Source organism: Cryptomeria japonica, chromosome 3, assembly GCF_030272615.1.
Source record: "Cryptomeria japonica chromosome 3, Sugi_1.0, whole genome shotgun sequence".
In the NCBI taxonomy this organism is placed as follows: Eukaryota; Viridiplantae; Streptophyta; class Pinopsida; order Cupressales; family Cupressaceae; genus Cryptomeria; species Cryptomeria japonica.
In genome coordinates, this window is record NC_081407.1 from 18,087,046 (window position 1) to 18,159,134 (window position 72,089).

At 36.0% G+C, this 72,089-nt stretch overlaps 3 protein-coding genes across 3 annotated transcripts; 1 reads left to right on the top strand and 2 right to left on the bottom strand.

Moving 5' to 3' along the window:
• Positions 1-38,363: 38,363 nt before the first annotated feature.
• Positions 38,364-41,277, bottom strand: LOC131874557 (probable leucine-rich repeat receptor-like protein kinase At1g35710). Its single transcript, XM_059218000.1, has one exon. The coding sequence runs from the start codon at positions 41,157-41,159 to the stop codon at positions 39,846-39,848; it is 1,314 nt and encodes a 437-aa protein (XP_059073983.1). The 5' UTR covers positions 41,160-41,277; the 3' UTR covers positions 38,364-39,845.
• On the bottom strand, positions 38,376-39,446 carry LOC131873926 (putative receptor like protein 25). Its single transcript, XM_059217103.1, has one exon. It carries the CDS (start codon positions 39,444-39,446, stop codon positions 38,376-38,378), a length of 1,071 nt encoding a protein of 356 aa, XP_059073086.1.
• A 5,383-nt stretch (positions 41,278-46,660) lies between the features above and the next one.
• Positions 46,661-48,245, top strand: LOC131874462 (uncharacterized). The gene is made up of 4 exons (XM_059217851.1): positions 46,661-46,871; positions 47,104-47,185; positions 47,273-47,372; positions 47,867-48,245. The coding sequence occupies exons 2-4, from the start codon at positions 47,113-47,115 to the stop codon at positions 48,066-48,068; spliced, it is 375 nt and encodes a 124-aa protein (XP_059073834.1). The 5' UTR covers positions 46,661-46,871; positions 47,104-47,112; the 3' UTR covers positions 48,069-48,245.
• The last annotated feature ends 23,844 nt before the right edge of the window (positions 48,246-72,089 follow it).

A 72,089-nucleotide genomic window follows, 5' to 3' on the forward strand; every position in this document is an offset into this window, starting at 1 on the left:
GTTCCAAATTAGTGTAGCTCTCAGTAGCTTTTTGCACCATGGATGCGTTATGGAGGTTCAAGATTGAAATGCTTTAACTATGCTATGCAAGTGTAAAACAAACTAGTCATGATATGCTATGAAATGAACTAAGATTTATTTTAATCCAAAATGATAATATATTAGTGATTTATGCTAAATGCTCTTCTCTAAAATTGGCTATAAGTTAAATGCATACAAGTTTTCAGGATCTGGATTATGAAGAAATGAGCTCTATTTATAAAAAAAATGGAGCAATGGATGGTTGAGATTGAGTAATCTCAACAAGGGTTAGGATTGAATGGTTTAAGATCCATGTGAGGACTTTCAATAAAATCCTAGGATGACAAGTGTCAACATGAGATGGGTTGAGAGGAGAGGGAAGAAGCATTAAATGCTTGACACGACCTGATTGTTAACTTGGGAGGTAAGGTTAATGTTGAGTTGAGTGAATAAATTCATTATTCAAAGAATAATGCTTTTATCCAATGGATAAACTCTTGTGCAAGAGTTAGTGAGGATAACCATGGTCAAAGCAATAAATGCTTGAGGAGAAACATGGGTTACATGAGGGTTGAGTTAGGGGTCAAAGTCCCTAAAAATGGGTGCAAGTGGATTCAACCATAAATGGTCATGTAAGAGCCATTAGTGGTTTGGAAGACTTTAGAGGTTAGCTTGTTGGACACATAAAGCATTAAATGTTTTTCAATGACTTTGGAGTCTTTGAGAAGTGACTCCAAGTTGCTTAGGAATGTGACAATAATTAGGGGATGGATTAGGCTAATTAGAAAGGGGTTTAAAAGAATCTAAAAAGGGGTTTAGGATTGCAAGTGGGTTTGGTGGGTGAGGGAAAATGGGATTTTTATTAAAATAAAATTCATTTATTTCAACAAATAGGTGCAAGTTGCATTTTTAGGAGAATGCAAGTGGGGGGATTTAATGATTTAAATAAATGTTTTATTTAATTTATTTAAAAGAGGAAAGAGGGTTAAATGAAATAAATAGGATTTATTCATTTAATTGATTGTGAATTTAGTTTAATGAATTATTTAAAATAAATTAATTTTTTTTTAATAGGAGAATGTTTGAAGATGAATTAATTAAATGTTTGCTAGTGGGTTTTTAATAAAATAAATAACAAATATTCATTTAATTAAACTGGACAGATTTAATCTGACTACATTTGCCCCTCTTTGAGACAGTGCGGTTTATCGCGTCATTTCAAAGAAAGAAAAAAAGGTGTGAAGAAATATGCCCTATAAAATGTGAATTTAATGGGTGGTATGCCCCCTCAAGAGATGGGGCAAAATTTCAAAAAATCGGGCGAGCTCTCGAAAAATCAGATTATCTCTTGAAAAAGAAGGAAAATTGGTGGGGTGGTAGAAGAGAAGAATTTAGCAATACTGGTGAAAAAATAGAAGAAATAAGAGATAAAAAGGAGAAATGGGAGGCTCTGGAAGTTCACGGGGACCATAGCGGTGAGCGGGATTGAATTAGGGTTACAGCGAAAGGTATATATGGGGAAAGGGGTTAAAACAGGTTCATTTGCATTCGTCTCCATAGTGATTTTTGAGCTCTGACAGTGATCATTTTCAAAGAGCAAGTAGCAGTCAGGAGACTGGTACTGATAGCAAATCATCGGCTAGAGCGAGTTCATCAATTCTAGCGGCCCGATGACTACGGACCAGCGGTATGTGAATTTGAATTTTTGCTTTTCATGCATTTTGATACGTTTTTTAGCTTGTCCAAGTTGAGTCAAAACAATAGTGCTAAAATTGTGTTTTGACACTATTGTCAATTTAATTAGTGCTATTGTGTCGCTACAATGCTATTGCATAGTGGTTTTAGTGTGTTTGCAAAGTGTAGCGCTATTGCATAGTTGATTTAGCGCTTTTGTATGTTTAGCGCTATTGAGCATGGCTCGTAGCGCTTGTGTTTTTATGTGGCACTATTGTTAGTTTAGTGCTATTGTGTAGTTGGTTTAGTGTGGTTGTCAGCGTATTAGCGCTATTATTTGCAAAGTAGCACTATTGTGAGGAAAAATAGATGCCCCAGTGTTTTGAAAAAAAAATCTCCTAATGCCAATGATGGATGGATGGCGAGGGGAGTTGTTTTGAACCATAGCATCCTGTTGAGACTTAGGCCATTAGGATAAATGTCTGTTTGTAGTCTAGGTGTGCCATGATTGCTTACCTATTGAGACCCGAAGATACTTGATTAAAGTATCTGTTGATAGTCTAGGTTTAAACTTAAGAAAGTTTGAAACAAAACAACTGATGATGATGATTGATGCACATGTGTCGGAGGAGCTCCGCGTCTTATAGATGCAAGAGAGGCATCCAGCCACATAGGTGTTGTGTGATCAATTGACAGAGGCCAAGGTTGATTGCATTGCAGTGACAGACCTGTACGATGTTATGTATATGTCCGTGATTCAGACGAATCGCGGTTTGATTACAACATTGGTAGAGTGGTGGCACAGTGAGACATGCACGTTTCACTTAGCACAGGGGGAGATGACAGTTACACTGGAGGATGTATGGCGCATCCTACACATTCCCATTCGAGGAGAGCTAGTGAGGTATGATCGAGCTTGGGGGATAGCAGTAGTGCAGAGATTTTTTGATGAGGATGTATTTATTGACGATGGTTCAGTAGCATGGGAGGATATAGCTGCCTTGTATGAGCCATTACCATATGTGTTATCAATTATTGTTGGGGGACTGTTATGCCCAGATCGACGATCGCATGGACTGGCCATTGGTTGGGGCCAGATTATAGAGTAGATGATGACAGAGGGGACCCGCTTTGCATGGGGACTGTGTGTGCTATCGCACTTATATCGGGAGCTACATGAAGTAGTATACCATGAGGTGAGCTCATTGGGAGTGGGGATTACTCTGCTTCATATTTGGGCATGGGAGAACCTTCTTGTGACTTGACTGATGAGTCTCAGATTTAGGGTAGTATACCATCCCTATGTATATATGTATGGCAGTATGATGAGTCATCCCCACTTGGGGAAGTTAGAGTGGTGGCGGCGGGCACTGAACGGTTTAGATGCAGTGATCTGGAGGCCGTATATTGAGTGTGAGCCCTGGGAGGATGATGCAGAGGCCTTGCCATATGTGTTTATGATACGATACCTTATTGGTAGGACAACCTACAATGTGGAGAGACAGGTACCTGGGAGAGTGCTAAGACAGTTTGGATGGAGGCAGGGACTGCCAAGTGGTTCTGGAGAGTATGCATGGGTGGTTCAAGAGAGGTTCTAGTGGGGGTTAGTTTTACCTTATGATCAGGCCTTGGCAGAGTTCTGCACGCTACAGGTGAGACCATGGCAGATGAGGCCAGGGATGGTAGATGTAGGGGTGTCAGATGAGTACACTCAGTATATTACGACACATCCGATTCCTTAGATATCAAATCCAACAAAGCCTATTCCATCCTTCGAGGAGGAGAGGAGACAAAGATGAAGGAGGAGAGGAGGTCATGTAGGTGGATGAGGGAGAGGGGATGGAGGTGGTGGGGATGGAGGAGGAGGTGATGGAGGAGGAGGAGGAGGAGGGGGAGGATTTGGAGGAGGTGTTGGATTCCGAGGTGGAGGTGGGGGTGGTGGATGGTTACAATGGAGAGGGAGAGGTGGGCAGCCTTTGCCGCTATCACAGGGACCTTTGATGCAGGGAGCCATGAGATTAGGTGGCAGGGATGTAGGGGAGGGACATGCACCTATGGATATAGGGGAGGAAGCCACTAGAGAGGGAGCCACTGGAGAGACTCCTATGGATACAGGGGAGGGAGCCACTGGAGGAGATCTGCGGGACCATATGATATTAGTTTTGTAGATGCCGCTAGAGGATATGGAGGTGGAGGTGGTAGCTAGAGATGTGCATCTTTTTGCATGAGAGTCAGAGCTGACTGTGGTGCTGTGGGAGAGAGATTAGGCCATTGATAGGGTTATCCAGTTATGGCAGAGTGTGCGGGACTTGGAGGGAGTATAGGGACATGGGTCGTCCACTGATTCCGTAGCGAGAGAGTTGCAGAGAGTAGGTACAGAGGTTGATTATTGGTGGGGCTTGTATGAGCAGGAGGTGCCACCTAGTTGGCGGACACTGAGTTATTCACAGATGCGTCTGGAGAGATCAGAGTGGTCTCAGAGGATGTAGAGTAGTGGTGGTGTGATGGGTCCTCCACGACAAGGTAGTGTAGGTGGTGCAAGGGGTAGTGGGGGAGTAGGTGGTGATGGTGGTGCAACATCTGGTCAGAGTGGCATCTGAGAGAGCATTTATGTATGTTATCATATTGTCATTGTGGACTGTGTCTTGGATGGCTCTTGGTAGCCGATATGTTTGGACTTCATTGTACTCTGATACATGTATGTTTTTGCGATGATATGATATATGAGGAGATCCCATATTTTTGTGATGATATGCATGTTGATGATATGTATGGTTTTATGCAGGATGATGATCTATGATGTATGCTTGGATGGATATTTGTACTTGCTATATGTATGCATTTTTATGAGATGTATGTATATGATGTCTATATACAGGATTTATGAATGCGATACTAACATGTGGATACAGGTTATATATGTATGCATGATGTGTTGGTGAAATGCTTTATGTATATATGAATTACCATGATGATGATGTATGCATAATGAAATGATACTAATGATGTTAATGATGGTACTTTGTATTTTATGTTGATGAGATAATGAGATGATGATATGCAGTGATGATTGATGTAATGTATGAATGATTTATGTGAATGCATCTAGATGGTTAAAATGAATGCAATATGGATAAACAAATGTAAAGTACATATGTTTATATGATGATATCTAAATGAATGTATATGAAAAATGTATAAACCAATGTTGATACAAAAGGTTTTGTTATGATTTGATAAAACATGACTAAGCGAAATGATAATGTTATGATAATGCAACTTTTGAGTAATGAATAACTGCACCTTAATGTAATTAAAAGGATAATGAATGCTTTCTAATGAATCCTAAATGAATTTTGCTGCAAAATGCATTGAATGAGGATAAGAATATACTAGATGGAGAAATGAATGCACTTAAATAATGGATAGATAAATAAATGTATGCAATTATGAAAATCTAAACAAATGTATGGTAAATAAGTTTAAATGATAATAAACGATGAAGTGTGAATAATACCAAATGAATGCATAGTAATGGCTAAAAACTGGCGGTAAATGCAAAGGATGACAAATTTATCATACAAATGAGTCTAAATGTTGTGATTGTGCAATGATGGAATGATAATGAACTTTAGGTATGTAAATGCAACTAAATGATATTAAATGCACTTGAATGAATATCAAAGAATGAGGTTAATAAAACCTATATGCAAGTATATGATAATGAACTATATGTATTTAAATGCAACTAAAAGTAATGAAATGATGATGTGCTCATGATAGATGAATGCAAGGTTGTTTAGAATTTGCATGATGCACTGATGATGTATCAGAGAACTCTGTCGTGATTGTATCCAAGACCAAGTCATTTTTCAAATAAATTCTCATATTAATCTTGTTCACACTTGCATACAAAACCATGCATATGAATAATGAATGATTAAATGGATGGTTGATATGCAAAGAAATGCAATATAAACAAATGAGATGGAATGACTATCCATAGTGCTTTATTTTCATCATTGAGCATGGTAGTATCAACCTTGGACGAGGCAGTAGGAACCAAGGATGAAGCATTGTAGCTACAAACGAACAACATAAATAAAGAATAAATAATATGGACCCTCCATAATGGTTCATGCTCATATGGTCGAGGTATACACTGTAGTCAGCAAGCCGTAGTGATCCACGACTGTATTTTTGCATATGATCATGTATCTTAGTGAACTTCCCACGTAGACACCATTAGTACATGCCCCAAAACTTCATTGGAATAAATCGCAGAAGATACACAAACAAAAATGATACTTAGAAACCATCTCGGCCACTCTAATCACTTGTGGATATCCCAAAGTAGCATAGGAACCTGATATAAATGAATAAATAACCTACAAATCATTCAAGTATTTGATAGCTTTAAACAAAATTTTCTTGTCAAAGAAAATGTCATCTTGTCTTTGTTTTCGTAAGGAAGGATGCATCCTTGTTAAGACAGTTGTGTGTGTCGATGTTGATCGTTTGGTTGATTTAATAAGTGGTGATTGTTGGAGTATTTCACAACGTTTGTTTGGTATCTGCTTGGATGTGTATTTATAATGCGTTGCCATGTTTTTGATTGGTTTTTTGATGTTTTATCATGTTTTTGGATTTTGTGACTATTTTTTGGATGTTTTTGGTATTTTGTGAGATAGTTATGAATGAATAACTCAATGAATCACAAGTAATGTAGAATCCACTTCCATCAATAGGTTAAGGGAATTGGCCTCTAGTTTAGACATGACTAGGAAAAAGTGGGATGCAAGATGCATGAAGTACTATCCTTGATTGTAGATCAATAACAAGCCATGGTTTTGACTGATGGATGCATGGATGCAATGAATGTGATCGCAACAAGTCTGAAATACAATGGAGTCATAGCCTTTACGAGTGGCACTTGTTTGCCAAGTTTTCACCATCACACTTACCCAAGGTGCCACCGGAGTGGTTGTTCACCGTTTGGATGCATGATTTTTCTTTACTATTTTCTTCAGGACATTTATTTGAATGTTTTTGGTATTTTTCTAGTGTTTAATGGGAGCCCGATGCTCTGTATATCTTATGTATAAAGCCGTTTGAGATGCATACTATTGATCGGGTCTGCTAGCAGTTCTCCTTCTGAAGTAGCCAACTGATATGCCCCAGACCCAAATACGACAGTGATAACATATGGACCCAACCAGTTTGATTCAAACTTTCCTTGATGTTCTCTATTTGGTTGGTTATGAGGATTCTCTCAAAGAACAAGATCACCTACCTCAAATGTGTGAGGTCTAACTCGATGATTATAGCTTCTTCTCATGTGCTGCTGATAGGATTTGAGGTGATTGTATGTATCTTGTCGTTTCTCATCAAGTATCTCTTTCTTGAAGACGTGAGACTCATTATGCTTCATCATCTATGAGATTATGCAAGGAAACCTATAGAGATGGTATCTCAACCTCAATATGTAGGATGGCTTCTACGCCATAGACTAGTGAGTAGGGAGTTGCACTTGTAGGGGTTCAAATTCTTGTTTGATATGCCCATAATGTTGAATTCAATTGAATGTGCCAATCACAACCAACATCATTGACTGTCTTCTCTAGGATTCTCAGTATGTTTTTGTTTGATGCTTTGGCCTGACCATTTCCTTGTGGGTAATTGGGAGTGGAAAAGCGGTGTTGGATGTGAAACTTCTCACAAAGTTCGTAGACGTCCTAATTCTTGAATGGGAGTCTATTATCTGTGATGATGGACATGGGTACACCATACTGGCAGTTGATGTAATTAAGGATGAATGAGGCGATTTGCTTGCCAGTGACTTGGGTAAGTGGAACAGCTTCGATCCACTTTGTGAAGTATTCGGTGCCGGTAATAATGAATTTCTGGTCGTTGGATGAAGATGGATGGATCTTACCCACAAGGTCAAGTCCCCATTGACAAAAGGGCCATGGTGTTGTGATTGGTTGCAATTCTTGTGTTGATGCATGTATCAGGTCTCCATGAATTTGGCATTTCTTGCATTTTCTGACAAAATAATAGGAGTCTTTTTTCATGGATGGCCAATAGTATCCAATGCATATGATCTTCTTTGCTAGGGACGGGCCACTTGCGTGAGTTCTAAAAATTCCTTCATGTACCTCTTCCAAGGCCTTTGCTATCTCATCTTGTTCTAGACATCAAAGGACAGTACCATCAAGACTGCGTTGGTATAGGGTTTCAACAATAATGGTATATCAAGCGGTTTGGTGAATGAAGGTTTTACGTTGGTTATTCAATTGGTTAGGAGGAAGTATGTGATCACGTAGATAGGTGTAGAACTCACCGTACCATGGGGATTCAGAACCGACAAGGCGACATATCATCTCAGATTCGGGAATATCATAAGCAAGAATCCAAAGTTATTCTACCAAGAACTTGTAGCATGTTGAATTCTATGGAAGATCAAGGAGAGATGCGATAGTAGCCATAGCGTCAGCAGCTCGATTATGATCTCAGGGTGTCTGCTCAAATGTGATAGTAGTAAATGATGCCTTTAAACTATCCACCATTTGTTTGTATGAAATGAGTTTGTCATCCTTGGTCTGATATTCATCTGTTACTTGGCGGATGACTAGTTGGGAGTCGCCATATATCTATAACTCTTTCAATTTCCATTATATGGCTAGTCTGAGTCCTGTGATCAAGGCCTCATACTCAGCTATGTTGCTCATGCATGGAAATGTGAGCCTGTAAGACTTCGAGATGCTGTCACCTTGAGGTGTGATAAACAGAATGCCTGCCCCCGAGCCATGCCTCGTGTATAAACCATCAAAGTATAGTTTCCATGGTTGTGCTATTGTGATCATGAATACTCTTCATCTGGAAAATTAAAAATGAGAGGATGATCGCTTATGAGTGGTGCATCGACCAACTGATCTGCAATAACTTGGCCCTTGATAGCCTTATGGTCCACATACTCGATGTCAAATTCATTGAGAATCATCACCCATTTGGCCAAGCGGCCTGTCAATGCTGCTTTGCTGAGTAAGTACTTTAGTGGATCGATTTTGGCAATGAGTTGTACTTTATGTGTTAATAGATAGTGCCTCAGTTTAGTGGCTGCCAAGATTACTACTAAGTAAGCTCGCTCAATAGGTGTGTAATTAAGTTTATAGCCAACCAGTGTGCGAGAGATGTAGTAAACAACATACTCTTTCCCTTCTGCATTGTGTTGAGCCAGTAGTACTCCCAATGCTGTAGTTGTTGCTAAAATATAGAGTAATAAAGGTTTACTTGGATCTGGTGGGATCAACAATGGTGTATTCATGAGATAGTCTTTAAGCATCTGGAATGCTTGCTGGCATCTGGTATCCCATTGAAAGCGGATGTTCTTGTGTAATAAATAGGATTTATTCATTTAATTGATTGTGAATTTAGTTTAATGAATTAATTAAAATAAAATAAATAATTTATTTAACTAATAGGAGAATGTTTGAAGATGAATTAATTAAATGTTAATTTAATTAACTGTTGGCTAGTGGGTTTTTAATCAAATAAATAACAAATATTCATTTAATTAAACTGGACAGATTTATGTGACTACAATCTCATTTTCAAGATACATCTCACACATCATACATCATGCATCATCATATCATATCCATCAAATATCAAATCACATGCATATATCCAAGCATTGCAACATCATCATAGAATCATCAAGATCATATATAAAGCATCATCCATCAAACACATCACATGTTGATCAAAGAAAATGGTGTCGTATATATATATATATATATATATATATATATATATATATATCTCAAAAATGATCAAGTACACAAAAAATGTCATGCCTCTCCCAAATACAACAAATGATTAAAATACAATAGAGACAAGGTCTCTCAGGTATGACTATCTCCTGAGGGTGACAGTCTCGCAGCAGGTGTCCCAACACCTAGATCTCTAGGTGGATCCTGACGAGTCAACCCGATCACCCCTCTACTCTCTGTCCTTGAACTAGTCTGCCTAGATCGACTCGATCTCATCGCCGTAAAACTAGGAGCTCTGCACTCCCTAGGCACCAACTCCTCATATAGCCGCTGGTAGTACTCAGCCTCCTTGGCTATATATTGCATCTCCCTCAAGGTGTCTCTCATCGAGCCACTAGCTGTCGCTCTCTCCAGACTATCTATTCGAGCCTTCGCTTGACCCAAGCACTCCAACACTATATCACGCTCTGTGGTCAGCTGTGTAATTTGACGCTGATGCGCCAATCACCGTGTCTGCAGATGTTGCACTGACAACTGTAGGGATCTAATCTAAGCATCCTCTCAGTGAGTGGGAATCCGAATCTGGAGGGGTACTTGTGTCGTGGTACCCCCTTTCCCTCTCCCTGTCCTCAACAATGGTGGGGGTAGAACATCTGATCTCCTCCTCTGAGTAGGTCATCTGAAATCATCCGACCCACCCACCACTGCTATAACCTCTCCTACTCGCTCACCACCACCAGCTCTAATCACCAAACCTCCCCTGCCTCTATCCTCCACTATCGACCACACTACTCTCTCAACCCGTATCCCTCTATCCCCACCAACTCCACCTCTATCTCCTCTCCTTTCTCTATCTCCACACTGACCTCGGCCACCTCCCCCACCATCTCCACCATCATCACCTCCACCATCCCCACCTACCTCCTCGAGCTCCTCTCCCTCCTCTCTCTATCTCCCTAGCCTCTCGGGCTGCTCATCCTCATTGTCATCAAAAGCGGGAATCATCTCCGTTGGATCAGATATCCTCACTACAACATGAGCGACAAAAAGCGCTGAGAAATCCTCAGTCATCCCCACATCCACTACCCCACAGGTATAGTCACATATCTGGCCGGCTAGGTGCATATACTCCTTAACCACTGCAATGCTATCAATGGTCGGGCCCCACTCTGGCACATCCTTCCTCCGTTGAGCATAAGCATGCTCCCTGTGGTATCCCCTACTGTAGTCTATATTGCCATTGAACTCAGCTGTGCAGAAATATCTTTATCATAAAGGGCGTCTGCCCTATCAAAACTCGAGACATGTACACATAGGGCATCTCTAGCCCATCCTCCTCCTACACCTCACACTCCATATACGATCTCTAGATGATCGTATCAATATCATCAAGCACCCTCCTCCAATGCTCTAGTTTGCCTAGCTTACACTGGACAACTATCCCTATATATCCATATGCATATGCCCATCCAACTGGCCTATCCCTATCTGCAAGTGGCCTCGTTGTAGGAATGTACTCCCACATCCATACCTATAGCAACGTAACCCCAACTGATAAACTGCCATACCCCAAGTATACCACCTGATGCAAGTCCCTATATAGGTGGGCCAACATAACGGACCCCCATGCAAACTGGCGACCCTGTGTCACCATATCCTCTAAGACCAACCCCCATCCCATTGCCAGTCACTTCGACCTACAGTCAGGACACAAGAAGCCACCTACAAAACCTGCCAGTAATGATGGTAGTGGGGTGTAATCCAAATCAATAAACTCCTGCCAGGGGATCTCATACCCACATATCATATCATCCTGCAGAATCTGGCGAAGAGCCTCTGTCCCGCCCTCCTCAGTCTGCTCATTTGGCAAAAGTGCACCTACCATAGGAATCTGCAAAATCTTATAGCAATCCTCTGGTGTCACTGTAATCTCACCTGTTGCCAAATGAAAGATGTTGGTGTCGCTATGCCACCTCTCTGCCAAAGCTGTTAATAAACCCCAGTTTCTCTGCCAAAGCTGTTAATAAACCCCAGTTAATGATATACCAAGGCATCTCTAACAAAGAGGATAATCCACATCTCTCAATGATATCTCTATCTGCCTATGTTAGTCGTGGAATCAAAGACCACGGCCTCAGAATTCGCTCTCGCGACTGAACAACCCCAAGCCGCTTTTGTCACAAGAAAAACATGTCCAATATCAGTTCCCCCATCAAATCAAAAATTCATATAAACATCAAATCCATATAAACTTGAAATATTGAAAAACAAATCAAGTTTCACATCTATATCAACTTGAAACATTGAAAAACAAATCAAGTTTCACATTCATATCAACTTGAAACATTGAAAAACAAATCAAGTTTCACATCCATATCAACTTGAAACATTGAAAAAAAAATCAAGTTTCACATCCATATCACCTTGAAACACTATAAATCATATCAAATTCATATCAACTTGAAACATTGAAAAACAAATAAAGTTTCACATCCATATCAACTTGAAACATTGAAAAACAAATCAAGTTTCACATCCATATCAACTTGAAACATTGAAAAACAAATCGAGTTTCACATTCATATCAACTTGAAACATTGAAAAATAAATCAAGTTTCACATTCATATCAACTTGAAACATTGAAAATCTAATCAAGTTTCATATCAAAATCCACATCATATCAAATCCAAATCAACATCACATTCACATCAACTTGAAACAATGAAAATCAAATCAAGTTATCTATCAAAAATCCATATCCAAAAACCATATCGGAACTCATATCAAACATCAATTTATTTTTTAAAACCACACACAATAGGTACGCAAATTGACTTTCACACCCATTCAAGAAAAATTGGCAGACACCTACTTACCCCAACCTATCTTCATTCATCTCAAAACAATCCATCAACAAATCCTAATTTCCACTACATTTTTTGCCTACATGATAAGAACCTTTTTTTATGCGCTAAGATGCTACCTATGCGCTAGCCAAATCCTGCCATGCGCTGCCGACTTTACCCTATGTGCCAAAACTCACCTATGCGCTACCTTGTTCTACCCTTGCGCCACCCCTTTAACCCTATGTGCTAGAAAACCCCTACGCACTATCCTAATCCACCCATGTGCTACAACCCTAACCCTATGCGCTATCTTATTCTACCCATGCACAACCCTATTGACCCTATGAGCTAGGTTTCACCTATGCGCTACCCTTTTCCCCCTAAGCGCTAGCTTGTTAGCCCTCTATGCTAAAAGTACTCGATGTGCTATCCTAAACTGCCTATGCGCTGCACACCCTAACCTCGACGCTACCATAGTTTTTAATACTCTACGCACTACAGTTTTTATCGTATGCACTAGGGTGCAGACCCTATGCGCCAACCTGTTAAATTCCATGGTAAAAAATGAAAAACGTGACCAAAAATGACAAAACAAAAAGGGGCAAAAATTGATGACTTACTGGTGGTCCATATGTGGTGAGCCTCCGGTACCGACGAACGTGCTCAAATCGATGAGAAGAATGTGGAATCGGCATTTTGTCTTTCTCTCCAAATGTCACTTTCTCCAAAGTCAACAAGCACAAATGATACAAATAAAACCACTTTTTACCTTTTTATAGGGTAAACTAAAATTAGGGTTACGTAGTGGAACATATAAATTGCTCGTGGTCTCACTTATAACCCTAACAAACATCATTATCGGGAGATGAATCAAATTGACACATTCAACATAGACAAAATTTTAAAATGCAATGAAATTTATCAAAATCAAATCAAATTTTCAAAATTTTTGATTCGTCTCCCGAGGGGGCATTATCAACATCATTTATCAAATTTGGAGCAACATTTATCAAATCTGGGGCATGACATGAACATCTCGATACACGACATCACACTGATCAAATTTTGACGACACATCAATTTTCTTTGAATCAACATGTGCACACAAGTCACTTCAAAGGGGCAAAATGTAGACGTATAAAAATGACCATATTCCTAAATGAATATTGAATGTTCATTTTATTCTCATTCCTCTATTTAGTTAAATCTAATTTAATTAAATCATCCACATTCCTCTATTCGATTAAATAAATTATTGAATTTATTTATTTAAATTCACTTAAACCTTTCACATCATTTAATTGAATAAATCATTTTATCCTTTCTCTCCACTTTTAATTAAATTTACATTTAATTAAATAGTTCACCCCAAATAAATAAATCTAATTTATTTAATCCTCCACTTGCAATCACAATTGAAATAAAGAAATTTATTTTAATTAAATTCTATTATCCCTCACCCACTTGCATTTTCCTACATCTCCCACTTGTCTCCTAAACCCCCTTCCTAAATTATTCTAGAACTCATCTAATCCTAATCAATTAGCCTAAATCCTTCAATTATCCCCTTTCCCTAAATTTGAGGTTATCAATTCTCAAATTTGGAGTAAAGTCTTCCAAAGGCATTAAAGCCTTTACGCCTTCAACTTGTTGAATACCCCCAAATTTAGAAGGACTCTTACAAATTTGTCCCCAAAGTCTTTTAAACCATTAATGGTTAACTAACCCTTTGTGGCATGGTTAGAGACTTTTTGCCTAACTCAACCCTCATCTAACCCAGGGGTCTCATCAAGCATTGATTACTTTTACCATGGTTATCCATTTAACCCTTGCATAAGAGTTTACCCCTTGGGTAAAAGATTTATCCAACGGATAACCCTAACCTAACCTTAACCCTTACCTCCTAAGGTAACCATGAGATCTTTTCAAGCATTTAATGCTTCTTACATCCCCTTTCAAGCAATCTTATGTTGACAATTGTCACCATTTTATTGGTGAGAATTGTAAACATGGATTGATAACTTTCAATCCCGACCCTTGATAGGATCATCCAATCCTGACCATCCATTTCCCTGTTTCTCCTATAAATAGAGCCCTCGTCCCTCATTCTCATCATCCAAGTCTTTAGCATCATACTTGCACTCATTTTTAGCAAAGCATTTAATCTCTCTTTGGAATAGAAAATGTAGACACCTAAAATTGTCCTATCTAATTAAATAAATATCTTTATTTATTTAATTATTTTAGCCTAATTCTTCTATTAATTAGATAAATCTTTATTTATTTAATTAATTCATTTATCCTCTTCTAGCCTTATTTCTCATTTAAATAAATACTTAAATTTATTTAAATTATCCTTTTTCTAAATTAAATAAATACTTTTATTTATGTAATTTATTCATTAGCCTTTTCTACCCATGACACATGTCATTCATCTCTTAATTCATACACTACCTACCCTCTCATTATTTTCTTATTTTCTCTACCTACCCTTTAATCTTAGCTGACCATCTATCTTTTATACCTCTCAATCTTATCCCTCCATTTCGTATGGTGTCTTCTACATAAGGAGATGCTTCCTTCATTATCAACACTGATCAGTTGACTACCCGACTACACTACGCTTTCGAACTTTCATATGCGATCAAGCCTACTTGCAACCACATTTTCGTTCTTCGTTGAGCTCTTGTGCACACATAAAATCTGAGAGCAAAAATATCAAGAAAGATCAATGGAGATAGGAAGAATGAAAATCCAAACCCTATTGGACATTGTGATGGTATAATCTTTGTGATTTTATTGGATTTCCATTGTCTTAGGTAATCTTGATATGTTATGGTGGATTTTTGTTGTTGTTAGGCTAGGGTTTTTATGGTTGAATTCATTTAGTCTTTCAACATTGTTTCCATTTTCACCATAAACATTTTGGCATGCCCGGTGGGACATGGATTTTTGTTAGATCTACATTTTTTGCAGGTTTTCCTAACCATATATTGTTGTTTTGTAAAACAATTTGAAGAATAACCTTGTGCAGCTAGGGTTTTGGACACAAAATCAAGATCTTGGAGAGATTTGATCCGATCTCACAAACATCTTGAAAATTTCGCACCAAATGTTTTTTGCAGGTTGAAGACAGTATCAAGAGCTCTCAAAGCAAAATTCAGATCTATTGGAGCATATTTTAATTTTCTATGAATTTTTTAAGAATTTTCATTAAAAATTAATTTTGAGAGAAAATGAGCGAATTTTTCAGATTTTCTTACATTTTTGGAAATCTCTCATAATTATACACAGGATGTGTTCTTTGTGATTTTATGTTTCATGCAAAATATTTCCTAAAAAATCAGATCTTTAAAAATTAAGGTTTTTCATTGTTTTGATCAGATCTCACAAACGGCTTTGAATTTTGGCATCAAATTGTTTTGTCAAGTTAAGAACATTATCAGAGGTTCGCAGTAAAAAAATCAGATTTTTGGGAGCATATTTGAAATTTCTATGAATTTTTTTTATGTATTTTCATGAAAAATTAATTTTGAGAGCAAATTAGTGAATTTTTTGGATTTTTTTATATTTTTGGAAATCTCTGTGATTTATACACAAACTCTGTTCTTTTTTATTTTAAATTTGATGCAAAATCATTCTTCAAAAATTGGATCTTTGAAAATTAGGGTTTTGCATTATTATGCTCATATCTCACAAATTGCTCGGATTTGTTACATGAACTATTTTATTAGGTTTGGAAGACCATCAGGACTGTTCAGTAAGATTTTTTGGTTCAATTTTGCATTTTATATGAATTTTTTATGATTTTTCATAAAAAATTAATTTTTGGAGCAAATTAGCAAATTTTTTGGATTTTCTTACATTTCTGGAAATTCCTTGAAATTTTATAGGTGTTATTTTTTTATGATGAATCAGATCTTTGAATTGGTAAAAAAAAAACGCATTGTTGAAGGCCCCTATTTCACAAAGTCTTTTGGATCTAAAATTTACCTAACTTGTGTGCTTGCACGAGGGGTATTATTGCAAAACTACTAACAAATCTTTTTTACAGAATTTTGGCAAGGGTTTTTGATCTTTATTGTGTGCCTTATTTTCATAGACTAGAAAACACTTCAATTGGTACACTAAAATTGAACTTGTGTCTTTTGTGTCTTGGGCAATAGGCTCTTTTTGTTTCATCTTTAGAGGGCCTGTCTCCCTGTGTGGTCATTAGGACTACTAGTGAGGAGAGAACGACCCAAGTGGTAGCAAGGAAAAGCCATCCTCTTCCGAACCACTATAAACAACTGTATCCATGGTGAAAACTATGGATAACGTGTGCTGATTAGTTCATACCGATACTATGTCTCCTCATAAACTCGTTTGATCAAATTTATTTGATTAGTTGTAGGGAGTAACCCCTACTAGCTAGGAGCCTTCTGTATTTACAGAGCTAAAAGTGCCACATGTATGGCCACATGAGTGGATGCCTTTACTAGCACCTTTTTGTTTTAGAAGCCAAAATCCTTCTAGTTATTGGGTCATGAGGTCGGACCTCTGGAGCGATTGGAGCGACCCACACACATATGGTTCTTAGTAGAGATACAAAGTTCACCACAAGGAGTTTTCGTGGGGACTGATGCTTGGCTTCCACGGAGAAGTGAGTACTGAGGGTGGAGCCAGTGGGGTCAAGCATCTAAGTATCCACTCTGAATAGCGTAGCCTTGGGGGAAACCCCATGTGGGATCAAAAACTATTGTCCTAGCCAACCATAAGAATTGTGCTTGTCTTCTTTTGAACATTCAAACATTCAAGACCAAACATCATAACATTGTGTCTTCAAGTGTATGCAAAACATTTTTCTATCAAACAACACACTTTTCTTTGAGTCATTTTGAGTCTAAACACTTGCAAACATTAAGTCCTCATCAACATTGTGTCATCTTGTCATGAAAATAGTGAAAAAATTCAAATTTGGTCACAACAAACAACTTCACAAATTGGAAAAATTTACAGTTCAATAAACAAGAGCAATCAGTTTCAGAATTCTTGAGCTTCCTAAGTTATTTCTCTAGATTTTCATCTAGCATTCAACCTACCTTTGGGTCTCACAAAGTCCATCATTGCTTTACACCTTACATTACATTCACATTTGTCTAAACTTGAGTCAAAAGGTCACTTGCTTGTCCTCATCATACTTTGTCAACACATTACATACAACAACATTTTGCTAAGTGGTCCCTCATCAAGGTCTATCACCTTTGGGTGTCATTTGGTCTTACTTAGAGTCAAGGTCAACTTACCTCATCAAGAGAAACTATCATCTCTTTGGAAGTCACACCTACTCTACTACATACATACCTGGTCTTACACTTTAGACATTGCAAGTAAACCTCAGATTCATTTACATTCCATCCAACTCTTGGTCTTCCATACTCTTTCCATCTTCATCTAGTCTCAAACATTTTGGTCAATACCTAGTTCATGGTTGAAACCCGTTCCCAAAAATCTAGGAGAGAAACTAAAGAGGCTCAAGAGTCCATAAACATGAGTGCCTATGAGTATGACAATGATGTCTTTTTCAATTCTGATCATACTACATTACTTGACATGGATGCCTATAGAAACATTCCAAATGTTGAGAACATGGACACTACAAACAACAATGATACACACAATGACAATATGGACAACATTTCAGTACATTCAGCCGAAGTGGAAGACTCCATTATGGATCCCCGTCCGAATTGATTGGTTGAGGAAATAATGAGGAGAGATAGACAATATCTCTTACAAGTGATGGCACAAAGTGGAGCCAAGATCCCTCATGATTTTGACATGTCCCAAATAATGGAAAATCGACCTTTGCAACAACCTCACCTCAACATGGATCAAAGGAGGCCTAATAGTGGAGGCAACATAGAACCACATCTTGTGCCTGAATCACCATCATCTTTGTTTCAAAAACTAGAGGTCCCATACACACATGGTCAAGCATATGATACTCGCCTTTGCAGACCATTATGGAAGTCTTATGCAGAAAAATATACTCAATCACATGCTAATGCTAAAGACCTACCACCAAAGCAATTGGATATTCAAAGGCATGTTCAAAATTTGGACACAACGAAACCCCTTGTCAAATTTGGAGGCAACACACTAGAACAAACTCATGACATTCTTGTAGAGTATGGTATACATGGACAAAATAGATATTCCATTCCTCATCATGACTCTATACCAAGTGGTCCATATACGCAACACCATTATAGACCTCCTCCATATGAATATGTGTATGATCAATATCATCCATATATGCAACATTCTCCTCTTCCACCCGGTGTCTCGGGCATGGGATATGGTCTAAGAAGTCAATCTCCTCCTAAGAATAATTTGGAACAACAAATTAAGGACTTGCAAAAGAAAATGGAGGACATAAATACGCTGAAGCCAACTTACATAATGAGAGACATATGTCCTTATCCATTTGACAAAAGCATTCCAATGCCTCCATTCCATACACACTTTGTGACACCTAACTTCAATAAGTACAGGGGAAAAGGGGATCCTAAGACACATATAAGACAATTTTTTATGGCTTGCATTGAGGTAGCAGTAGAAGAGACATATTTGATGAGATTATTCCCACAAAGCTTAGGTGATCAAGCTATGGAATGGTTCTCCCAACTCCCACCTGGAATTAAGTCATGGGGTGACTTAGCAGAGGCATTTATCCAACATTTTTCATACAACATAGAGACAAATATATCGGTCACCACTTTCTGCAACACCAAACAAAGGGATGGAGAATCTTTTTCATCATTTTTACAAAGATGGAGAAATCTAGCTAGCAGATGCTCTTGTAAAATTCCACAAAAAAAAATGGTAGAGATGTTCACCTAGAATGTTAACAAAGACATTGGTTATGATCTAAGGAAAGCTTTCTTGTCCACTTTCAAGGATGTCATTGAAAAAGGCTTAGGAATAGAGAAGGTCCTAATTGAGAAAGGCATCATTAAGATATTCAAAGAAAACAAAGAGGACTTTAAAGGAAAAGACAAGCCAAGATTTTGGAATAAAAACAAGAACACAGTCAATGATGGTGTTTTTGATGCCAATATAGTACGACCCAAAATTGTTTTTTTGGGATCAAGCTCTACAAACAATCAAGTGAATACTCAAACAACTTTGAAATCATGAAGGAAGTACACCCCATTGGGAGAACCACTAGAGTCAGTTTTCAAAAAGCTAGTGGCAAACAAAATAATAACAATCCCAGATCTGCCTCCATATGAACCAAAGGTTAAACCAAATTGGAGGAATGATGATGAGTATTGTGAATTTCATAAAAACAAGGGACATAAAATAGGAAACTATCATCGACTGAAGAACATCATACAAGATCTCATTGATAGAGGTGACATTGAGATTGAAGGACACTCATCCAATCAAGAACATGAAATGTTTAAAGAACCATTCCCTAAACATGACAAGAAAAGCCACAGATGAGTAGACCAATTATACCAGAGCATCCTATAACTATGATTCAACTGCTAATCACATTTCAATGGACAATTATGTCTCTACCATTATCATCAAGGACAAAATGCCTAAGAATTCTACCCAAAGACCCAAGGTTGTCATAAAAGGCATTGGATCTTCTTCCAAACCTACCTCTGAATGTAATGTCACAACTCATCGAGGTAAATTCACCTTGCAAGGTGCTCTAGCTAAAAATACTGCATCCTCATCAACCAATCTTAAGTATGACCTTGTAGAATAGTTAGGGAAGACACCCACACTCATCTCCATCCTTGAGCTCTTATGCATATCCCCCGCACATAAAGCCATTCTTGACAAAATCTTGACAGACACTTCTATCCCTACTGATCTGAACATGGACCAATTTAAAGCCATGGTGGGATACCTTTCCATTCCACACTCCCTTACATTCACAGAAGCCGATGACGCCTCCGTAAGTCAGCCACATAATGCACCTTTACACATTGAAGCCTTTCTACATAAACATTGAATAAAGCGAGTCCTGATAGATGGAGGAGCAGGTCTGAACATTTGTACATTAAACACTATTAAACAATTGGGATATTTTGATAAAGTTGTGAATTCTACAAACAAAATTACCATCAAATCATATGATGATGAAGAATGTTCATCCAAAGGCACAGTCACCTTGCCTCTCAAAGCTGGGCCAGTTACAAAGGATGTGGTTTGTCAAGTCCTAGACCTGGATCTCACATACAATATATTGCTAGGACATCCTTGGATTCATGAGATGAGGGCAGTCCCATCTACATACCACCAATGCATCAACTTTCCACACAATGGAGTTGAAGTGACTGTCAAAGTTGATCCAAATCCATTCATATATTGCAACAATCTGTGACCTAGATCAGAAATAACAATCCCAGTCAATCAAGAGGTTGTTCCTTCATCAGCATATGTTGATCCAGAATCCTTGAAAGCTTCTACATCAAAACTAGCAGAGATCAAAGAAAAATTCAAGGTTGAAGAAATGGGATGTGGTGAATATATATTTCATGTTGATCAACTCCCACTATCTCCTAAGGTATTTAGTCGACGAGAACAATCTATAAAAAATTTGCAAGAAATTGGGTACGAAGCACCTAGTGTAGTAGCTACTAAGTCTAAATGCAAATCTCCTCTATTGGTGCAAGCAACTCTTGATATCAATAGTCCTAAGAGGGGGTAGTGAAGAATCTATTGAGCCTATCGCCATCCCTCTTGAGAACTCACATAGCCTTACCATTTCATCAACTCATTTGATTTCCACTCCTCTCATGGACTTGGATCAACAAGAATTACAAAAGCCCTTACTAATTGGGGATGAAAAATCAAGCTTTGAAAAGAAAAATCTAAAAGTCAAAAATAAAGAAAAGTCCTTTAGTGCAAATAAAAATCAAAAGCTACTGGACTCTGCAAAAATCAAGTTCAAGGATAAAAATCCTATGAAAGAAAAAGAACAAGAGTTGATCTCTCCTAATACCAAAATAACTGGGGGCAAAAGTTCTACAATTTTAAGTCAAAAAGCATACTTGTTGATCCTAAGTCTCCATCATGCTATCCTACTTTCACTTCTTTTCGCAATCACAAGCCTTCATAACTCATCCACTTGTTCCACACATCCTTTCCCTTTTGGCGATACATCATGGACCTTTAATGGAACTTCCTTGAAGGACTTTGTTGTCAGGGATTCCCAAACTTCTTTAGGTGAAATGCATACGGGCCTGCGTAGTTCACACACTAGTAATTCTATCTCAGTTCCTTTATCAAGGAAGAAAGTCACTCAAACTACACATCATTCAGTCAAGAAATGATGCAACTAAAATCATAAGGTTAAGCCTCACACATTTGAGGTGGGTGACTTAGTTCTCAAAGAAAATCCTAAAAATCAGCAAGATAGAGAGAAGAAGGGCAAGTTTGAACAAAATTGGCTCGATCCTTACATCATCATAGCAGCCTATGGATTCGGAGCATAGCAGCTCTCAACTCCAGATGGTGAACCTTTGGAGGATCCTATCAATAGCATGCACCTTCACAGGTTTTACACATAACTTTTCAGAGTATCCTAATTCAAAAATACAAAAAAAAAATCATAAAAATAAAAATCGGTACTTGGTGAAAACCAGGCAAACAGGCACCTTGTGACACAAAAGAATTAAAAAAATAGAAAAACATTTTCGTCCAATGGTGAAAACCACTTCGGTGGCGCCCTAGGCAAGTACCATGGTGAAAACTGGGTCACCAGCACCATGCGTAGAGACATTGCTCCTCCCTCCTTCAGGATTCCATTTCATCTTTCACTTTGCACACACTCACAACCTATCCATCCATAATAAACATACCCATTCCCATCATGGCTTGTTATTGATCTACCTAAGATTGGTTAGCCATCCATAATAAACATTCCTTTTTGCCCATTTCAGTCCATAATAAATCGGCTCCTATATGTGGCTAAGGAAAATCCTATGTCTAGTGAAGGGTGTGGAACTGAGAGCATCACATGTTCTGAGGAGTACAGTTTCTTCCAGTTTTCTTCAGTCTATCCACACACAATCCACAATAAAGCAACACTTGCATCGCCAATCCGCCATAAAGTTTCGTCTTCTCTGCAATAAAGTATCAGTTTCATGGAGTCAGTCAGTTTCAAATAAGACACATCAACAACAATGAGCTTCAACAAATCAAATCTTTCAACAGATTCAGACAACATTATGGTTCAGTGCTATCTATCCTTATATGACAGTAAACATTGTGACCACAATCAAAAAGACATACAAGTGACAAGAGACACTAAACTTGAGGACTACAGTGGGTGTTGGTGCCGAGTCTTGATTTTCTTTTGATTTTATCTTTTGGTGACACATCTTTTATCTTTTACGGGATGTCTCTGACTAGAGATTCTATCTCTAGGATGTATTTGACTAGAAAGGCGAAGATGGGGTATTGTCACCTATTTTTATTTGTTGTCTGTGGATTGTCTCTTAGTAATGCTATGACTTGTCCAAGGATATGAGGACACTGTGAGTCTAGTATGAACTGGGGCATTCCTTATTTGCAACTGTCTTATCTCCATGCAAACAGGTACAATGACTTTCTAGGTCAAACATATGCCTCGATTGTCATAACCTATTTTGCCATAATAAATGCTCAATGATGATAACGCACAAGAAGCTCTTTCACTTCCATATCTTCTATCTTCCACCCCCCTTTCTTGATTGACCTTCATCATCCTTCTTGAGTCTATGTAGCCCGCTATCACATGACTAAGTATAATGACACAACACAAATATTTGCATCTCATGTAGTTTGCACCTGCATTACCACATATAAGCATTTCATACATACATATACATATCACAATTGCATCACATCCTACACACAACACATGTTAGCACATTTTACATTTTCATCATGTAAATAGTTATTTGCTTTATCATATTCATTTGCATTTGCATAACATATAAAAACATAAAAAATAAAAAATATTGCATTTCATTATGTACATATTTGCATCCATATCATAATCATCACATAGAAACATACATCATGAAACATCTCATCACATAGAAATATAAATCATGAAACATCTCATCACATAGAAACATAAATCATGAAACATCTCATCACATAGGTACACATGCATATAGCTGCCGCAAAGATGAATCATCTCATATATATAATCATAAGTGTCATTATACAATGATGTTAAAATCATACGGCTACAATCACCCGAAGGTGTCATCATGTACAAAATGGTACAAAACTGATACATAGGGAGCCCTCTAAGGCTATGATGAACTCCCTCCCTCGGAGCCATTTGGCCTTGATGGAGTCTGATCCCTGGAAGGACCTGCCATAGGATCATCTCTCTTGTCCCCTCTATCTGGTGGTGGTGAAGGACCCATGACCCCACTGCTCGATGCTTGTCTCTTGTACCTCTCTCCAGTGGTCGTCGTTGTCCGTGATGGTCTACGGAAGCTCCTAGCCCGCTGATCTGGTGGCACTTCTCCATAGTATAGGTCTATCTAGTAAGCTATCTCCTCCCCTACCCACAGAACATATGCGTATCCGGCCCCATGCAAACCTGCTATGCTCCATCACCAATGTCTCCAAAGTCGTCCCTCATCCCACAACCAATCCTCGCGTCACCCTATCAGGACATAGGAATCCACTAATCACTCCTCCCAGCACTGCCAGTAATGCTAATCTAGTTCGTGTCCTCGTGTCCCAGCCCTCATCTCCAATCCTGGATCCTAGAACACTTGTCTCAGTGCATCCTTGTCCCCCTCTCGATCGTAAGGTACTAACTCCCCATCGATCGGTATCCTCAGAATCCTATAAACATCCTCTAAGGTGACTATCATCTCACCCATCGGCAAATGAAAACTACAAGTCTCTGAGTGCCATCTCTCAGCCAACGTAGTCAACAACCCCATGTTCGCCCGAAACTCAGGCACATACAAAATATGTCGCAAGCCCATAACCTCAATCGCTTCTCTAGCCTCAAATGCTAGCTTTGCTTGCAAACTCTGAGTCAATGGGAATCTCTCTCGTGACTCTAACATAGGTAGGTCCTCCTGCAGTCAAGAAAATCAAATGTGTCAATCATAGTGGCATTCCTTGTTCATCAAAAAAATGATGCTTATTATCCTAGTGCTTATGGTACTCTATCCTAGTGACACTCCCCGTTCATCACAAAGTGTTGCTTTTTATCCTAGTGGCACTCCTTGTTCACAACAAAGTGTTGATTTTTATCCTAGTGGTACTCCCTGTTCATCACAAAGTACTACGTGTTTTGCACTCCTTGTTCATCACAAAGTGCTTCTCTTTTTAGTACTCCCTATTCATCACAAAGTACTACGTGTTTAGTACTCCCCATTCATCACAAAGTACTATGTTTTGGCATTCCCTGTTAATCACAAAGTGCCTCGATTTATCCTATCCTAGGGCTCTTCTTGAGTGTATCCTCTTGAGTAGTTTCCTGATTGGCAACGTATGTTCTATCATAGAATTGTCAATCCTAGCCCTATCTACTATCCTAGTCTTCCCTAGAGACCTGCTTGAGTGTATCCTCTCAGCAGCTTATCCAATCGATAACGTATGTTTATCATAGAACTGTTGATTTGACCTTGAAGACATAAACGCGCATTCATGACGCAAACACACCTTGACGTTTTTCCTCCCGCTTGACATTTTATAAAGTGCATTTATTACCCTACCTAGCATGCATTTATGACAACAATTAATGCAAAAAAGTACAAGGAGGTTTTATGGTACTTACCGGCTCTCCTGCATCTACTGGCCTCTGAAATCAGCGAATGCAGTCGAATCTATGCACCAATGCCATCGCTGTTGACTGCTCTCTGCTATCTCTGCACTCTAATCTCTTGGATGTGTGGATGACAATAAGGATGTGTTCCCTCATAGTCTATCTTATAAACTACCCTAGCCCTAGTCTCCTAAGCCAGTCTTCTTTATCCCATGACTCTATCACTCTATCCTATCCGGTCAGTCCATTCTACCCTTTATTTCTTATCGAGAGATTGTCTGTGATCTTTTTAGACATTTTCATCCAATCTCTCAAGGGGGCATATCATTCCCATCTTGGGGCAACTTTGTATTAGTTCATCTTATCTTCTTTGAAACAATGCAACAAGCTGCATTGTCTCAAAGAGGGGCAAAATGTAGACACCTAAAATTGTCCTATCTAATTAAATAAATATCTTTATTTATTTAATTATTTTAGCTTAATTCTTCTATTAATTAAATAAGTCTTTATTTATTTAATTAATTCATTTATCCTCTTCTATCCTTATTTCTCATTTAAATAAATACTTTTCTTTATTTAAATTATCCTTTTTCTAAATTAAATAAATCTTTATTTATTTAATTTATTCATTAGCCTTTTCTACCCATGACACATGTCATTCATCTCTTAATTCATACACTACCTACCCTCTCATTATTTTCTTATTTTCTCTACCTACCCTCTAATCTTAGTCGACCATATATCTTTTACACCTCTCAATCTTATCACTCTATTTCTTATGGTGTCTTCTATATAAGGAGATGCTTCCTTCATTATCAACCCTGATCAGTTGACTACCCGACTACACTATACTTTCGAACTTTCATATGCGATCAAGTCTACTTGCAACCACATTTTCGTTCTTTGTTGAGCTCTTGTGCACACATTAAATCTGAGAGCAAATATATCAAGCAAGATCAATGGAGATAGGAAGAATGGAGATCCAAACCCTATTGGACACTGTGATGGTATAATCTTTGTGATTTCATTGGATTTGCATTGTCTTAGGTAATCTTCATATGTTATGGTGGATCTTTGTTGTTGTTAGGCTAGGGTTTTTGTGGTTGAATTTATTTAGTCTTTCAACATTGTTGTTTCCATTTTCACCATAAACAGAAATAAATCTAATAATCATTTTAAAAGCATTTCTATCATCTTAGTTAAATCATATAAACTATTATATCATGTTAGGATAGTATATAACTAATCTTGTCATCTTATCATCACTAGTTTAGTTCATTTGTTAAGAATCATGCATAGATAGGATGCACTCATACTAAGATTGATCTAAAGCATCCCTCATTCTTACAACTGTCATCCCTAAGTCACTTTGCTCAGTGATCTGAGAGCAAAGGCATTGGCTTGAGGGGTCTTGTGAGATAGAGAACAATGGAACACCCCTTGGGAAGTTGAGCTATTCCTCATAGCTCCATAACTGGCACCAAGAGTCCCATTGGTGTGTGGGCAAGCCTTTGAATAATTTTGTAATTTCCGTTTCAATGCACCACTTTTCCCGCATACAGGTCCTACTTGCATTGGTAGCGTAACTATACCTTTTGAAGGACACTCTTCATCATCATATGCTTTGATGTTTATTCTTTTTGAAGGATCAATATGAAGCTCAGAATATCCCAATGTCTTAACCAACTTTAATGTACAAATGTTGAGACTGGTTCCTCCATCTATAAGTACTCTTATGATTTTTCTCTTATGTATTTAAGCTTCTAGATGTAGCGGATCATTATCGAGAAGTCTATGACTAGGAATATCTTGTTCTGTGAACACAATATAGGTAGCCTATGCCAAATTCCTCACCATGGATTGGAAGGCATTTTCATCTATATCTCTGTCAATTGCTGAATCTTGAAGTGCTTTGTCTAGGATAACTTTATGAGTTGGTGATATACGCAATAGTTCAAAGAGTGATATCTGTGATTTTAAGTGACTGATAAATAAAATGCTATGAATTCAAATCAACACACTTGTGCCTGTGGGTGACTGCCAAACAACATGTGCATCAACTCATCCGCTAGTGCCACATCCTTAGTCATGCAGGTCTGACATCTACTCCTGCAAATAGTGCACAAATGGGATGTGGATCCATGCACAGTGGCCTCATCATCCTTCCCTGTGCATATCCTTGAGCAAGTGGCACACACATGCTAAATGGGCTCACTAATGCCACCTATAACAACTAATGGCTCATCATCTAGTACAAGAGGGTGTGCTAATTGTGTCCCATGCTGGATGATCGCATCAGTCAATGTTGTGGCCACCTGAAGAATCTATAGCTTCATCAAATCTTTCAAGTCTACTAGGACAGCCAAATGCACCTTGGGTTTGGGTGCTAGGGAGAGACGACTCTCCTGGGCTACTCGCTTATGGGCTCTAGGTCTATCTTGGACAGAGCCACCACCTCTACCATGGAACTCTCTCATGTTAAAATAATTAGGCAGCTCGTTGAGGACAAAATCACAGTATACTTTCCTCAAAAAATACAATGGCACCTCAAAATTATTAAAATGTGGTTCGTCAAAGACCATCCACCACCTCTACCAAAAAAGATTCTTCATTTGCATATTGGTACACCAATGTATGGGAAACCTCTTCGCATTAAGAGGTAACGACTCACCAGTCCTAGGATCAACAAAAAGGGCACATATTTGTTGTTTACTAATGTTTTTATTTTTCACTCCCTCATATGATAACCCACTATTATAATATTGATGATACATATCCCTATAGTTTCCCCATTTTGTAATTTGAGTGGAAACTGCAGTGGCACCATTAGCTAATATTTCTAGGCTAGTGGTGAGGGATTTATGATGCTCAAGCTCAAATGTTTTCAATTTATTAATCAATCTATTTATTTTAGCTGTGTTTTTCCCTAACTGATTAAGCAATTGCTCCTGTGTATCAGGTGTACGATCAAAAGGAGGAGCTGGAGGTGTATTATGTGGGTTTTGTTCGAGGTTTTGAGGAGGTGCATCTTGTTACTGTTGTTGTTGTTGTGGATTTTCAGAATCTGGTTTGTGTAACAAAAAATAAAAAAACCTAATCAAAATAAACGAATTTAAATTCAAAACATAAAAAAAATTGAACAAATGCGAAAGAAAAACAAAAATCAAGAAAAACCAACCTTGATCCATGGCGTTTGGGTGAGAAAAGAGGGATCCCATGTGCGGCTTAGTGAAAAAAACTCAATTTCTCAACTTGTGGTCATGTGAAAAATAAGACACAGTCAGCCCAAAAAAAAATTATTGATAGGTACCACGTACGTGGTGCTTTAGGACTTAAAACTGCGTACGGGGTTCTAAGTCCTAAAGAATTGTGTATGCGGTAATTTTTCTAAAGAAACCCCATACACTCTTTTCTCCCTTTAGGCTTGGGGACAACAAACCTTAGTGCGTATGGGGTGATTTGAATTTGAAGTATCGCGAACGCGGTGCTTGTTTTTTCAAGCTCTTTTAGGTGTGTGTCTACTTTTCTGCACACCATCTTTGTGCACTTACTCGATGATTATCTTCATGTTGATTGGAGATAGTTACAGGTGATATTTGGTTTAGAGTGTTATTATGTCATGGTTTACTCTTGGTTGCCAGTTTAGAGTTTGGCATGATACATTTCTCTTGAGACCAATGTTATGTTCACTTGGAGTATTTGATCTTCATGATATTTGGGGATGTTGACATCTTGAGGGCTCAAGGAGTCCTTGGTTAAGGTGTGGTTTTATGCTTTCATTTGACATGTTATCATGGTTTTCTATTATGGCATGGTTCACTCTTGATATGCATTTAGAGTTTTGGCATGTTATGGTCATTTGATATGTTCATATGGAGCATGTTATCTCCTTGGAGGGGATGGTTAGATCATGATGTCATGTTTATGTTCCTGATTCCATGGTTGGATCTTTGACATTGATCTTGGTTGGTTCTCTTTGTATTGAGTGTATGATAATTTGCTTGATACTTCATGATGGTGCTATGTGTTGCATTTGGAGTTTGACATGGATTGATCGGTTATAGGTGCTCATGGATACATGGAGATGTTGGTGATGCTAGTATTCTCTTGTGATTAGAGATATGTGCTGGGATGGTTGGTTGTTTCAGCAAGAAGCCCGAGGAGCATTCACCTGGTTTGAACTTGAGAGGATATTGTTCTTAGTTTGAGTCATGATGACTTGGATAGCTTGATGAGTATTCTCATTCCCCACTCTTGGCCTACTCACCGGTTTACTACTTGAGAGGTATTGCCCATTGTTCCTTTCAGGTGCATTATGTTCATGCTTATCTTTCATAGATATGGATCTTGAGCTATGAAGATCTTTAGTTTTGGAGGGTTCATTTGAGAGATGTATAGCATTGGTTATCTCCTTGTGCATATGTTGATGTTATGATATCATTATAAGGATGTTAGGAGATGATTTAATGGGATGATTTCCTTAATTGGGAATGGTTATTATGAGTTTGATCTTCTTGGTTATGAGAGGCTTTCATCCATGTTGGCATTACATGATACTTATGTTTGTTTGATCTAAGAGATTAAACGAGGGGTTTGGGTGTTGTTTTGGCTTCTCTTTTTGGGTATTTTGGAGAGGATCATGCTTGACACAACATTGCTTATTTGAGTTGTTGGTAGAAGGATGGGTTATGGTTTATAGGTGGTCTATCTTCATTCTATGTATTCTCTCTTGTTTGGGAGGATGGTGACATATTTTGGGAGAGTATGTAGCTGCGTGAGTTGCATGTGTGGATCATTGTGATTGTTCTTGGTACTACATGTTTTAATTTACTTATTACACCTTGATATGAGCAGTTATTGGTAGACTTGATATTCTTTGAGCTTCATTTCAGATTTGGTATTACCCATGTAGTGGGAGTTCTTGGATATCTATGTACTTCATTTACAGGTTTTGGTATAGGGAGCTTGATTGTGATTTATGGGTTGATATGAGATTGGCATGAGTTTACTATTGTTCTTTATACCTAGGAGGTATGGATGGTTGAATGTATTGGCATGTGTTGTGGATCTCATTTTTTATCATGCGGGTTTTTACTTAATGACAACAACTTGGAGCCTTTGTTATTGCATTGGATTTTATGCTTGTGTTGATAGATTGGTGCGTCTTCACCTTGACTTGTTCCTTTTCTTCCATAGGTAGCATGTTGGGGGAGGAGAGGAGTTCTTGCTTGAGATGGTGGTCACTTAGTTTTATTGCAGGTATCTTGGTGGAGCATGAGAGCATGTTGGAGATTCATGTGGTTACATGTATGGCTATGATGATGTATCTCATTGATTGACCCTTATGCAATATATACAACAAGTGGAAGAATGTTGGGAAAAATAGGTGTTGTACACCTTGCATAATAATGTTGTAATTGTGATATTATTTATTATGTGGTTTCCCATGGACATGTAATCTAATATTTATTATGTGATGTTGCATATGAACGTGTAACATGTAGAGATTCCTTGGGAATATTCTCAGGGCCACTTGATGAGTTGTATTGTAACTTTGAGATTATTATATTATATTTATTTAATATTGGGGAAAGATATTTAAAAAGAGAAAAAATTATTACACCCAATATTAAATATGGGCTCAAGGGGGTAGGTAAGCACATGGTTTTACTTTACCACTATTTGTTTTTGTGTGAGCTTGGGTCTATATAAGCAAGCACATGTTTATTGGTTAAGGCAGAGTGGTGGTTTTGGGCTGTCATTGTATTGAGTCCTTTGGAGGATTGCATTTGTGAAGCATGGCATGGGATGTGTGGATTCATGCTTAGACACATGGGAATGCATTGGACGGCTTGATGATTTAGAGGTATTCATTGTAACTCTTGTTACTTTATGGTTGATTAATACAATGGAGTATGGATGCTTTTGGAGACTGGGTTTTTCCCCCATGGGGGTTTTCCTAGTATATATCTTGTGTTATCTTGTGGCTTGTCTATTTTGATATTTGCATTATGGTGATTCTGTAAGCTTGTATGCATACTTTTCTCTCATGGGTCATGTAGGAAATGAATTATTAGAATATGGGTTTAAAACATTATTTCCTAACACATCCAAGAAGAGTTCTTGAACAAAAATAACATCATTGACCAAAATAAAGGGAGGAGAACTATAGGAGTTGAGAAAATACAACACCACAGAAGCCCAAATAATCTCTGCAAGCTGAAAAACCTGTTACAAGGAGAAGCAATGAAGCAAATCACAGAAGGAAAGAATACACAGGAAAAATATGCTCCAAAAGATGAGAGCTCAATAATCTCCAAAATGTATTGTCAATAATAATCCTTCTTTATACAAAGAAAAGAAAGAACTCAACCTCTAATAGGTCAAGAAACCCTAAAAGAGAAAACCCAGGTTTGCGCATAATAATTAATTATATGCACCTAACGTTAGCTTAAGTGTAAAAGAGATAAAGGGAACTTAAATAATTAAACAAATAATGTTTAATTAATCGAGTAAATACCCGAATACTCTAACACCCCCCCTTAAGCTATACTTAGGGAGAAGCTAAAACCTAGAATAGCTACTGAAAGCAATAAAGATGGGTCCCGGCAACAAGGCCTGATCAGGTACCCAAATACAATGAAATCTCTATGAACTAGAAAAATAGAGAAAACCACGTGGGAACAAAACTCTACTCCAAAAAGAGATGAAAAAGAGTATCACTGAAGCATGAAGAACCTCCACTAAACTGGAACATGACTAGGTAGAGAAGACTGTAATCTGCATGAGAAACCAAAGCCTGAAGAGCTGATCAATCGAACCATGGAAGCAGTAGAACCAACAGGATAAACCTCCCCATAATGTAGAAGTGGGAGAGGGATAGGAACATTGAAAAGGACAACCAAAAACAACGGCATGACGAAGAACCAAAAACATCAAAGGTGCTGAGACACATCATCATGAGGTTAATGTCATGGAAGGAACACTCACTAGACAAAGGAAGATGGCAAACAACAAGCAAACATCAACCCCCTCATGGCACTTGATCAATAGTGCATGTACAACAAGACACAAGATATGCAAGATTCCAAGTAAACAATGCATGATGGCACTTTATCTCAGTGCGTTTGCATAAATACAAGCTACAATGATAAGAAGACTGGAAATAGAAATGAGAATCAAAACAGAGAAACCCTACTCAGAAAAGAGATCCCAGGACCTGAAACAACCACGATATCCATCAGAGTGTTGAAAAGTAAATGTAGCGTCCTAAAATTGCGACACTTGCAATTTCGACTGCATTTCGGTCTTCACGATGGCGACGCAACACGCAACTTGAATGGAGACCCCAAAACTTGCTCACGACACTGAAAACTGCATTTTTCAAGCACCCTGGCCTGAACCTCCTTGCACCCTGCTGTCCCGGGAGGTGGGACCAGAGCGCCCAGCGCCCTGGTCCCCAGGACCATGGCGCCCAGTGCCCTGGTCCCTAGGTCCTATTTTGGGCCCGGTCTCCTAAGGGGTCTCGGGTCTTTTTGTTTGCAATTTGGAAATTATCTTTCCTGGTCGGCCTAAGGTCGGGAAAATCAGTCTTTTAGCCCTAATTGACAAGTATATAAACTACATTTTTCTCTCTCATTTGGCATGAGAAGGACATATGTGTACAAGCGTGGAAACTATACTCAAGCATTCAAACATTCAAGCATTTAAGCATTCCTTCTAAGTCTCCATTCAAGGCTAAGTGTTGCATTCAAGTCAAGGATTCAACCATTGAAGAGGAGATCACATACTACATGCTACAACATACCACATACAACATCTATACCTTCGCACATAGGGATACAAACATCCTTAGAACAAGGTATTAGTACTTGTTTACATACATTTACATTTACAGCACTTGCTCATTTCTTGGTTAATTCCAAAACCGGGGTTTGACCTAAAGGCAAACCCCTAATCCCTAACCCCCCAATCATCTTCACTTTTCTGTGTGTAGGTTGCAGGTACGCGGCTGAAATTGAAGATCTGGAATCCTTGTGCAGAGACGAACAGATCCCCCTTCGTCTCGCGGATTTTCCGGAGGACCGTGGCGGTCGGGCGCCATCGTCCCGGCGACTTTTGCTCAAATTTGCAGGACAGCGCCGTATCGACATTTTACTGCTAATTCCAGGTCCGCAGCTTCATACTATATCCCTAACTTAGTTTATAAGCGAATCTTTATCACTTTCTATGCATTCCTAGCTTAATTCCTCTATGCACATTCTTTACAAAAGAGGGTAGCCTTGCTTTCTTAACCCTTGAAACGCATTTAGCATCCAATCTTGCATTGTGTGGGATTGGATCTTGTGGGTTTCAACCCCTCTTTTGAATGTAAAGTCTCTCCCCTAAGTGAAAACCATCAACCCTAGCCAACCTCCCTTCTCTCTCCTCGGAGTTGGAAGAGGGGAGGGCAACTAGGGTTCGATCGCGATTTTCCGCTTTACATTTTAGTGAACCCGACGTGAACATCCTTTCTGATTTTTCATGCCTAGATCTGAAAATTGGATTCCTTGATTACATTTCCATGTTTGATCTTTTGCAAAATTTTAGAGGTTAATTGCATAAAAACCTTAAATTTTCTACGTCTCCTAGAGTGAAAAAAAGAGACCTCACTTTGACTTGACAAAAACATAGTCAAATAGAAAAATTGGAAAAAATTACCAACACCATGAGGTCGGCCTCAGAACCAGCTTTCTGACGCCTATTCGTTTTCGAAAAAACAACTCTGTATGCCCAAGATAGGGCCAAAAAACCAAACCCCCCCTGAAAAAGCCAGAAAAGGGGGTCTGGTGGCCAGTGGGTGGTCCGGTGGCCAGTGGGTGGTGGCTGAGGGGTGGCCCGATGGTGGTCCGGTGGTCGGGCGGAGCCAGGGTGGCCGGTTGGCCGAGCGGAGGTTTCCCGGCGGCTGGGCGGTGTCTCCCCGGTAGTGTGGCGACGGATCCAGGCAGCGACGGCCGGAGGGAGGTCGGGCAGCGGTCGAGGAGCTAGGGGCCGCAGGGAGGCGGAGGCCGGGGGCTACAGCAGCCGGGGAGTGGGGGGCTGTAGGCAGTGGCCGTGGGGTCGGGAGGCGGCAGCCGGGGAGCAGGGGGCTGCAGGCAGCGACCGTGGGGCCGGGAGGCGGCAGCCAAGGAGCGGGGGGCCGCAGGCGGCGGCAGCAGGGTCGCCGGAGGTGGGCAGCGCGGGGTCGTCAGAGAACGTAGGGCTGGCAAGGGCCGCAGAGGCCGGTCTGACAGGTCTGATAGGCCTGTCAGTCCGGTACCCTGTGGTACCCACAAACCCCCAAAAAAAAAAAAAAATTCCTTAAATACCTGAATACTCTAACAAGAACAACAATTCACACCTTCTTCCATTTGAGCCAACTTGGTACACGTTTACACAAAATATTGTTATGCCTTAGGATCAAAAGAAAAATAGATTAAATGTGCATTAATTCATATCCAAGCATCATTCAAAATCCCAAGTAGTGCATGGATAATCATTCTAGAAATATTTTAATTTGGATCACTAAAAAGAACCTAAATTTGCATCAAATTCATCTAGAAAACCTAAATTGTGAGCTTCTTGTATTCTATCTTCTACCATGATTGTCAAGCATCAATTGGGTCGACCTAGAAGAACATGAACCTTGTGATCCAATGATCTCTCCGAGGTATTTTTAGAACTGCTAGTCCGTATGCACAAGAAGATATCAAAGATGGGGTGACATTGATTTCTAAAATCTAGAGTGAGCCAGGTCATTTCACTAGTTTCAAATCACTTCTTTGTGTCAAGTCAATATTACAAAAGATGAGATCAATCCCATAGGACACATATTGGATTAGTAGACATTTTGGTAACCATTTTGAATGTGAGATGCCTACCAAATAGAGAGCATCCCTCTTACAATATGAAGGTGAACATAATATATACTACACCAAAACGATATCATCATTATAGTTCTGACATCTAAATATTTTATTTTTAACATTTAATTTCACAAAAAATATTTTAATTATTCTTTCACATCTGATATTAATTAATCTACATTAATTTATTTTAAATAACCTAAATTCACATAAAAATTATATTTCCTTCATACTCTCATTCAAACTTTTAACTTCTAATAGAAATCTACAAATTAATTATATCAATTTTCCACAATCCATAATGAATTATAACAGATGCTTCTAGATTATATTACACATTGAAACTCAATCTAAAATACTTTAATGCTGTGTATTTTGTTTTCTAAATGTAAGCGTGATAAAAATTTGTGAGAGAAAAAAAATATTCAATCTGCCTTTGCTCCGTATTTTGTTAAACTGTTACGTGAAATCAAATTGCAGAATTTTACAGTGTATAATGCTAGCAAGCTCACTAAATGAAATTGGTGACATCTTTACATCATTTACACTGCACTTAATGATAAATTAAAGTTAACTGATGGGATATATAGCCATGTTTTCCCATCTGCTCTTGCCTAAACTTAGAGATATAAAAAAACACAAATAAGGCATTAGACTGATAGAGTCACAATATGAGTTTGATTCTATGAGTTTCTATCATCTCTGAATATAAATGAAAATCTTGAAAACTCCGGAGTTGAAGTGATGTAATAAATGAAGTCCAAAAGAATCTTTGTTCTTTTGAGAAAGGCAATGAAGCCAGTGAACCACAGTTTATGTTCTCCTCTGGCTGTCCTTGTAGACACACTCGAGGATGTTAGGAACTGTTGTAACCTGCACTGGACCAAACATTCCAAAATTCAAGTTGCTAGATTAAAAAGGTACGCCATTTGAATTAATATAAAGTATGACAACCAAAGGTCAGTTGGGCTTACTGCTGTAAAGGAGGAAAGTATTTCCATGCCACTAAAATTGGATGGTGGGTGCATTCATATAGCTGCATGAGAAGTTGGGTGACACAAGGTTCGCACCACAATATATCTACTGACTTTAAAAACTTCAATTAGGACTGCAAAACTCCAACAGAATTAAAGCATTACAAATTTGACCTTGTCCAAGAAAACAAACATGGGGACAAAACTTGTAAGCCTTACCAGACTTGAGAAGTATCTTTCTCTTCCACTTCTGGGTTAAGGACTTTCCTCGCCTGTGAAGATTTCTGCCTGGAGTTGAGATGGCCAGAAGCTTAATGAAGTGGATGACCGGACATAACCCCTCGCCCATGATTATAAATATTCATGTTAAGATGTACGGGGCATCCAGAGACCAGGACCTTCTCAGAGGTAGAGTTTAAGCATTTTTATCACCTGTATTCTAAATTGGTGTTGTGAACAAACTGTTTTGTGTCTGTACCTTTCATGTTCTCTGTGCAGTTTACTAGCCCAGTTAAGTCATTCATCCTTCCTCTTGTCCTGAACAATGTTTCTATCAACAGTATTTTCTGCTGTTAAATCTGTACTGCCAAGTTCCCAACCAAGTAATAGTTAGCATTTTATTAGTGCTAGCACTATCAAATTCTGAAATAGTAGATATGCCTATTGTTTATGTATCTTGAGGCTTGATAGTAAAAATGGAAGCATTCTTATTAGCATCTTTCTTACCATTCAAATGCCATGAATTTTTCGCTTTTCCTGCAAAGTTTGCTTTCTAAGCCATACAATGTTAACTCTGGAACTGCCATGCCCCTTCCAAGTATTCATTGCCAGTTTACAAGCTCCATAAAAGTTTGTTACACCACACATAATTGTCTGGAAGGTGTATAGTTGACAATTTACAAGCTCCATAAAACTTTTCCAGAAAGTATAATCTAACAAAAGTCATACACAACCGAAGATACTTCAAACCCTGAAAAAATTAACTACAGACAATCATATCTGCAAAAAAAATCCGTATTTCTTTAAACCCTGCGTTCGACTTTAGTTTAGTAACTGAATATTTTTTGGCTTTCAAGAAAACAAAAAGATATTCCAAAAGACAACCACATTTGAGGCTGATGGATAGCATACTTTTTCTCACACTGATGGATCTGCAAGGCCTTTGTTAATTAACACCTCTCTTCCATCAGTTTAACTTTTTAAGTGGCTCAGCTGTCATAAAACAAATAATATCCATACAAATTTATTTTAATGAATCACGACAATAAAAAAAGAAAGCTCAAACAAGCTCTGCCTCAAAAGAGTATTATTCAATGCAATGGGGATGACAAAATGAAAGGTGAGTACCAGCAATTTATGGAAGAGCTGCTATGAGAATTGGACGCCATATATACAAATACATGATTGTCCCAAACTCCAATAATTGAGAAATTGAATAAACAGCCTGTACACTGAAATCATATCAACATTCAACAGTCAGGAATAATTGAGGCAAGAAAGAACGTATCCACAACTGAATGTCTTAAAATGGACTAATGTATCCACTCAAATGAAACAAACCTCTTGCTCCCTGAAATGGATGATAAACAGAGTCTTCAAAGCATATGAGAAATTTTCCAACATCCTCTAACTAGTTTAATTTATCCTTTACACTCAACTCATTGACCTGCAAAGGGTGATGTTAAACTAGTTGGACGTAAACTGACTAATAAGATAACAACAAGATATTGAATGTTAAGATCTACTACTACATAGATGTTAATGTAAAAATCTCAAAAACATAATTACTGGCTAAGCAGTACAGGTTAGAACTAGTAATAATGTTTATGAAATGTTCAAAATTTCATGATAAGCTTATGCTAAATTTTAGTTTGCTCTTATATTCTGAAAGATTAGAAATCATTATGGAAATGGAATTACACAAAGGAAAATCAGAATTGAAATAACATGTAGATTGAATGAAATATTTTCAAAAATTTTCTTTTCTGACTAATTGAGTTTGTACCTATTTAACTCTGAAGGCGCCAACATGACAGTCACAAAACTGATAATGGAATTATATAAATGAATTTGTTGTGAACTTTATTTTCAACAAGAGGAAATTGAATTTATTGAGGAACACAACATGCTCCACTTGTGAATGTTAGTGCCTGATCTATATATCTTGCAATTGGAACCTGGGCATAATACACATAAAGATTAGCTTTATCACATTTATACAAACTATCTTTAAGAAAAAATCATTATCACTATAGAGAAAACATGTTATTTAGTTGAAAAATCATTAACATGAAGAAATAAATTTGTAAATTAAACTTACTCTTTCTTTATTTGTGGTCTGACAATCACCAATTTATGGTATGCTGAATACATGTAGTTGTATAGGAGATGAAGATCAGAAAACATATTATCTTATATTACACAATTGTTTCATGAAAGCTTGAAAAAGGAAGTCAATAATGTCATCCATGACTTTGAAGCATTTTGCACTCCAAGATTTGCTGAAACACAACACCCAAATCAGAATTGAAAATCCAAATGCATTTCCCATTCCTATTCCCACGTCCCACCATATATCTTTGTCTAATACATTTTTGTTTTTTTCATCATCGTTGGGAGACATAGGATGATTTCTTGAGCATGACACATTCATTTGTAGGCCACATAGATCTGAATTGTTGGAAAATGATGAGGAATCAAATGTCATCATTTGTCCTCCTTGTGGTATCCTTCCTGATAGGTTATTATGAGACACATTAAAGTAGCTCAAATATGTGAGATGTTGCAGCTCAGATGGAAGTGTTCCAAACAGTTCATTTCTAGAAAGATCAAGTGATTGTAGTTGTAGCATGCTTCCCAAAGATTTTGGAATCTTACCGCTGAAATAATTTCTTGAAACATTGAGAATTAGCAATCCTTTGAGGGATTGAATATCCCAAGGTATTTTGCCTGATAAATTGTTGTCTGATAGATCTAGGCATTTTACTAATCTCAAAATTCTCCCATACTCCAGATTCTGTCCTTTGTTCCTAATGATTATAGTATCTATATAGTCCCTGTAACCAATATTTGTAAAATTCAATTCAATAGTTTCTGTATTTTCTGTCTGATTTGCCATTGCACTCAAGTTCATAAAGCCATTGGGAATAACGCCTGAAAATTTGTTGCTTGACATATCCAATATCTGGAGATTTTGCAAATTTGATAATTTTGTGGGTATCTGGCCAACAAATTTGTTAGATTTTAACACTAAGACATGAAGCCTTTTCAGGTTGTCAATCCAAGTAGGAATGCCCCCACGAATATTGTTATTCCTGAGATCGAAGATTTCCAAAGAAGTACAATTTACAAGGGATGATGGTATGTTCCCTTTTAGCCCATTGAGGCCTAATTTCAATGTTTCTAGAGAATTCATCTTCCCAAATATATTTGGAATTGTGCCCTTGAAATTATTATTTTCTAGATCTAACACGGACATCTCAAAACACTATTCTAAACTTTGGGGAATCTTACCACTAAGCTTGTTATTTGACAAGTTTATAACATGCAAATTACTTGACTCACAAATAGAATGTGGAATGGGTCCATCAAATAGATTTTCTGAAAGGTCCAAAAAAATCACGTTTTGTAGAGAATGGGGAATATTTCCTTGCAACTTATTATTATGCAAATCAATAGCTGAGTTGGCATTAGAACCATGTTCAAATGCAAGCAGCCTATTAGGTAAATTGCCTACAAACTGGTTATAAGAGAGGTTGAGATAATAAAAGGGCATAGAATCTCATAACCAATAAGGAATATTTCCACTGTGTGAGTTTCCAGACGAATCTAGAAATCCTAAGGAGTATTGAGTTGAAATAAAATCTGGAAAATTCCCTTATATATTACAAGATCCCAAACCTAAGGATACAAGTCGAAAATTGGGAATATAAGAGGCACTGACTTTTATAGTCAACATATTCCCTGAAAGATACAATTCTTGAATATTGGGTATAATATCAAAAAGAGAAAGTGGGTAAGTTCCACTTAAGTGGTTGAAGCTAAGATCAAGAACTATGAGCTTGGTGAGGTTACTGAAGAAGGTTGGGATTGTACCATTCAAACAATTAAAACTTAGGTAAAGATGTGTGAGTTTTGATAGCCTGTCCAAAGATGTTGGGATGGTTCCACTCAAAGAGTTAGATCTCAAGTCAAGATGTGTGAGCTTTGACAACTCACTCAAAGATGTTGGGATGGTGCCACTCAAATAATTATAACATAGAGCAAGAACTGTGATCTTTGATAGCTTACCCAAAGATATTGGGATGCTGCCATTTAAAGAGTTAGATCTCATGTCAATATGTGCGACCTTTGATAACTTACCCAAAGATATTGGGATTGCACCATTCAAAGAGTTATAACTCAAGTTAAGATGAGAGAGCTTTGTTAGCTTTCCCAAAGAATTTGGAATGGTGTCACTCAAAGAGTTAGAACTCAGATCAATATATGTGAGCTTTGACAACTTATCCAAAAATGTTGGGATGGTACCACTCAAAGAATTATGACTCAGATCAAAATATGTGAGCTTTGACAGCTTAATCATAGACATTGGGATGATGCCACTCAGAGAATTAAAACTCAAATCAAGATGCATGAGCTTTGTAAGTTTAGCCATAAACATTGGAATGGTGTCATTCAAAAAAATTGAAGACAGATCAAGATATATTAAACTGGACATATAACCAATCTCTCTCGGAATATGACCAATAAACTTTGAGCTGGACAAGCTTAAATACCTCAAATTACTGAGCTTGTAAAACTGTGAAGGGATGGGAAGAGAAGGGATAAAGGCATTCTCACTCAAGTTCAAGCTCTCCAGATGGCGTAGTTGGAATAGTTCCCCACGAAGTTCCCTCCACGACATGAATGGCGATGGCATGATGACGTCATGAGGATTCCAGGAGGCATTAAGGGAGTGAGGACTCAGATCTAAGGAAATGATGTGGGCAGTGATTGGGTGGCAGCTCACTCCTTCCCATGAGCAGCAGTTAAATCCCTTCCAGGATTGCAGTGTGTAATGAGAGGAAGTGAAATCAAGGCCCTCTTTGAAAGCTAACAAGGCATTTCTCTCATCTACATAACATGCAGAGGAGCAGGGCAACATTGCTACTACTGATAATAACAATAACAGGAAGACCATCTTCATCTTCATCTTTATCACAGATGAACCAACACTTGTCTGTACCTCCAAACAAACTTGCTCTTTCTGTGAAAATAATAGAAGAAACTAAAGCTGATTTATAATTGCATTTCTCTACGTTGGGAGAAACTCATCCATTCAATTTCTACAACTGTAGATGCAAATTTGTGGTGTTCACTAAAGTTATGAATTTTCACATTTGCTCAATATATGTTGGATAAAGACTAGTTCCTACTCTTGGAGAAAGCTTTGCTAGCTTTTCTTCTCACATAATTAATAAAATCTGAACACGTAGGATGGTATTAATTTTGTTGTTTATGATAGGCATCATGATAGTGAAAAATTTAATAAAGTGGGCTTGCTATGTTGTGACTTTAGTCTAAATGTCACACAATTTCTTTTCAAACAAATATCTAAAGTGGAGAAGTGGATAAGGCTTTTCTTAAGATAATCATAGCATATTTGTTAATATATTTTATTCAATCATTTTAGACGTTTTGATTTCTTCTATGTAATTATGCAACTTACTTAACTTTACAAATGTTTGAGAAATTTGTTGTGTTCAATAAAGTTGATAAATTTCCACACTTGTTCAAATTTTGTTGAATATAAGACTATTTCTTATTCGATTTTTTGTTTACAATTTTGTTGATTTTTCTTCTCACAAAATTAATACAATTTTTTTCTATAACATTTATATAAATATCTTTCAATCATTTTAATGGGGAGGAATTATTTGCACCCAAAAAAATGTTATCCATCTAACTATTGAGATGGATTTTATTTTATGTCAATCAACACATAAGGTGGTATCATTTTTTTCATTTATGAGAAGGTACCATGATAGCGAAAATTTTAATAAAGGTGGGCATGCTATAGTTGTGACTTTAGGATAACTCTTATAAGACTTTTTTAAAGTAAATATCTAACATGTAGAAGTGTGAAGTGACATTTTTAAGCTAATGATGACATCTTATTTAATCATCTTAGACATTGTTCAATTTCTTCCAAGAAATTATGTAACTTCTTCTCTTTCAAATATTAGAGAAATTGAATATATTCTAGTTAACAATTTTTTTGATATTCTTAAATAAAATTAGCGAATAAATTTTAAAACATTTATAACATGTAGAACACATTTTTAAAAAATATTAAAAAAAAAAAAAAAAATTACATGAGAAAATTTATGGAAATTTTAGTTGGAATTATAAAGAAATAAAATAATTTCTTTTCTTTTCTTTATTAAAATTGAGGTTTATAAATGTTATAACTAATTTAATCTAATTTAGAATTGTGTCAAATCATATCGATGAATTTGAGAATCGAAAATTAAAAAATATGATAGTTGATTTCAATTCTCAATATAGATGGTTATCCATTGTTTGAATAATAATTATTAAATTTTAACTCAAAATTAATTAAAATTAGATGAAAAAATAAAATAATGATAAAATATTAATTAGGACCTTTTTTAGGACTTGATGAATTGATGACCCCATTAAATCTGATTAATCATTGAAATAGTATTTTGGACTTTAATACATGTTATTCAAATTTATGAACTCTAGGATGCTCCATGTGATTCACACAAGGAAGACTAATTTTATACTTAGAATGCTAGGAAGTAGATTCTAATTACATAATTTTGATCGTCATATGTGAAATGAGGATAACACATTAGAGAATAAACCTAGAGGACAAGGGGATTTAGAAAGTTTGACCAATTACACCACAAATAATTCAAGGTATCATGATAGTGAAAATTTTAATAAAAGTGGGTCTATTATAGTTGTGACTATAGTCTAAGTATTATATATAATTTTTTAACATAAATATTTATTTTGTAGAAGTGTGAAGAGATTTTTTTTTAAGATAGTGATATATTTTTGTTAATATTGATATTTAATCATTCTAGATATTGTAGCTTCTATAGTTTACTTTGTTAAATATAAATATTTGAGAGATTTGTGGTATTCACTAAAGTGAAATAAATTTTTACACTTGTTCAAAGTATGTTGGATAAATACTAGTGTCTATTAGTTGTTTTACTATTTTTCTAGTTTTTCGTCTCACAAAATTGATACAATTCTTTTTATAACTCATTCACAAAGAATATTGTTCAATCATTTTAATGGCTTGGAAATATTTCCATCCAAGTGAATGCTATGAGTGAATATCATCAATCTGTCTATTAAGATAGATTTTATTATAGGTCAATTGACATATAGGATGGTATCAGTTTGTTTTGTATAAGAAAGTATCATGATATTAAAAAAGTTAAATTAAAAGTAGGCTTGCTATAACTGCAACTTTAGTCTTAGGCTTGCTATAACTACAACTTTAGTCGAAGTCATAGATTTTTTTTAAAAGTAAATGTCTATCATGTAGAAGTATGAAGATGCCTTTTTTTGGTGAATAGGCAGCCATATCTATTAATTTAATAAAGATTTAATCTATTCAAAAACAATGTAGGGGGATACAGAATCACCCCTCAAAGTTTTATGGACAAAGCCTGAAAAAGCTAAAAACACAGGCAGTGCCTAGAAACTAAGCATAATTAAACATATCTATTACTGCTAAGTGGCTAAAGCAATTCCAGTGGGAGGTAGAGATGGTTCTTTGTCATTTTTAGGACCCCATACATCAACAAGGTCAGGAGCATCATTCAGGAGGGTCCAACCCTCATCATCAACAACAACAACCTCATTAGTATTCTCAGTGTCACGAACACAAGAGATGGCCAGAGCTAGGTGAGGAAAAGCCTTGGATGAACTAGTCCAATCAACAACATCTCTAGTGGGCCACCCACTACCTCTACTAGAAGAAGGAGCAAAGCCACCAATACCCCACCCACTAGGAGATCTAGAGGATGAGCATCAATGGTGGAGTTCACAACCATCAAATTGGCAATGAGCCTGAGATATCATGATTTAAGAATGGCGAGAAGAAGAACTATGCCCACAATATCACCCATGTGGAGGTGACTGACCTCATCATGGGGGGAAGATTAGGAGGCACTTTGGCAACCATATAGTGGGCATTACCCCAATGATTAAGAAGCACTTGGAGGTGGGCCACCTCAAGGGCGACCAAGTGTTAGCTTGAACCTAGATCTGAAGCATGACATTATTACATGTATACAATCTTTAGCATAAAGAAAAACTTGAGTATCAATAGAGTTGTGAGAATATATAATTAAATTTATGTCTTTCAATATAGAAAAGATAATTCCCATCCTGAATGCATGCCAAATTTGGGTGAAAGAATGAGGGAAACTAGGACCTAGTCCTTGAGCAAAGCCATGAAACAATTATGGCCTAAAAGACTTGAAGAAATCATGAATCCATCTCCAAAAAGATTCAGCCCTTTGAAAAAACCAAAAGAGGTGTATAAAAGTCTTTGGATGCCCACATAAAGGGCAACGGGGATCCAAAACACCCATGTGCCGTAGGAAAGAGCTAAGAGGCAATCCTTGGAAAAGAATACACCAAGCAAAATGTGCAAGTTTTTTGCTCCATAATGGCAGACCAAGCACCAAGAAATCTACATCGCCAAGTGGTACAAGTCAACTACAAGTGCCATCTTAAATTCAAAGTCAACACCATGGGAAGATGCTAAGAGAACCATCTATAACCTAGAGAGGGTTTGTAGAAGGTGAACGATGTTTGGGGGTACCGCAACCAATCTTTTCACCAGGGCCTCACAAGGTGGATGCCCAACTTATGTATCATCTTAATGGGCAGAGTAAATAAGATAGTATCAAATGTCTGTCAATCGGGTTGAATGAGTTAGTACTACACTCGAAGATGCACCCAAGAGCGAATGCTCATGGACACTTTGGAAAAGAGATAATTAGGAGTGTAAAATCTTTTATTTAGTCATCTTGTATGTTATGGTTTCTTGCATGTAATTATGCAACTTACTTCACTTTACAAATATTTAAGAAGTTTATAGTGTTTGCTAAAGTTACATATTTTTTACTGGATAAGACTAGTATAGATCCTATTTATTTTATGGCTTTGCTAGTTTCTCTTCCCACAAAATTAATACAATCTTTTTCAATGACCCATTTGTGGAGAATATTGTTGAATCATTTTAATGGGGATAAAATATTTACATCCAAGTGAAATTCATGGCATTATCATTCATCTAGCCATTAAGATGGATTTTATAATAGGTAATTTTTTTACACTTTCAAAGTATGTTAGATAAAGACTAGAATCTACTATTTATTTTACGACTTTGTTGGTTTTTCTTCTCATAAAATACATCCAATCTTTTTCTATGACTCATTCATAGAGATTATTTTTCAATAATTTTAATTTCAAGACGAAATATTTCCACCCAAGTGTCATGTCATGTCAACATAATTGATCTAACTATTAAAATGGATTTTATTATGTTATCTTATCCTAAGAAAAATCACTACTATAGTAGGCCTAGTTTTATTAAATTTTTCGATATTATGGTACCTTCTCATAACCAAAAAATATGATACCAAGTCCTATATGTCAATTGACCTATAATAAAATCCATCTTAATGGTTAGATGGATGATAATGACATGAATTTCACTTGGGTGTAAATATTGTATCCCCATTAAAATGATTTAACAATATTATCTACAAATGGGTCATTGAAAAAGATTGTATTAATTTTGTTGGAAGAAAAACTAGCAAATCCATAAAATAAAAAAGCAAAAATTAGTCTTTATCCAACAAACTTTGAACAAGTTTAAAGGTTTATGTAACTTTAGCGAAAACTATAAATTTATTAAATATTTTTTTACACTTGTTCAAACTTTGCTGGATAAAGACTAGTTTCTGCTATTTATTGTATGGCTTTGCTAGTTTTTCTTCCCACAAAATTAATACAATCTTTTTCAATGACCCATTTGTAGATAATATTGTTCAATCATTTTAATGGGGATAAAATATTTGCACCCAAGTGAAGTTCATGTCATTATCATCCATCTAACCATTAAGATGGATTTTTTTATATGTTAATTGACACATAAGACTTTGTATCATATTTTTTGGCTATGAGAAGGTACCGTGATATTGAAAAATTTAATAAAAGTGGGCCTACTATAGTTGTGATTTTTTTCAGGATAAGGATAATGATAGAATCTTTCTTAATATTTTTTGTTTAATTATCTTAAATATGTTTTGATTTCTTCCACGAACATAATGCAAGTTCTTCACTTCACAAATATTTGACAAATTTGTGGCGTTCAATAAAGTTACATAATTTTTTTACACATTCAAAGTATGTTAGACAAAGACTAGTTTCTACTATTTCTTTTACAGCTTTGCTGTTTTTTCTTCTCATAAAATACATACAATCTTTTTCTATGTCTCATTCACCGAAAATATTGTTCAATAATTTTAATGGAGGAGAAATACTTCTAGCCAACTGAATGTCATGTCAACATCATCGATCTAACTATTAAGATGGCTTTTATTACGCCGAGAGGCATAACCTACAGTGGCATTATATAGGGGTCATCACCAGTAATGATGTAAGAAAAAAGAAGTGGTTCGTATTCTTCCAGCTATGTATATTAGAACTGATAAAAGAAGAGTGGAGCTAAAAAAGAACTGCTTAGCATTCCCACAGTTACAATCGTAACATATGGAATTTGAAGAGCCTTATGAAATTTGAAGAGCCTTGCATCAACCTTTCAAATCCCGATTGACAAGCAATTGTAATACAAATTTGCAAGGTGCGCTTAAATCTCCATGATCTTTTATTTTATTTTAAAAAAATTTCATGTTAGGATTGCATCCGCTTTAATTTTAGGGGTTTGAAGCAAAATTTGTCTGTGTAATCATGAATTAATCGAAATTCAGGCTTGCATCAATTAAAGATTCTTTTATTTGATCAATCATGGATTCCAATAAAAGTTGTTTGATCAAGTATTTGAACAGAGTCGACATTTCTTTTCGCTTTCACAGGAAGATAAGATGAAACTTGTGTTGAATGAAAGTCATATTCCATATCAGGCTAAAGCGCTTAACCCATCCATGCAGTCACAAGGTTAGAAATTTCCTTTTAGGTTTTGGAAAATAATCTCTCGACAATGTGTAATCTCAATTATGTTAGTTTTAATTTTGATTTGCCCAGGGGATTGGAAGGAAACCAAAAGCTTCTATATTGGTCTCGAATTTTCAGAAACGAGTGGCGACCAAAAAAACAGATTTTACGAACCAGTGGCCCTCAAACGGTATGAGTCGTCCTCATGTCTTCTCTCAATTTTATTTTTAGGTTTATTTAGACCAATTGCAACATTACCTGGATCGATTTGTGTGAAGCTATCAATAAAAAATAAGCCATCGTTGAAGTTTATTCAAACATTGTGCTTTTATTTAGAATATGTATTATTTTTGGTGCTAATAAAACAATTCTATAAAACATCCATCCTTTCAAAAATAATATTATAGTTTAGGGTTCTTTTCTATGCTCTGTATTCTGTCTCTTTATTTTCCATGAGAGAACATTTCTAACATATATCAAAATGATTTATTTTGAAGTGATGGTTCTTGATGTAGTTTTGATGTAGTTTTGTTAGGTATTTCAGAGTAGAGTTGGTTACAGGTTTATATTAATTAGTATATCATGAATCTTTGAAGCATTCTTCTCTACAACAACTATTTAGCATTCCTCGTAGCTTGAAAAGGAAGATGCTTGCATAAATTACTAACAGATTTTCTAATATAGCTTCTTCCATTCAACAATGGCTTCACAAGCATCTTCATTACAGGCTATGTTCGACATGAGTATAATGATAAAGCATCGAAAGTCCTCGTACAAATGCAAAGAGGCAATGTTAAACTTAATCGGTTTATATTTTCAAGTGTTCTTGGAGCATGCGTTGGTGTTGCAACTGCGGAAGAGGGAAAATAAATCCATGCAATTATAACAAAAGTAGAATTAGCATATGTAATGTAAAGATTCATTCCATTGCAAGAATAGTTCACACGTTAGAAATAATCTCATGACAAGGTAAGCGTAGTGGAAAATCATCAATTCCGTTTATAGAAAACCATTTATTTTTATTGACTTGCTTGCTGATCAATATGTACAATTGTTTCTTGAACCGTCAAATAGTGTCTCTTTTTTTTTAACCAATTGAATAGGAATATTTAATTCTTTGTGAAAAGTGAAATAATCAAAATCTGCACCAATTGTTGATCAAGTAATATACAAGAATATCTCCTCCCAATAAAATTTCTGCCATTGCATAACTCTTTATATCAATGGAGGAATCTTTGGAGCTGTAGATTTTTCCTTTAAAGAAACGTTTTGTTAGAAGTTACAAATGCATGTGAAGTGGAGAATATCATTTGACAGTTACAAATGCATTAGAAAGTGGAGAATATCAAATGATATCAAACGTATGGAAGTTTAAAAGCTTTTTGATTTCCCTATTTCAAAATGGTAAATTAATTTCAATTTGAATGGAAGTGTAATAGTTTCTGGTGAAGAGTATGAAATATTTAAGTTTAGTGATGTTTGATTTAGCAATGCAACTAGTAAATACGGTATAGGAAGTTAGGTTTGAATTTTAAAAGAGGAAAAATCTCATTATACAGTTTGGTGTGTTTTGCATTGTCTTGTTACAAAGTTTGGCATGTTTCCCATAATAATGGAATTGGAGGTGTTGTTACAAAGATATGATATGATGTGTTTATTAGTTGAAATTTTTTTGAAGTATAATAAAAATGAAGTTTAGATTAAAAAAGTAAGGAAAAACTTTTAATTTTCAATTTAGAAAGATGAAAAATAATTTTAATATTTCTAAATTTTAAATTTTAATTCTAAAAATCAAAGTTACATGCATACACAAATAGTTCAAAAATAATATATAAATTTCTATTTGTAATTAGAAAGATCAAAAATAATTTTTAAGTTTCTAAATTTTAAACTTTCTAAATTCAAAAAAGTAAAATTAATATACAAACAATTCAAAAATAATATATAATTTCTAATATATATAAAATATTTATTATTAAAAGTATTTTCTAATTTATCATAGAAATAATTTTTTCTAAGGAAAAATTTTAATTGTCAATTTAGAAAGATGAAAAAGAATTTCTATGTTTATAAATTTTAAACATAAATTAAGAAAATCAAAATTATGTGCATATACAAATAGTTGAAAAATAATAAATAATTTTTTATTTTCAATTTAGGAAAGATCAAAAAGAATTTTTATGTTTCTAAATGTTCAATGTTTCTAAATTCAAAAATCAAAGTTACATTCATACAAAAATATTTATATCCTATTTATCTCTAAGTTGATTTTTAAAATTTATTTGTATTAAAAAAAATTCAATTAGTTCCATTAAAATAGTTTTATATAAATTTTGATTTAAAATTCTTTTAAATATAGAAGATTAAAAGAATGAAAAATATAATATAATTTTTAATATATATTTTAATTATTATTAAATGTTTCTAATTATTCTATAATTATTAAAATTAATAAAATAAATAGTTCTTCTAACAAAATAATTAGTTTTTAACTTGAAAATAACTTTAAACATAGAATGTATGCTCAAAATACAACTATTTTTCGTTTTAAAGAAGTATTTGACCATTTTTTTCCTTTTCAATAAACTCCCAAATCCAACCAAACCAAACTTGAACCCTAATTTATGACCTTAACCCTAATCATCAACCTAATTGAATTGTAACCTTTCTTAAACCCTAATGTTAACACTAGCCATAAACCTAATTTTAAAACTAAACCTAATCATAAATCTAATGTTGAACCTTAACCCTGACCCTAACCCTAATCATGATATAAACCCAAACCATATCCATAATTTTAACCATAGCTCCAAACCCTAATCATAATCACAATCTTAACCTTAACTCCAAACAAGATGATCTTAACTATAGCCCTAACCATAATCTTAAGTCATAAAAATAACCATGATGTAAATCCTAACCTATTCCTCACCATAATCTTAACCTTAACTCCAAACAAGATGATCTTAACTATATCCCTAGCCATAATCCTAAGTCATAAAACTAACCATGATGTAAATCCTATCCCTATCCCTAAATCCTAACTATAATCCTAACCCTAAGCCTAAACCCTATCCCCAACCCTAACCCTAACCCTAGCCACAATCTAAATGACAACCCTAAACCCTTAGCCTAACCATAATCCTAAACCTAACTGTAACCCCAACCATGATGTAAACCATAACTATAACCATAATTCTAGCCATAATCATACACCCTAACCCCAATCATAATCCCAACCCTAACCCTAATCCTAATCCTATCTTAACCATAACCATAAACCCTAACCCAAACAATAAACCTTAGTCCTAACCCTAATGCTAACCATGATGTACAACCTAACTATAACCATAACACTAAACCCCAAACTTAATCCTAATCATGATGTAAACTTAACCCTATCCATATGCCAAACCCTAATCCTAACCATAACCTTGATCTTTAACAATAGCAATAATCCTTAGGCCTAACCCTAAAACCTAAACCATAACCCTAACCCTATCTCTAAATCTAAACCCTAACCTTAAGAATGATGCAATCCTAACCCTAATCATATCCCTAACTATAATCCTAAGACCTAACCCTAGCCATAATCATAACCCTGACCTTGATACTAACACTAATCATCAACCTAATTGAATTCTAATCTTTCTTGAACTCTAATCCTAACACCAATCATAACCCTAACCCTAACCCTAAACCTAATCATCATTTTGATGCTAAACCTTAACCCTAACCCTAATCATGATATAAACCAAAACCATATCCATAATCTTTACCATAACCCTAAACCCTAATCCTAACCCTAATCCTAACCTTAACCCCAAACAAGATGATCCTAACTATAGCCCTAGCCATAATGGTAAGCCATAAACCTAACCATGATGTAAATCATAACCCTAATCATAACCCTAACCCTAAACCTAACCCTATCCCTAAACCCTAACCATAATCCTAACCCTAAGCCTTAACCCTAACCCTAACCCTAGCCACAATCTAAATGACAATCCTAATTCCTTAGCCTAACCATAATCTTAACCCTAACTATAACCCCAACCATGATGTAACCCATAACTATAACCATAATCCTACACCCTAACCCTAATAATAAAACCTAACCCTAATCTTAATCCTAGCCTAACCAAAACCCTAAACCCTAACCCTAACAATAAACCTCAGTCCTAACCCTAACACTAACCATGATGTACAAACTAACTATAGCCATAAACCTAACCATAACACAACCCCAAACCTAACCCTAATCATGACGTAAACTTAACCCTATCCATATGCCTAATTCTAATCCTAACCCTAGCTTAACCATAACCCTGAACTCTAACTTTAGCAATAATATTTAGGCCTAACCCTGAAACCTAAACCATAATCATAACCCCATCTCCTAAACCTAAACCCTAACCTTAACCATGATATAAACCTAACCCTAACCATATCCCTAACCACAATCCTTAGACCTAATCCTAGCCATAATCATAACCCTGACCCTAATACTAAGACTAACTCTAACCAAGATGTAAACCCTAACCATAATCCTAACCCTAACACAAACCCTTACCATGATGTAAATACTAATCTTAACCATAATGCTAAGCCCTAAACCTAACCGTAATTCTAATCCCAACCCTAACCATGATGTAAATCCTAACTCTAATCCTAAACCTAGCCCTAACTATTATGTAAACCTAACCATAATGTCATAACCCTAACCCTAACCTAACCATGTGATATCAATCCTAACCCTAGCCATAATCCTAACCATGACCTTAAATCATAAGCATAACTATAGTGTTAACCGTAACCCCAACCATGATGTAAATCCTAACTCTAACCTTTAACCCTATCCCCTAAACCCTAAACCCTAAACCCTAAACCTTAAACCCTAAACCTAACATAAACCATGACACTAAACCCTAACCCTAGCCCTAACTAATGTAAACCTAAGCATAATGTTAATCGTAACCCTAACCTAACCATGATATCAATGCTAACCCTAGCCATAATCCCAACCATAACCCTAATTCATAAGCATAACTATAATCTTAACCCTAAACCCAACCATGATGTAAATCTAAACTCTAACCTTTAACCCTATCCCCTAAAACCTAAACCCTAAACCCTAACCCTAATCCTAACCTAACCATAACGTTAAACCCTAACCCTAACAATAAACCTTAGTCATAACCCTAACACTATACATGATGTACAACCTAATTATAACCATAATCCTAACCATAATGCTAAACCCTAACCTTAACACTAATCATGAAGTAAACCTAACCCTAACCATATGTCTAACCCTAATCCTAACCCTAACCAAACCATTACCTCTAACACTAAGGTCCTAGAAATAATAATTAGGCCTAACCTACAACCTAAATTCCATAACCCTGGCCCTATTTATAAACCTAAACCCTAACCTTATGCATGATGTAAACCTAACCCTAACCATAATCCTAAGACCTAACCCTAACCATAATCATAACCTCGACCCTTATACTAACTCTAACCCTAACCATGATGTAAACCCTAACCAAAATCCTAACCCTAACGGAAACCATGAAAGTAAACCCTAACCTCAACCCTTACCCTAAATCCTAACCCTAACCACAACGCTAACTCTCAACCTAAATGTAACTCAAACCTTAAACCTAACCCTAATCCTAACCATGATGTAAACCCTAACCACAATTCAAGTCCTAACCCCAATCCTTAACATAAACCATATCCATAACCATAACTCTTACTCTAACCCTACCATAATGTAAATAGTAACCCTAACCATAATGTTAAGCCCTAACCCTAACCATAATTTAAATTTGAAACTCAACCATGATGTAAATCCTAACTCTAGCCCTGATTATTATGTAAACCTAATCATAATGTTAACCTTAACCCTAACCTAACCATGATATCAATCCTAACCCTAGCCATAATTCTGACAATAACCCTAAATCGTAAGCGTAACTATAATCTTAACCCTAACCCTAACCCCAACCATGATGTAAATTCTAACTCTAACCTTTAACCCTATCCCTAACCCTAGCCCTAACCATGATTTAAACCCTAACCTTATCCCTAACCATGATGTAAACCCTAACCCTAGCCATAACCCTAAATCCTAAGCCTAACCATAATCCTAACCCTAGCTTGAACTCTCTAACCCCAACCCTAACCATGATGTATATCCTAACCCTAACCGTAACCCTATCTTTAACCATGATATAAATGCTAACCCTAGCCATAATCCTAACAATAACCCTAAACCCTAATCCTAACCATAATCATAACCCTAACACCAACCAACCATGATGTAAACTATAACCCTAATCACAATTCTAACCTTAACCTGACTATAACCATAACACTAAACCCTAACCCTAACAATAATCCTTAGACATACCTTAACACTAACCATTACCCAAAAATTATCTATAACCTAACCCTAACAATGATGTAGACCATAACCCTAACCATAATCCTAACCCTAAACCGTAAGCCATGTCTAAGCCTAATAATACAATAGTATAGTTATATATTAACTTAGTTAATATCTTCCATATTGTGTTGTGACTACTACTAGCTTATATATATTAATATTATATATATAATATGCATTGAGAGATATCCTTCTTGAGGCACCTATTTTTAATATTTTTCACCCTAAACTCTAATAATAAACCGCAACCTTAACCATAAACTTAACCCTAACAAGTTAAACCCTAACCATTATCATAACCCTAACCCTAACCCTAACAATGATGTAAACCTTAACCTTAGCTACTAACCTTAACCCTAATAGTAAACCCTATCCCGAACCTTAACCCTAACCCTAACTCTACATTAAATAATCATAAGTCAAATCATAATCCTAACCATACCCTACCCCCAGTTTTAATTATCCCTAACCCTAACCCTGATTTGATATAAACTCTAAACATAATTGTAACACTAACAATAAACCCTATCCGTAACCATAAACTTAACCCTAATACTAAACCCTAACCATAACCCTAATCCTAAATTTGATATAAACTCTAAACATAATTGTAACACTAACAATAAACCCTAACCCTAACCATGATATAAACCATATCCATTATCATAACATTAACCTTACAACCTAACCCTAATCATAACCCTAACCCTAACTATGATGTAAACCTTAGCCTTTCCCATAATAGTAACCTTAACCCTAACCCTAACAATAATCCTCATAGTAATCCTAAATCCCAACCCTAACCATAATTCTAAACCTAAACCAAACCCTAACCTTGATGTGAACCCATATTGTAGCCCTAACAATGATGTAAACCTTAACTCTAACCATAATACTAACCTTAACCTTAACCCTATCCATAACCATAATACTAACCATTAAATATTGTTTTATACTAGATCATTAAATAAAGTCTAATATATATCTTACATTTTAGTATATGCTTTAATCTTGCAACACGTATATTTATTAAATATAGTCTAACTGGATATATAAAATTTCATATCTCCACATAATAATATAATAATATTATAATACTATAAAATAATTCAATTCAAGAAAATGATACTATATAATTATATATTGCATTTATTTTATGTTTTCCCTGTGGCGCTGCACGACTGCCACTAGCATATATACCTTAAATTTTAATTTAATCTATATAAGATAAGCTGAGAGATATCCTTCTCGAGGCACCTATTTGACTTTAGCATTTTAAATAGATTAAAAATAGGTGCCTCGACAAGGATATCTCTTGGCGTATCTTATATAGATTAAATTAAAATTTAAGGTATATATGCTAGTTGTAGTTCAATTGATAAATAGAGCCTAATATTTTTTTTTTCTATGAGAAGGTACCTCGATAGTCAAATTTTTAATAAAAGACAAATTACACTATAGTTCTGACATTAATCTAGATATTATATACATAATTTTTTAAATGTAAATATTTATCATGTAAAAGTGTGAAGGGGATTTTTTAAAGATAATGATAATATCCTTATTAATATTTTTTATTTAATCATCTTGTCTGTTATGGTTTCTTCCATATAATTATGCAACACACTTCACTTTAAAAATATTTAAGAAATTTATAGTGTTCACTAAAGTTACATAAATTTTTACACTTGTTCAAATTTTGTTGCATAAAGACTAGTTTCTGCTATTTATTTTATGGCTTTACTATTTTTCTTCCCACAAAATTAATACAATCTTTTTCAATGATCCATTTGTAGAGAATATTATTCAATCATTTTAATGGGGATAAAATATTTGTACCCTAGTGAAATTTATGTTGTTATCATCCATCTAACCATTAAGATTGATTTTATCATAGGTCAATTGACACATAGGACTTAGTATCATAATTTTTGGTTATGAGAAGGTACCATGATATCGAAAATTTAATAAAAGTGGGCCTACTATAGTTATGATTTTTGTTAGGATAAGGTAATATTAACTTTACAAATCATATGCCATTCATTTGTTTCCATGATTCTTGGAAAGTGTTCCCTAGGACATGAGAGAAAAATATTTAATATTTGTACTTTATGGCTAATTGTAATTTCATTTTCAATAGGTGAACACATAATGGTGATAAGGATAAGTCAAAAAGATTTATATCATATTTCAAAAAATATTTGAGTAGATTGATTAGAGAAGTTTTTGAGGAAGACAAAGACTTTGTTGTGATTGAGGTTAGAGAGGTTGGTGCCTCCTATCAAAACAGAATTGTGTCTCTTGTTGAGTTGGTTCTTAATGGTGAGGATTGGTGTCTCAATGAGTTGGTGCCTATGAGTCATCAAGAGAGAATTGGTGTCTCTTATGGGTTGGCGCCTACAAAATTTGTAAAAGAAGTTTTATATAAGCAATATTTTTTCATGGTTTTATAGATCATAAGGATTTTCACATAAATCATGTGCTCATCTTGTTATTGATATTATGCAATTGTTGATATTGTGATTGCTAAGTTGAAAAAGTAAAAGATCGCATTATACTAATTCACCTTTCCTCATAGTATAATTGTATGTTCACCATACAATAGTTCTTGAAATAATCAAAATCATCAAGAGAGTTCTTGGTCCCCTTCTACACCACTTAGTTCCCAATGACAAGAGATATGGAATCTTGGGTAAAATTGAAGAGGCATGCACAATTTTAGTGTGTCGTCCTATAGAATGGCTAAATGGTATTTATAATTTCACTTTGATAGACTTTCAAGAATTTTTTTCTAAATATAGAGAGGTCAAAGGTTTCAGTGGTTCCTGGAACCATTAGATTTGTTGATAATGTTTTGATTTCACACTCAACCATTGGCCATCAACACAAAGTGAGTTTGCGAGGATTTTATGGATAACTACATTTACAAAATTTCCATATGAACTAGAAATTCCTAATTATCGATGAAGGTCCCACATAGACCCAATGAAGCCCAAAATGGCTATATCAATATTGTGCAGGTAGTTTGGTTTCAAATTCCTACAATATTTATGTCGATGGTTTTTTTACATGAGCCTAATAGCTACAAATTTTTTGCATCTGTGAGAATCTAATGCATATATGGTTTTGTGAAGTATTCCAAGTGAATTAGTTAGTATTTGATGATTTAGTTTTGATGGAGCCATATGTAATGGGTGAAAAATTATGGTTTCCACCCCAAGAAGAATGAAAACCACTAATTTTTTTCTTCGGGAACTATTACATTCAAAAGAGAGATAAGATCCAATAGATTCAATCAAAAACCAGCAAGGATCAGGACTAAATATTTATTAGATTCAAGGTGGTGAATATGTTTGCCCTCTTTTGTGAGTAGAATTACTAAAACTAGGGTAGAGTGTTGTTCAAAAATGAAGGTAAAAATGTTGAAATAGTGAGTTACAGTCATCGGATTGAGGCATGCACCTAGATCTAAGGAATATAAGCAGATTCAAACTTGATTATTGAAAAAGCTCCAAAATGTCAGGATCAGAGCAAAATCCGCCTTGGTCCTCCTAACTTCTCACACACCAAAAGGGGTTTATTCATCTCTGTAAATAATATCGATTCCGAATATCGCAACTGTATACTATTTCCTGCACAGAGAAAGAAAGCAAAATAGGTTGGGTTTAGGGGCTTGTCTAAGTCAAACCTCGGTCAAGGAATTAACCTTGATTTAAATATTGCAAATAGTAAAGTAAATAATGGAATGATATACCTCAGATCTGCAATGACTAATGATGATGCTTTTCTTATTGAATGTAATCACATATGGTGTATGAAATAGCATGAACATGAAAAAATCCTAATCACACTCACATTCTTGCATATGATTGATGTAATGATGCTCCAAAATTGATGAATGAAGAATGTAGCCTTGAAGACCTTTAGAGATGGTTGATGATGAATACTTCAATGCTTGAATGCTTGAATGCCTTTTTATTATAATTTCACCCTTGTTTCATGTATCCTCTATATCTATTTAATAAGAGGGGAAAAACCTCCTTATATACTTGCCCATAAAAAAACATGCTAATTTTTCAATATAGGCCAACACAAAGAGGGATTTACTGCTCAATTTTGATAATGCAAGAGGGGTTCAAATTGGGGCCCAAATAAGGAGGACCAAAGTGTTGCGCTCTGGTCCTAATGTTGAACAAAGCACCACGCCTTGATCGTACCCTATTTTAGGGCCATGTGGTGTATGAAGTGAAAATAAGGTTGTATCTGCATGATGCAAGCATAATCAACTCTTAATTAAGAATTGAGGGATAAAAACTAAGGTGAGGGCCCAAAATGTGGACTTAATTGTAAGGGAGTACAATTTAGGATGCTACATTTAGCCCCCACTTTAGCAGGAGTATGAGCTTATGCAAATACTCATGGTAAAGTAGATGAAAGAGAGATGAAGGAGAGGAGGAATGCAGGGAAAAATCGTGAGGAGTATAAGGCATCACTAATTTTGAGGATTAAATCCCCCAATCTTAGGATCTTAACTCACTCAAACATATGTAAGGGCACACAAAAAGAAGAAAAAAATAAAAAAGATAAACAAAGACAAAAAGGCAAACAAAGGCAAAGAGACAAAAAAGACAAACAACACACAAAAGCTAAGAACCAAAACAAGACCTCAAGTCAACTAGCCGAAGAGACCTTGATATCAAAATTTCTCAACCACTAATATCATTCTTAAAAATTGCCATCTCACTCACACAAGTGATCACATAAAAGAGAAAAAGAATGCATCATCGATGAAGTATCAATAGCAAAGCTATGAGTTCATGAGAAGAAGGAAAGAGAGAACATAGATACACAATAGATGTGTTTTCTAGATGATCCATGAGAAGAATGATGAGAAAGGACATGGATACCTTACACCTGGATATTATTATCTTGGTGATCCATGTTGGGAAGGAGAATAGGAATAGTCTAGTTGTTTTTAGCTAGTTCCAATTATCCTCGTGCGTGTGTGCAAGTGATGTTTGGTTTGAAGTATATAGAACCCCATATCTTGTGTGCATCAACCTATTTAAGAAATGTAAAGTAAATGCAAATGCCAAGTGGTGACTATGTGTAAATGCCAAGGGGTGAATGTCTAACTTCGAGAACATCTCACTCTAAGAGTTTTCTCTATCTCTAAGACTGTGTAATCCTGATTGATACATATACATGTCTGGTTTCAAGGACATATTATGTAAGAGTTTATTTACTTTAGTTTTGATGATGTATAACCCCACTTTAGACATATATCAATGCTTCATCTAGATTTGGGTGTGAACGAGCTCGCTCTAATAGGTTTTTTTGAACTTTGGTTTCAAGGATGAACACTCCATTTAAGACATACCAAGATATGGTACAAATGGAACGATATGGGTGCCCCCTTAAGATGTCAACATAGCCCTATGTTGATGAATTAAGGAAGAAAAAAAAAAAGGATACTTGTCTTCAACACCAAGGAGATATCCTTTAGGCAGCAATTTCATAAATCCAAGCTAAAGAGGATATACTCTTCAAGAAAGGATAAGGTAGTTGAAAAGGAGATATCTCGCAACAAGTGTACAGAGATCCTTGGAGGAGAAGAGATCTTTTCTCGAAAGACATCTACCTCCAAGAGGAGTTTCTTGAACAAACATAACATATAGAAGGAAAGGAGAACAAGAATGCATATCTTCCCCCTATTTCTAGGTTAAAGAGATTCTTAATAAAGGATGACACACTTTTCACCCAATGTGAGGGGTAAGTTTATAATAGATATACATTGCCAAATGAAGAAGAGGTTGTAGCCGACAAATTACACCTCTTGCATAAGAGAGAATGCTTGAGAAAACAACATCTTCACACAAGTAAAGACATTAAATCATAAGCAAACACCGCTCACAAAGGAAAAGTAGATCCTTAGGAAGGAGAGAGAGAAAGAGATCATTGCCCCCCAAGTGTAAGGGCAATGTGAAGAATTAGACAACCTTTAAGTAGAGATTAAACATAAGGAAATTCACAATTTAATTACATGAATAAATATCCAATGCAAGAAATGACATCAATATATGTAAAATGCAACTGTAAAGAAGAGGTAATCTTCAAAGAATGAGAGAGAGGGAAAGAAAGAAAGATCACAGATTTCCCCTAAGGATGAATTTGTCATAAGAGATATACCATTCCATGGAAGAAAGGATATCAACATATGAAAAATGCAATCCCTAAAGGGATTAGTGATACTTTAGATAGAAAGAGAGAGAGGGAAAAATCCATCCTTGCCCCCCCAAGCAAGAAGACAAGGATAGATTAGGGGAACTTGAATCAAGCATTTCCTTAGGAAATATTTTTCATAAGAGGCGTGTCATTTCAAAAAAAGAATAAGTCCTAACAAGGGACACACATGCGTATTCACATGAAGGATTACTCTATGAAAGAAATGACATCAAGTTATAAAGAATGTAATCCATAAAGGAAATGGTGAAACTTTAAAGATAAGAGATAAGATAGAGGTAAAAGATAATCATGTTGCTAGCCCAAGATATTTGAAGTTGAAAAAGCACCACCTCTAATGACAAAGAGCCCCCAATTAAGTGAACTACTTGTTGATAGTTCTGATACTTAATATAAGTACAGATCCAATAGCCAACAGGATGAGAGGGGGGGGAGTGAATCATATAAACTTAATCATCCATAAAAACATCAGATTCAACCTTGATAACATATATATCAGTCATATAACCAAAACTGTTAAACATGCAAACTCAAAAGTATATGAACAATATAAACCTCATAACACCAGATTTAACGTGAAAAACCCAAATAGGGAAAAACCACTATGGGATTTCGGACCCACTAAGAAATATACTCTTCTAGAGTATGCTCGATTAAAAGAAAATCCTGTTAAAGATTACAAACACATTGCTAGATGTGACCCGGTTAAGGGATTTCCCTCAGATCTGTTAAGATCTTCACTTTGTTAGAAGTGACCTTGTTAAAGGATTTCAAACACTCAATCAAAATGTCACCTTGCTAGAGGGTTTACATATAAGACTGTTAAGTCCACTCGGTTAAGAGATTTTCTGTCACTTTCACAAAATAACAGTAATAAAAATCTATCTGCAACTTCACATCTAAAATGCTAAAGCAGATTCCTATTAGTTCAATAAAATCTAGAAATAGAACTAATCTTGTCTATCAGTTGGGCTTCTATACTCTATTATTCTAACAGGTCTTCAAGCTTCTATGCTCGGTAATCACTATGTAGCATCCCTGTGCATACACTTGCGCGCATACATTGTTTATCAATAGTTTCCTATTTATAAACAATTAGGTAACCGCTTAATCTCCTTGATCACATTTCCCATGATCAATCATAGCCATCAGATCTTCAATCTTGTCCAGGTTCAATGCATCTTTCGATCTGAAAATGTTTTACCCCGCCTTGGAACTTGCATAATAGTCTTGGAACTTGTGCCAAGGTATTGTGGTTCAATCTGAGCTTTTAGATCTTCATGCCGACTTTCCATTGCCTTTGATTCGTTAGCAAACTTCTTCCACGGCTTACCAATCATTTAATCCGCTCCAGCTCATCAGCTTCCTTTATTAAATACCGTATGTAAACATTTAATGCATTCTGTTATAGCATGGTTACAACTCGGTAACAACTCGGTGAATACTAAACTCCACTCGGTAGACATTCCACCTTTCATTAACCGATAGCGATAACCTTAGGGTTTACCGACTAGGTTCCTTAGGGTTTACTGACTAGGTTCTTTGCTTGATAACATAGTATAGTATTAACCTTTACAATTTACAACATATGTATGATGTTAAAACAATCTAAAACATCATGATCTCATCATTGTCTGACTCGGTAGTAGTTTCCCATTGAATACCTTATTCATCATATTCTTTCCTGTGCCTTTTACCGACATCTTTATAATCTTCATATCATACTTCTCAAGATATGGCAACATCATACTGAATTAGAAAATCAATTTCTTGACATCAATGACAAAATAATAATATCAAGATAGTAAAACATCTTTAATCAATTATATCCATAATCATCAACAACCTTCTGAGTATCCTTAAGAAATGCCAACAATCTTTCATTGTCTGTTATAATGCAATATTGCCAACAATCTCCCCCTTTGGCATTGATGGCAAAACCAATTGATTTGACCTTAATAGATTCGGATTGCTGTGATTCTGAAATGCTAAAATGCTCTCCCCCATACATTAGACTTCTCCTCATTTCTTTAGTCTTCTTCCCAATCTGTAGTCTACTCAGTTTTCTCTTAGTCTTCTCTCCTTTATAGTAGTCTTCTCCCCCTTTGTAGGTCTTCTCCCCCTTTGACAACAATGCGAAAAAGAACTTAAAACATAATTTCTTTCTATAAGAAGTGATTTCCTACTGTTGTGTATCAACTGAGTCTTGGTCAGAGTATTTGTCTTCAATTCATGTCCCTTGTAATATTTCCTGTATTAATTCCAGTACACTTTTAGAAAACATCCTAAAGTGTAAAAATCTGCATCAACTCCCAAAAGATATTCATTAGAGTCATCGAATTGATGCTTTCACCGAACTCGGTCAATGAGTAGAAGATAGGGGTAGGACCCCTAACTTGCTTCTGAGATATTCAAAAGTGTCCTTTGGTAGTGGCTTGGTGAAGATATCTGCTATTTGCTCCTTTGTGCTAACATATTCCAACACCACTTTCTTCTCTTGAGCTTCTTCTCTAAGATAATGATATTTGATAGATATGTGCTTTGTCTTAGAGTGCATAACAAGATTTTTTGAAATATTAATGGCACTAGTATTGTCACAGAATATAGTTACTGGCTCGGTAACTTTCTCATTTATACCTTCCAACAGTTGTTTGATCCATGCAATGTTGGTACAATTCAATGCTGCAGCAACATATTCAGCTTTTGTTGTTGATTGTGAAACACATCCTTGTTTCTTGCTAAGCCAACTCACTAGTCTTTCTCCTAAAAAGAAAGCTCCTACACTTGTTCTTTTTCTGTCATCAATGTTGCCTACCCAAACAGCATCAGTATAAAATTTTAAATCAAAATCATTTCCTTTCTGATATACTAAGCCATAATCCTCTATGCCTTTCAAGTATCTAAAAATTCTTTTGATTGCTGTCATGTGTGTTTCCTTAGGATCTGTAGAGAATCTTGCAACTATACCTACTACATGTGTTATGTTTGGTCTGCTATGAACAACATATTGTAGTTTTCCAATCATGGATCGGTAGAGTGTCTCATCAACAGATGCAGATTCATCATTCTTAGATAATTTACAGTTGGTAGTCATAGGAGTACTTACTAGTTTTGAATCATCCATTCCAAATTTCTTCAAAATTTCCTTTATGTACTTGGATTGAGTAATGAAAATCTCATTTTTCATTTGCAATATCTGTAAACCTATAAAATACTTTATCTCATTGATTAATGACATCTCAAATTCTTTTCTCATTTCATTTCCAAAGTTCTTGCATAAAGAGTCATTTCCACAAAATATAATATCATCAACAAATATGGCTGAGATCAGTATTCCATTTTCATCATTCTTCATGTACATGTTGTTGTTCTCACTTGTCCTTATAAAACCAATCTTAATCAAATAAGAGTGCAATCTTTCATACCATGCTCTTGGTGCTTGTTTCAAACCATATAAAGCTTTGTTCAATTTACATACCTAATCTTTATTATTGTCTTCAACAAATCCTTCAGGTTGTTCAATGAAAACTTCTTCTTCTAATATTCCATTAAGAAATGCAGATTTGACATCCATTTGATATATCTTGAAGTTCTTGAAAGCAGCATAGGCCAATAATGTTCTTACTCCTTCAAGTCTAGCAATAGGTGCAAAAGTTTCACCATAATCAATTCCTTCTTCTTGAGCATAACCTTTGCAAACTAATCTTGCTTTGTTTCGAATGACTTCTCCTTTTTTATTAAGCTTGTTTTTGAAAATCCACTTTGTACCAATTACATTTTTGTCCTTCGGTCTTGGGATTAGTGTCCATGTGTCATTCTTCTTGATTTGATCAATCTCTTCTGTCATAGCATTTACCCAATCTTCACTGTTAAATGCCTCTTTCACTATTCTCAGTTCAAATTCAGATATCAAACATGTGTTCTGTCTCAGTTTGTTCCTTGTCATCACTGGATCATCCTTATCTCCTATAATCTGACTTGGTGCATGATGTCTTCTGACATACTTGGCTAATACAGGTTCGGTAGGCTCTGTATGATCTTCTTCATCACTCGGTAACTGGATATCCTCTTCATTTTCTTCAACAGTCTTCTCAGTTGAACATAGACAAATTCATTATAGTCTTCTGGTTCCTTGGAATTTCCTTCATCATTTCTTTCTGCAAATTCATCAATTTTCACATTTGCACTTTCTACTATTTTGTTAGATGATTTGATCAGACATTTAAATGCTTTGCTTCTGGAAGAATAACCTAGAAATGTTCCTTCTTCACTTTTCTGATCAAACTTGCCATTTATATCATCTTTATGCACATAGCATCTACTTCCAAAGATTTTAAAATAACTAACATTAGGTTTCTTATCATACTAGATTTCATATGGTATCTTCAAAGTACCTTTCTTCAGTTGAACTCGGTTCAAGGTGTAAATAGCTGTGCTTACTGCTTCTCTCCAAAATGTTTGTGGCACCTTCTTTTCAATCATCAATGTTCTAGCACAATCCACAATAGATCTGTTTCTTCTTTCAGCTATTCCATTCTGCTGTGAAGATCTCGGTGCAGAGACTTGTCTTTTAATACCATGATCATTGCAGAATAAGTTGAATTCATCATATGTGAACTCTCCTCCTCTATCTGATCTAAGACATTTCAGTTGTCTTCCTATTTCATTTTCAACTCTTGCCTTGTACCATTTAAACATTTGAAAAGCTTCTGATTTTTCCTTTAAAAACATTACTGACATCATCCTTGAATAGTCATCCACAAATAATATGAAATACTTATCACCATAATAACTTTGAAATTTCATAGGACCACAATGATCAATTTGCACTAGATCTAAAATTCCCTTAGAAGTGTAAGACTTACTTGTAAAGCTTTATCTTGTCATCTTACCCATCTGGTATCCTCGGCACATAGCATTCTTAGGTTTTTCAAGACTCAGTAGACCTCTTACTCTGTGCTTCTTACTTATTTTGATCAGATTATCAAAATTTACATGACAAAACCTTTTATGCCATAACCAGGTATCATCAATCTTTGCATGCAAACACTTATTCCAAGTTGAGTCAAGGTGAAATGTATTACCTTTTGTTTGTGTCCCAGTAGCAGCTAACTTTCCATTCTTGTCATGAACTTTGACAATTCCTTTCTGAAATTCTATTCGGTAACCTGTGTTGTTTAGTTGTGCTACACTTAACAAATTGTATTTTAGACCTTCAACCCAATAAACATCATTGCATCTTGCATTATCAAGAAGTGTTATAGATCCTTCACCTCTTACAGGACATGGTGCATCATTACCAAATCTAACATAGCCTCCATCATAATCTTCTAACATAACAAACTTGTGTTTATCTCCTATCATATGATGTGAGCATCCACTATCTATAATCCAAGAATCATTAGTGTTTATGTGAGATATTAAGGCTTTTTCTTCATACCTTTCTTCATCTAAGCCATCCTTGATAGCCACATAAACAACTACCTCTGTATCAGTCTCATCTGATTTATCATCGTTAGATTCCTCATCAGCTATTAAGCATGTCTTTCTATCTCTTCTTCTGATGTCTCGGTGTCCTCTGTTGTCTCGGTAATCTCTCTTTTTAGTAAAATCTTTGTTAGGATAGTTAGAAGCCATATGTCCTATCTTATCACAATTCAAACATTTTAAAGGTAGTTTTCCTTTATAATTACCTTTGCCTCTCGGTAACCTTTTGGCTAATAGTGCTTCAAACTCTTCTTGCTTTCTAATTTCTTCATACAGTTTGTGTACTTCTTCCATGTTCTTTCGAAATCTTTCACTTGTTCCACTGTGATCTCCTTCAGAGTACTTATACTTTCTTTCATTGTAATCATTAGATTCATCAAGATGAAAAGAACTGAATGCAGATTCAACTTTATTTACCGAACATCCACTGTTATCAAAATTACTTAACTCAAATGCATGTAGCTTACCAATAGTAGCATCCAAAGAAATTGGCGTATTAGGTACAGACCTCAATTCATTGATTGCAGAGACTCAGATTGCATAAGCTGGTAGAAGGGTTCTTAACAACTTACTTGTTATATCCTTTTCTTCAATAGTTCCACCTGCTCCTTTGATTTGATTGACAATAGATCTTTTAGTCTTGTACTATACTGAGTTATGTTCTCACCTTCATTCATCCTCATAGATTCAATTTGTCCTCTCAGACTATCTACTTTTTCTCTTTGAACATGTTCATCTCCTCCATATACTGATATGAGCTTATCCCACATTGCCTTTGCATCATTGCAGCCTTCTAGATCATTAAACTTTGAATTGGTCAATGCAGATGTTATTTCAATCATTGCTTGAATATGTTCTTGTTTCACCTTTATCTCTTCCATAGTCAATGGATAGGTGCTTGGTGAGACAAAATCATTCTCCAGATAGTATACATCATATTCTCCAACTCCTGATAGATGTAGCTTCATCCTTTTCTGCCATGTAGAGAAACTTGACTTGTTCAGCTTGAGTGCATCCCTCTTATACATCTTTGGATCTTTAACTCAAGTGCCTTTAAACTTTCCTTCCGAAGTCCAAAGCTCTGATACCAATTGATAGTTCTGATACTTAATATAAGTACAGATCCAATAGCCAACAAGATGAGAGGGGGGGTGGTGAATCATACAAACTTAATCATCCATAAAAACATCAGATTCAACCTCGGTAACATATATATTAGTCATATAACCAAAACTGTTAAACATGCAAACTCAAAAGCATATGAACAATATAAACCTCATAACACCAGATTTAACATGGAAACGCAAATAGGGAAAAACCACTGTGGGATTTCGGACCCACTAAGAAATATACTCTTCTAGAGTATGCTCGATTAAAGCAAATCTTGTTAAAGATTACAAACACATTGCTAGATGTGACCCGATTAACGGATTTCCCTTGGATCTGTTAGGATCTTCACTTTGTTAGAAGTGACCTTGTTAAAGGATTTCAAACACTCAATGAGAATGTCACCTTGTTAGAGGGTTTACATATAAGACTGTTAAGTCCACTCGGTTAAGAGATTTTCTGTCACTTTCACAAAATAACAGTAATAAAAATCTATCTGCAACTTCACATCTAAAATGCCAAAGTAGATTCCTATTTGTTCAATACAATCTAGACATAGAACTAATCTTGTCTATTTGCTGGGCTTCTATACTCTATTATTCTAATAGGTCTTCAAGCTTCTGTGCTCGGTAATCACTATGTAGCATCCCTGTGCATACACTTGCCCGCATACATTGTTTAGCAATAGTCTCCTCTTTATAAACAATTAGGTAACCGCTTAATCTCCTTGATCACATTTCCCATGATCAATCATAGCCATCAGATCTTCAATCTTGTCCAAGTTCAATGCATCTTTCGATCTGAAAATGTTTTACCCCACCTTGGAACTTGCATAATAGTCTTGGAACTTGTGCCAGGGTATTGCGGTTCAATCTGAGCTGTAGATCTTCATGCGGACTTTCCATTGCCTTAGATTCGTTAACAAACTTCTTCCATGGCTTACCAATCATTTAATCCGCTCCAGCTTATCAGCTTCCTTCATTAAATACTGTATGTAAACATTTAATGCATTCTGTTATAGCTCGGTTACAACTCGGTAACAACTCGGTGAATACTAAACTCCACTCAGTAGACATTCCGCCTTCATTAACTGATAGTGATAACCTTAGGGTTTACCGACTAGGTTCCTTAGGGTTTACTGACTAGGTTCTTTGCTTGATAACATAGTATAGTATTAACCTTTACAATTTACAACATATGTATGATGTTAAAACAATCTAAAACATCATGATCTCATCATTGTCTGACTCGGTCGTAGTTGCCCATTGAATACCTTATTCATCATATTCTTTCCTGTTTCTTTTACCGACATCTTTATAATCTTCATATCATACTTCTCAAGATATGGCAACATCATACTGAATTAGAAAATCAATTTCTTGACATCAATGACAAAATAATAATATCAAGATAGTAAACATCTTTAATCAGTTATATCCATAATCATCAACAACCTTCTGAATATCCTTAAGAAATGCCAACAATCTTTCATTGTCTGTTATAATGCAATATTGCCAACACTTGTGTCATAGGGTGAGGAGAAACATGAGGGTTAAGGGAGTTATAATGCACTACTTTTTTACCAAGAAAGAGAGCAAGATTTGTTGAAAGATTTATACGTGCAAGATCGTATTTGTAAAGCGGAAAAATCGAACCCTAGGTGTTCCCCCCCCCACTCCAAGGAGAGAGAAAGGAGGGTCACTAGCGTTGATGGTTTTCACTTAGGAGAGACTTTACATTCAAAAGAGGGGTTGAAACCCACAAGATCCAATCCCACGCAATGCAAGACTGGATTTTAAATGAGTTTCAAGGGTTAAGACATCAAAGATACCCTCTTTTGTAAAGAATGTAGATAGAATGATTGAACTAGGAATGCATGTAAACTAAGAAAGATTCGCTTATAAACAGAGATAGGGATACGGGATGAAGCTACGGACCTGAAATTAGTAGTAAAATGTTGAGATGATGCTTTTCTGCAAATTTGAGCGAAATTTGACGGGACGATGGCGCCCGGAGTGCACACGATCCTCCGAAAAATCCGTGAAATGAAGGTGGATCTGTTCGTCTCTGCACAAGGATTCCAGATCTTCAATTATAGCCGCGTACCTGCAACCTACACACAGAAAAGAGAGGACGATTGGGGGGTTAGGGATTAGGGGTTTGCCTTTAGGTCAAACCCCGGTTTTGGAATTAACTAAGAAATGAGAATGTTGTAAATGTAAATGTTTGTAATGTAAACAAGTACTGATACCTTGTTGTAAGAATGTTTGTATTCTTACATGCGAAGGTGTAATGAATGTTGTATGTTATATGTTGTAAGTGATCTCCTCTTCAATGGTTGAATCCTTGTCTTGAATGCAACACTTAGCCTTGAATGGAGACTTAGAATGCTCAATTGCTTGAAGGAATGCTTGAATGCTTGAATGTTTGAATGTCTGAATATCGCTTCCGCCTCTTGCTCTTGCTTATTTCCTTCCTCCCTTTCTGGGAGAGGAAAAGTAGTTTATATACTTGTCACTTAGGGTTGAGAGACTGATTTTTCCAACCTTAGGCTGACCTAGAAGCATCATTTTCTGAATTGCAAACTTAAAGACCCGATGCCCAACAAGAGACCGGGCCCAAAATAGGGCCAGGGACCAGGGCGCTGGGCGCCATGGTCCCACCTCCCAGGATAGTAGGGTGCAAGGAAGGATCATGCCAAGGTGTAGAAATATGCAGTTTTTGATGTCGCAAATAGGTTTCGGGGTCTCCATTCAGGTTCAACGTTGCGCCGCCATCCTGAAGACCCAAATGCAGTCGAAATTGCAAGTGTCACAATTTTAGGACGCTACAATATTGTTCTTGAACAAATTCCTTAAATAATTTACCCTTTCCAAAGAGAATGAGAAATGCCATGATAAAAAATACAATATCCACTTCCTTCTTTATGCTTAGTGATAAACTTTACAAAAGGAAAAGCAACCTTCTTGTCATACTTTAATTTTCAAAATAATATAGTAGCTAATTGTTCTTGATCATCAATAGGTGTAAGCTTATTATTTTGAGATGTAGGATTAGGATTGTTAGAATAGAAAGGTTTGTCATAAATGATTTTAGCTTTTCCACTATCAATAAGTCCTTTCATTGCATTTTAAAAATTGGGAGAATCATTAGCATGATGACCATGCATTTGATGAAATGAACAAAAATGCATTTTTGAAGAAGTACATTTACGGGAATGAATGGATTATTGTCTTGCAAGACGGTCTTTGAAATATTGAACCCTAAGGAGGTCATCCATGGAAGATTTTTCCTAGGCCTTCTGTGGCAATTTGTGTACGAGGGTTTATAGGGACTCGAATTCCTTGTTCAAATTTTCCAAGTCCTCATCCTCGAAAACCTTGTTTTGATATCATGTTAAATCCACTCCTATAAGAATATTTTAATTGATAAGGCAAAGGAACATTGTAATAAATTTCTTCCAAGATTTGCTGAAACACACCACTCAAATTAGAATTAAAAATCCAAATGCGTTTCCCATTCCTAATCCCACATCCCACTATGTATATTCATCTAATACATTTTTTTTTCATCATCATTGGGAGACATAGGATGATTTCTTGAGCATGACACATTGATTTGTAGGCCACATAGATCTGAATAGTTATAAAATGATGAGGAGTCAAATATCATCATTTGTCCTCCTTGTGGTATCCTTCCAGATAGTTTATTATGAGACACATCAAAGTAGCTCAAATATGTGAGATGTTGTAGCTTAGATGGAAGTGTTCCAAATAGTTCATTTCTAGAAAGATCAAGTGATTGTAGTTGTAGCATGCTTCCCAAGGATTTTGGAATCTTACCACTGAAATAATTTCTTGAAACATTGAGAATTAGCAATCCTTTGAGGGATTGAATATCCCAAGATATTTTGCCTGATAAATTATTGTCTGATAGATCTAGGTGAAGAGGGGAAAAACCAGCAAGGTGGAGAAAGGATGAAGAGGGGAAACCCTAGCAAGGTGGATTGAGGTGGTTAGTGCACAAACAAAACACTAAAAGATATTAAAACATGAAACATGCATAAAACCACATAAAAACATAAAGACAATGCTTATACCTTGCTATTTTTAGCTCTCCCTAGGATTGAGCTTGATGAAGTGGATGATGAGGATGCACCCTTGATGCTCCACTTGATGTGTTGCTTTCTTGATTTGGATGTGGATTGATCTCCTTTTCTCAACAAGAATAATGGATTTGATAGGATTATTGGATGGACTTTGGATGGATTTGAATTGAAATATTGGAGAAAGAAGAGGAGAAAAGAGCAACATGACAATGCATAAGAAGTGGATTGTTTGTGAGGAGAATATGCTCCAATTTATAGATTGGATGAGGTCAATGGAGGGCCAAGATTGATTTGATTATGAAGGGTTGAGATTGATTTTAGATAGAAGGCATGGATCAAGGGTGCCTTGGGAAAATAAACAGGAATATAAAATTCCTTGGGAAAAGGGGGGAGAAATTTGAATTTCAAATATGAGGAATTAAAAATTCCAAAATAAGAATGCATTGACGGATTCAAAGAAATTTGAATTTCTTTGAGCGACTCAATGTTGATGTGACATGAGTGGGAATTAAAAATTGAGAGATAATGATAAGCATGATTATAAGAGATTCTATAAGGATTAATTAGGCTAATAGGATTAGGAAAAGTGATTTGTAAGAATCACATGACTAAGTTAATTAATTAAAATTAAGTAACTGAGTGGGTTTAGAGGAAATAATTATTGGAGGGGACTTTAGAAGAATAGGGGAATAATTAATTTATTTGATGAATTAATCATTGGACAATAGTGACATGATTAATTAAATTAGATTAATTGATTCTGAGAGGAATAAGGGTAACACAATTAAATTAATTAATTATGTTGATAGGCTTAAATTAATTAAATATTAATTTTAGGTGTCTACACTAGGCATTTTACTAATCTCAAAATTCTGCCATATTCCAGATTTTGTCCTTTGTTCCTAATGATTATGGTATCTATATAGTCCCTGTAACCAATATTTGTAAAATTCAATTGAATAGTTTCTGTCTAATTTTCCATTGCACTCAAGTTCATAAAGCCATTGGGAATAACACCTAAAAATTTGCTGCTTGACATATCCAATATGTGAAGATTTTGCAAATTTGATAATTCTATGGGTATCTGGCCAACAGATTTGTTAGATTTTAACACTAAGACATGAAGCCTTTTCAGGTTGTCAATCCAAGTAGGAATGCCCCCACGAATATTGTTATTCCTAAGATCTAAGATTTCCAAAGAAATAAAATTTACAAGGGATGGTGGTATGCTCCCTTTTGTCCCATTGAGGCCTAATTTCAATGTTTCTAGAGAATTCATCTTCCCAAATATATTTGGAATTGTGCCCTTGAAATTATTATTTTGTAGATATAAAATGGACAACTCAAAACATTGTCCTAAACTTTGGGGAATCTTACCACTAAGCTTGTTATTTGACAAGTTTATAACATGCAAATTACTTGACTCACAAATAGAATGTGGAATGGGTCCATCAAATTGTTTTTCTGAAAGATCCAAAAAACTCACATTTTGTAGAGAATGGGAAATA

Excerpts from the sequence above, each read along its gene's own strand:
- LOC131874557 (XM_059218000.1), bottom strand. The coding sequence starts at position 41,159 with ATGAAGATGAAGATGGTCTTCCTGTTATTGTTATTATCAGTAGTAGCA.
- LOC131874462 (XM_059217851.1), top strand. The coding sequence starts at position 47,113 with ATGAAACTTGTGTTGAATGAAAGTCATATTCCATATCAGGCTAAAGCG. Across the intron at positions 47,186-47,272 it reads CCCATCCATGCAGTCACAAG|GGGATTGGAAGGAAACCAAA; the intron begins GTTAGAAATTTC and ends TGATTTGCCCAG. Across the intron at positions 47,373-47,866 it reads GAACCAGTGGCCCTCAAACG|CTTCTTCCATTCAACAATGG; the intron begins GTATGAGTCGTC and ends TTTCTAATATAG.
- LOC131873926 (XM_059217103.1), bottom strand. The coding sequence starts at position 39,446 with ATGTCCGTGTTAGATCTAGAAAATAATAATTTCAAGGGCACAATTCCA.